Genomic DNA, 72089 nt, shown 5'->3' with positions numbered 1-72089 from the left:
AGGGCTTACAAGTCAAGCAACTCCAGAAGCACCGCTTGTCCGTTGTCTAGGGACCTTCTGATGTTGTCAATAACGTCAATGAAAGCAGTCTCCGTACTGTGTCTAGGTCGGAATCCCGACTGAGATGAATCGAGGATGTTCGAGGCTTCGACAAAGTCAGAGAGATGTCTATTGATATGCTTTTCTTGTACCTTGCTCAGGAGAGGTAGAAATGAGATGGGTCGGTAATTGGATAAATCTTCCATAGGAGCTTTAAAATTTTTGCGGATGGGAATTATTTGTGCCGCTTTCTATGCAGCGGGGAGGATACCATTTTCTATAGAACAATTCAAGTTTGAGCAGATAGGAGCAGCAAGTTGTTTGGCCAGCAGAGAGGTGGTCTTAGCAGGGATAATTTCTAGCGGGGAACCTGATTTTATAGTTTTAAGTAGCACCTCTACATCTTCGGACATGAGTGCCATGTATGAATACAACCTCTGTGCATTGTCTGTAATTACATGGTGGTTTGCCGTGAAGTTGGTCTGAGGACTTCCGGCTGAAGTGATTTTATTATAAATCAATTTAATTTTCTAGGTAAAGTGTATTGCTAATTTGTCGCATGGGGCTTGGGAGGGTGTTTCTTCTTTATCGCATGGCTTGGGATTGATAAAAGTTTTTAAAATCTGATAGAGGGTATTAGGGGCATTCCCTGCCTGTTCAAGTTTGTGTAATATATGGGTTCTACAAGCAGTTTTAATGTTTTTATGGTATTGTGCCAATGCAAGTTGCCCCACAAATGATATTAAGGGAGTTGGTAAAGATAATATCTAGCATATGCCCAGCTAAATCGGTGGGGCCACTGTTGAGCTTACATAATTCCAGTGAGGTTAAGTCAGACAGAAAAGTAGCAGTGTCTTGGTTTGTTTTGTTTTCGCTGTGAACATTGACATCTCCTAGATGCAAAAGGTTTCCTGTAAAGATCACATGTGGTGAGATAAGTTCCATTAGTTGAAGTGCAAAATTAGAGAGGTGACCCGGGGGCCGGTAGACCAGAGCACCTTTCCAGCAATGTTGGGAGAGCAAATCAATTCTAAAAACCAAGATTTCCAAAATGTCATTACTTAGTTGGTCAAGTATAGATACTTAAATGGCGTCTTTCTGGATAATAGCTATGCCCCCCCATCATGGATGATCTATCCAACTTTTGGATCTGATAACCATCCGTAAGTGCCACTGCAATTGCAGAATTTGAGCTGGATTTTATCCAGGTTTCCGTCAGGAAACCCGATCTCATGGAGTTTGTATGAAGACAGGTCCCATATTTCAGCATTGTGTTTGGGTAGAGATCTAACATTACACAATAGACAATTCCAGCTTTGGAATTCCAGTGAAATCAGGGGAGAGGAGTCAGTCCGGTTGAGGTAGCGGCTTTGACCATTGCTCCTGTCAGGCATTATGCTCTTAAAAGTAGAAGGAGCTTGTTTCATGGTCTGAAAGCGGCATGATCTACATGTGAAGGGACCTTCCATTGCCATACGTTACATGGTGTTTTGCAACTGAATGCAGTTATTTAAGCCATCATTTCTGGTTCTCAGAAGTACTTGCCTCGTATATATAACCAAGTCCTTTTTACCTGAGTCTGGTGCAGGACACACAGGGGTCCTGGCCCCTGGCGATGTCCAGGCGGGGACGGGTGCAGGCGGGCTTGCCTTCAGAGAAAATTGTAATGTATACAGTGCTGGTGTATTTTACTTTTTAAAACTGAAAGGTATGAATTAAAGGAGTGAGTGAGAGTCCACATTCTGAAAAAAGGACCAATATCACATACTCAGAAACCTGTAAGTAAAAGAGTGGCTTTTTAACCTCACCTCCTTGTTAGCACAGTTCTGTATTTCTTGTTACTTGATGAATAAAGGTTTGATTTTTCCACATGAAAGGTATTACGAAGCTGCTTCCTGCAAAAGCCTGTGTTTTGATAAACAGCTTACGTATGACTCAGAGTTAATTGTAACTGTAATAGTAACTTTCTAGTTTACTTCCTTTAAATGTTCTCTTCAGATGGGAAAAAAATATAATGGTTCCAATGATAGGTGATTAATTTTGTCTGAAGATGAATTTATTAGTAAGCTGATAGCTGCTCTAATCAGCGGATTGTCCAAGCTCTCAACACCTTTCCAATATCCCCATGTAACTGTCACTGTCGCTGCCCATCTGCTCCATAGTACAACACAGCATTAGGAGATGCGAGGAACAACTGTTGAATGCTCCAATGATTATTGAGGTCAGAACAGTCCCCATCTAGGCAGACTGATTTGCACTTTGCACAACGCTCCTACAAAAGGCTTGTGCTCTCCATTAAAGCCCAATATTACTCATAAAACTTCTCAAGGCATTTGATAGTACGACAGAAATTTGTGCACTTGCTTTCCACCCTGGCTTGTGCTGCCTCAAAACTTGAACCTTCCCAAACTCTTTGAAATAACTTTTCTAATGTCTTTGAATGAATACATGAATGAATGAATGAATGAATGAATGAATGAATGAATGAGTGAATCAAAACATTTATACAGTGCTGAGTTGCCAGTTGGCCAACACAGCGCTAACAACCAAAAGAGAGTTGTTTAGTTTAGTTTAGTTTATTAAATTAGCACAGTTAATTAAAACCATTGCATTAAATTGTCATCATAACGCTGTTACAACGTTAAAAAGCAAAAACGAAGCAAACCATCAAATATAAATTCATACACATATTACTGACGAGGCAGTCTTGTAGTTACTATTGTAATCATGTGACAGGTTTCCAAAACCAAGGATAAAATATTTTGGTACAGAGACGCTAGGGCAAAGTGCAAGAAAAATCTGTGATAAGTTTTTGGTGGGGAGGAACTGTTAGGGCAGGGGCAGGAGAGGGTGAAAGCAGATTGTCCAAGAGTCTCACATATTTTCCAGACCTTTCAAGCACTTGAATATCTGGGAAAGTAAAGCAGAGAGCAGATGCCTCCCAACATTTACTGATGCCCCTTGTTAAATATAAGGGTTTTAAAAGAACTCTACTAGGAGCGTCAAGGGCGGGACAGCAGCACAGAAGATGCAACCATGATTCAGACCTATAGTTGCACAGTCTGTAAGCCCCCTCCTCACTTGTTGGAGCCCATCGGTTAAAGGGTTTGGAGCACAAACCTAGGAGACGCATGAACATTATATTTTTATGGGCCACTGCGTTCGGACTATCCAGAAGGTAAGGTTGAGGTACCCCAGGGAGGTATGAGTTGTTCAAGGGAAGTAGGATAATTGCTGTTTTTAGGACTAGTATGTTCATCTGGTAAGAAAATGTGTCTAATCCGCTTGTTAATAACCCTTTTCCAGACAGTGTATGGAATATTGTCTGCAGTTAGTAATGATTGGTCATTATGTAGCGTTTTTATGGCTTTTACAATTTGACGGTTCCACGCATTCCCAGAGCTGGCAAGAGTTTCTTTTAACCAGGCTTTAAGCTTGTTATCTGCGGCTTTTAATGTCCTTATACAGTATTTTAGGGTGTCTACCTAACAGAAAATCGATTGCCTTTGAAGGCTCAGCTCCAGTCGTAGTCTTGCCCTGTGGATGTAATTCGGGAGACGGAAGATTTTTTAATAAATGGAAACCTGGGCATGTTTGAGACTGGCAGAGCATGCGCCAGGAAAGGCCTGGTGCCCATAACTTAAGGCAGGGAGGAGAGTGGCTTTAATCACCTTCAGAATGGGTTCGGCAGAAGGACTACTCAGGGACTGGTTGAGTCAAGTCAGGCTGTTTGTAGTTGCTCCAGCTCTCTTTTTCAAGGCGGCCAAGTGGACTGATGATCTGGAAGACTTGCTAATCCAGACCCCCAGGTAATTGTATTTTGATGTTTTTTTTATCTTTGCTGGCCCAATGTTCCACGTTAAACCTTTCTTTTTCTTGCATCGGCAGAAAATCAAGACCTTGGTCTTATCCTGGTTCATTTTTAGAGCGTTAGCAGTGTTGTATTTGTGGAGCGTACTCAAGGATCTTTGTAGGCCAGATTTTGCCTGGTCCATTATAACAATATCATCAGCATATTGCAGAATGTGCAGATTTGTTTCTGCGAGGCCCAGTTTGGGTGGAAGGAGACTGCTTTTCTCCAGGAATCTCCCCAGGTCAGCAGTGTATAGGTTGAACAAGAGAGGAGCAAGAACGCATCCTTGCTTTAGGCCGTCTGAAGTTGGAATGTTTGCAAAGAGTGTCGTTGGGCCAGTTCTGACTCGTACCCATGTGTTCTTATGCAAGGAGATAAGGGCTCCTAGCAGACTCTGTGGAATCCCCCACTTGTCCAATTTCCTACATAAAGTGTTACGAGACACTTTGTCCAAGGTGGCGCTGTAGTCTAGAAAGCAGCAATAGAGGGGGAGTTGATTTTTTTGCGCTGCTTGTTGACTCAGGTTGGCTAGGGCGGTGATGTTGTCTATTGTGAAGGCCGAAGATCAGTACCCAGTTTGAAAATATGGTAAAATGTTATTGTCAGCTACTCATTTTTCTAGCACCTGAGAAGACACTGGGCATATACCTTAGCCTCAAGATCTAATAGCAGGATAGTTTGATTCCAGTGGCATAGTGAGCCCAGCTCTCACGTCTTAGTATACCTGGCGCACTTAGGGCGAGAAAGGAAAAGACTCACAATTGATGGACGAAATGCAAAGCAAATCAAAACATTCACCCCCAGTCAAGAGATCTGGGTTAAATCCATCATTCTTTTGCTAACCATGCCACCCCAGATTAGACCCAGCTATATGCAAATCAGTCTTGACCCTGTGCCTCATGGGAACAGTCCAGCCCAAACTGCAAAGCCAGGTCCTCCCTGGACCGGAAACAAGCATCCTAGGACCAGTTTCGGTGTTTCACCTCTCTTCAGTCAGGATAGCTTGATTCCAGTGGCACAGTGAGCCCAGGACTCACGTCTGAGTATACCTGGCACACTTAGGGGGAGAAAGCAAAAGACACACAATTGATGGACAAAATGCGGAGCAAATCAAAACATTCACCCCCAGTCAAGAGATCTGGGTTAAATCCATCATTCTTTTGCTCACCATGCCACCCCAGATTTGACCTGGCTATATGCAAATCAGTCTTGACCCTGTGCCTCATCGGAACAGTCCAGCCCGAATTGCAAAGCCAGGTCCTCCCTGGACCGGAAACAAGCATCCTAGGACCAGTTTCGGTGTTTCACCTCTCTTCAGCCAGGATAGCTTGATTCCAGTGGCACAGTGAGCCCAGGACTCACATTTGAGTATACCTGGCGCACTTAGAGCGAGAAAGCAAAAGACACGCAATTGATGGACGGAATGCAGAGCTAATCAAAACATTCACCCCCAGTCAAGAGATCTGGGTTAAATCCATCATTCTTTTGCTCACCATATCACCCCAGATTAGACCCGGCTATATGCAAATCAGTCTTGTCCCTGTGCCTCATGGGAACAGTCCAGCCCGAACTGCAAAGCCAGGTCATCCCTGGACCGGAAACAATCATCCTAGGACCGGTTTCGGGGTTTCACCCCTTTTCAGCCAGGATAGCTTGATTCCAGTGGCACAGTGAGCCCAGGACTCACGTCTGAGTATACCTGGCGCAGTTAGGGCGAGAAAGCAAAAGACACACAATTGATGGACGGAATGCAGAGCAAATCAGAAAATTCACCCCCAGTCAAGAGATCTGGGTTAAATCCATCATTCTTTTGCTCACCATGCCATCCCAGATTAGAACCGGCTGTATGCAAATCAGTCTTGACCCTGTGCCTCATAGGAACAGTCCAGCCCAAACTGCAAAGCCAGGTCCTCCCTGGACCGGAAACAAGCATCCTAAGACCGGTTTCGGGGTTTCACCCCTCTTCAGCCAGGATAGCTTGATTCAGTGGCCCAGTGAGCCCAGGACTCACGTCTGAGTATACCTGGCGCACTTAGGGCAAGAAAGCAAAAGACACACAATTGATGGACGGAATGCAGAGCAAATCAAAACATTCCCCCCAGTCAAGAGATCTGGGTTAAATCCATCATTCTTTTGCTCACCATGCCACCCCAAATTAGACCCGGCTATATGCAAATAAGCCTTGACCCTGTGCCACATGGGAACAGTCCAGCCCGAACAGCAAAGCCAGGTCTTCCCTGGACCAGAAACAAGCATCCTAGGACCGGTTTCGGGGTTTCACCCCTCTTCATCCAGGATAGTTTGATTCCAGTGGCACAGTGAGCCCAGCTCTCACGTCTTAGTATACCTGGCGCACTTAGGGCGAGAAAGGAAAAGACTCACAATTAATGGACGGAATGCAGAGCAAATAAAAACATTCACCCCCAGTCAAGAGATCTGGGTTAAATCCATCATTCTTTTGCTCACCATGCCACCCCATATTAGACCCGGCAGTTTGCAAATCAGTCTTGACCCTGTGCCTCATGGGAACAGTCCAGCCCGAACTGCAAAGACGTGAGTCCCGTGCTCTCCTTGCCACTGGAATCAAGCAATCCTGGCTGAAGAGGGGTGAAACCCTGAAACCGGTCCTTGGGTGCTTGTTTCCAGTTCAGGGAGAACCTGGCCTGGCAGTTCGGGCTGGAATGTTCCCGTTGGGCACAGGGTCAAGACTGATTTGCATATGGCTGGGTACAAACTGGAATGGCAAGGTGAGCTAGAAAACGATGGATTTAGGCCCAGATCTCTGTACTGGGGTGAATGTATGACATTGTTCTGCATTCTGTCCATCAATAGTTCTTTTTCCATTTGTCACCCCGAGTGGGACGGGTATGCTCAGACGTGAGTCCCGTGCTCTCCATGCCACTGGAATCAAGCTATCCTGGCTGAAGAGCGGTGAAGCCCCGAAACCGGTGCTAGGATGCTTGTTTCCAGTCCAGGGAGGACCTGGCCTGGCAGTTAGGGCTGGACTGTTCCCATTGGGCACAGGGTCAAGACTGATTTGCATATGGCTAGGTCCAAACTGGAATTGCATGGTGAGCAAAGAAACCATGGATTCAGGCCCAGATCTCTGTACTGGGGTGAATGTATGACATTGTTCTGCATTCTGTCCATCAATAGTTCTTTTTGCATTTGTCACCCAGAGTGGGACGGGTATGCTCAGATGTGAGTCCCGTGCTCTCCATGCCACTGGAATCAAGCTCTCTTGGATGAAGAGGGGTGAAACTCCAAAACTGGTCCTAGGATGCTTGTTTCCAGTCCAGGGAGGACTTGGCCTGGCAGTTCGGGCTGGACGGCTCCCATTGGGCACAGGGTCAAGACTGCTTTGCATATGGCTGGGTCCAAACTGGAATGGCATGGTGAGCAAAAAAACGATGGATTTAGGCCCAGATCTCTGTACTGGGGTGAAGTATGACATTGTTCTGCATTCTGTCCATCAATAGTTCTTTATCCATTTGTCACATCGAGTGGGACGGGTATGTTCAGACGTGAGTCCCATTCTCTCCATGCCACTGGAACCAAGCTATCCTGGCTGAAGAGGGGTGAAACCCCGAAACCGGTCCTAGGATGCTTGTTTCTTGTCAAGGGAGGACCTGGCCTGGCAGTTCGGGCTGGACGGCTCCCATTGGGCACAGGGTCGAGACTTATTTGCATATGGCTGGGTCCAAACTGGAATGGCATGGTGAGCATAAAAACAATGGATTTAGGCCCCGATCTATGTACTGGGGTGAATGTGTGACATTGTTTTGCATTCTGTCCATCAATAGTTATTTTTGCATTTGTCCCCCCGAGTGGGACGGGTATGCTCAGACGTGAGTCCCGTGCTCTCCTTGCCACTGGAATCAAGCAATCCTGGCTGAAGAGGGGTGAAACCCTGAAACCGGTCCTTGGGTGCTTGTTTCCAGTTCAGGGAGAACCTGGCCTGGCAGTTCGGGCTGGAATGTTCCCGTTGGGCACAGGGTCAAGACTGATTTGCATATGGATGGGTACAAACTGGAATGGCAAGGTGAGCCAGAAAACGATGGATTTAGGCCCAGATCTCTGTACTGGGGTGAATGTAGGACATTGTTCTGCATTCTGTCCATCAATAGTTCTTTTTCCATTTGTCACCCCGAGTGGGACGGGTATGCTCAGACGTGACTCCCATGCTCTCCATGCCACTGGAATCAAGCTATCCTGGCTGAAGAGGGGTGAAACCCCGAAACCGGTCCTAGGATGCTTGTTTCTTGTCCAGGGAGGACCTGGCCTGGCAGTTCGGGCTGGACTTTTCCCATTGGGCACAGGGTCGAGACTAATTTGCATATGGCTGGGTCCAAACTGGAATGGCATGGTAAGCATAAAAACAATGGATTTAGGCCCAGATCTCTGTACTGGGGTGAATGTATGACATTGTTATGCATTCTGTCCATCAATAGTTCTTTTTGCATTTGTCACCCCGAGTGGGATGGGTATGCTCAGACGTGAGTCCCGTGCTCTCCATGCCACTGGAATCAAGCTATCCTGGCTGAAGAGCGGTGAAGCCCCGAAACCGGTGCTAGGATGCTTGTTTCCAGTCCAGGGAGGACCTGGCCTGGCAGATAGGGCTGGACTGTTCCCATTGGGCACAGGGTCAAGACTGATTTGCATATGGCTAGGTCCAAACTGGAATTGCATGGTGAGCAAAGAAACGATGGATTCAGGCCCAGATCTCTGTACAGGGGTGAATGTATGACATTGTTCTGCATTCTGTCCATCAATAGTTCTTTTTGCATTTGTCACCCAGAGTGGGACGGGTATGCTCAGATGTGAGTCCCGTGCTCTCCATGCCACTGGAATCAAGCTCTCTTGGATGAAGAGGGGTGAAACTCAAAAACTGGTCCTAGGATGCTTGTTTCCAGTCCAGGGAGGGCTTGGCCTGGCAGTTCGGGCTGGACGGCTCCCATTGGGCACAGGGTCAAGACTGCTTTGCATATGGCTGGGTCCAAACTGGAATGGCATGGTGAGCAAAAAAACGATGGATTTAGGCCCAGATCTCTGTACTGGGGTGAAGTATGACATTGTTCTGCATTCTGTCCATCAATAGTTCTTTTTCCATTTGTCACATCGAGTGAGACGGGTATGTTCAGACGGGAGTCCCATTCTCTCCATGCCACAGGAACCAAGCGATCCTGGCTCAAGAGGGGTAAAACCCCGAAACCGGTCCTAGGATGCTTGTTTCTTGTCCAGGGAGGACCTGGCCTGGCAGTTCGGGCTGGACGGTTCCCATTGGGCACAGGGTCGAGACTTATTTGCATATGGCTGGGTCCAAACTGGAATGGCATGGTGAGCATAAAAACGATGGATTTAGGCCCCGATCTATGTACTGGGGTGAATGTATGACATTGTTTTGCATTCTGTCCATCAATAGTTCTTTTTGCATTTGTCACCCCGAGTGGGACGGGTATGCTCAGACGTGAGTCCCGTGCTCTCCATGCCACTGGAATCAAGCTATCTTGGCTGAAGAGCGGTGAAACCCCGAAACCGGTCCTTGGGTGCTTGTTTCTAGTTCAGGGAGAACCTGGCCTGGCAGTTCGGGCTGGAATGTTCCCGTTGGGCACAGGGTCAAGACTGATTTGCATATGGCTGGGTACAAACTGGAATGGCAAGGTGAGCCAGAAAACGATGGATTTAGGCCCAGATCTCTGTACTGGGGTGAATGTATGACATTGTTCTGCATTCTGTCCATCAATAGTTCTTTTTGCATTTGTCACCCCGAGTGGGACAGGTATGCTCAGACGTGAGTCCCGTGCTCTCCATGCCACTGGAATCAAGCTATCCTGGCTGAAGAGGGTTGAAACCCCGAAACCGGTCCTAGGATGCTCCTTTCCAGTCCAGGGAGGACCTGGCCTAGCAGTTCCGGCTGGACTGTTCCCATTGGGCACAGGGTCAAGACTGATTTGCAGATGGCTGGGTCCAAACTGGAATGGCATGGTGAGCCAAAAAATGATGGATTTAGGCCCAGATCTCTGTACTGGGGTGAAGTATGACATTGTTCTGCATTCTGTCCATCAATAGTTCTTTTTCCATTTGTCACCCCGAGTGGGACGGATATGCTCAGACGTGACTCCCATGCTCTCCATGCCACTGAAATCAAGCTATCCTGGCTGAAGAAGGGTGAAACCCCGAAACCGGTCCTAGGATGCTTGTTTCTTGTCCAGGGAGGACCTGGCCTGGCAGTTCGGGCTGGACTTTTCCCATTGGGCACAGGGTCGACACTAATTTGCATATGGCTGGGTCCAAACTGGAATGGCATGGTAAGCATAAAAACAATGGATTTAGGCCCAGATCTCTGTACTGGGGTGAATGTATGACATTGTTATGCATTCTGTCCATCAATAGTTCTTTTTGCATTTGTCACCCCGAGTGGGACGGGTATGCTCAGACGTGAGTCCCGTGCTCTCCATGCCACTGGAATCAAGCTATCCTGGCTGAAGAGCGGTGAAACCCCGAAACCAGTGCTAGGATGCTTGTTTCCAGTCCAGGGAGGGCCTGGCCTGGCAGTTAGGGCTGGACTGTTCCCATTGGGCACAGGGTCAAGACTGATTTGCATATGGCTAGGTCCAAACTGGAATTGCATGGTGAGCAAAGAAACGATGGATTCAGGCCCAGATCTCTGTACTGGGGTGAATGTATGACATTGTTCTGCATTCTGTCCATCAATAGTTCTTTTTGCATTTGTCATCCAGAGTGGGACGGGTATGCTCAGACGTGAGTCCCGTGCTCTCCATGCCACTGGAATCAAGCTCTCTTGGCTGAAGAGGGTTGAAACTCCGAAACTGGTCCTAGGATGCTTGTTTCCAGTCCAGGGAGGACTTGGCCTGGCAGTTCGGGCTGGACGGCTCCCATTGGGCACAGGCTCAAGACTGATTTGCATGTGGCTGGGTCCAAACTGGAATGGCATGGTGAGCAAAAAAACGATGGATTTAGGCCCAGATCTCTGTACTGGGGTGAATGGATGACATTGTTATGCATTCTGTCCATCAATAGTTCTTTTTGCGTTTGTCACCCCGAGTGGGACGGGTATGCTCAGACGTGAGTCCCGTGCTCTCCATGCCACTGGAATCAAGCTATCCTGGCTGAAGAGTGGTGAAACCCCGAAACCTGTGCTAGGATGCTTGTTTCCAGTCCAGGGAGGACCTGGCCTGGCAGTTAGGGCTGGACTGTTCCCATTGGGCACAGGGTCAAGACTGATTTGCATATGGCTAGGTCCAAACTGGAAATTGCATGGTGAGCAAAGAAACGATGGATTCAGGCCCAGATCTCGGTACTGGGTGAATGTATGACATTGTTCTGCATTCTGTCCATCAATAGTTCTTTTTGCATTTGTCACCCAGAGTGGGACGGGTATGCTCAGACGTGAGTCCCGTGCTCTCCATGCCACTGGAATCAAGCTCTCTTGGCTGAAGAGTGGTGAAACTCCGAAACTGGTCCTAGGATGCTTGTTTCCAGTCCAGGGAGGACTTGGCCTGGCAGTTCGGGCTGGACGGCTCCCATTGGGCACAGGCTCAAGACTGATTTGCATATGGCTGGGTCCAAACTGGAATGGCATGGTGAGCAAAAAAACGATGGATTTAGGCCCAGATCTCTGTATTGGGGTGAAGTATGACATTGTTCTGCATTCTGTCCATCAATAGTTCTTTTTCCATTTGTCACCCCGAGTGGGACGGGTATGCTCAGACGTGAGTCCCATGCTCACCATGCCACTGGAATCAAGCTATCCTGGCTGAAGAGGGGTGAAACCCCGAAACCGGTCCTAGGATGCTTCTTTCTTGTCCAGGGAGGACCTGGCCTGGCAGTTCGGGCTGGACTGTTCCCATTGGGTACAGGGCCGAGACTGATTTGCATATGGCTGGGTCCAAACTGGAATGGCATGGTGAGCATAAAAATGATGGATTTAGGCCCAGATCTTTGTACTGGGGTGAATGTATGACATTGTTCTGCATTCTGTCCATCAATAATTCTTTCTGCATTTGTCACCCCGAGTGGGACGGGTATGCTCAGACGTGAGTCCCGTGCTCTCCATGCCACTGGAATCAAGCTATCCTGGCTGAAGAGTGGTGAAACCCCGAAACCAGTGCTAGGATGCTTGTTTCCAGTCCAGGGAGGGCCTGGCCTGGCAGTTAGGGCTGGACTGTTCCCATTGGGCACAGGGTCAAGACTGATTTGCATATGGCTAGGTCCAAACTGGAATTGCATGGTGAGCAAAGAAACGATGGATTCAGGCCCAGATCTCTGTACTGGGGTGAATGTATGACATTGTTCTGCATTCTGTCCATCAATAGTTCTTTTTGCATTTGTCATCCAGAGTGGGACGGGTATGCTCAGACGTGAGTCCCGTGCTCTCCATGCCACTGGAATCAAGCTCTCTTGGCTGAAGAGGGTTGAAACTCCGAAACTGGTCCTAGGATGCTTGTTTCCAGTCCAGGGAGGACTTGGCCTGGCAGTTCGGGCTGGACGGCTCCCATTGGGCACAGGCTCAAGACTGATTTGCATGTGGCTGGGTCCAAACTGGAATGGCATGGTGAGCAAAAAAACGATGGATTTAGGCCCAGATCTCTGTACTGGGGTGAATGGATGACATTGTTATGCATTCTGTCCATCAATAGTTCTTTTTGCGTTTGTCACCCCGAGTGGGACGGGTATGCTCAGACGTGAGTCCCGTGCTCTCCATGCCACTGGAATCAAGCTATCCTGGCTGAAGAGTGGTGAAACCCCGAAACCTGTGCTAGGATGCTTGTTTCCAGTCCAGGGAGGACCTGGCCTGGCAGTTAGGGCTGGACTGTTCCCATTGGGCACAGGGTCAAGACTGATTTGCATATGGCTAGGTCCAAACTGGAAATTGCATGGTGAGCAAAGAAACGATGGATTCAGGCCCAGATCTCGGTACTGGGTGAATGTATGACATTGTTCTGCATTCTGTCCATCAATAGTTCTTTTTGCATTTGTCACCCAGAGTGGGACGGGTATGCTCAGACGTGAGTCCCGTGCTCTCCATGCCACTGGAATCAAGCTCTCTTGGCTGAAGAGTGGTGAAACTCCGAAACTGGTCCTAGGATGCTTGTTTCCAGTCCAGGGAGGACTTGGCCTGGCAGTTCGGGCTGGACGGCTCCCATTGGGCACAGGCTCAAGACTGATTTGCATATGGCTGGGTCCAAACTGGAATGGCATGGTGAGCAAAAAAACGATGGATTTAGGCCCAGATCTCTGTATTGGGGTGAAGTATGACATTGTTCTGCATTCTGTCCATCAATAGTTCTTTTTCCATTTGTCACCCCGAGTGGGACGGGTATGCTCAGACGTGAGTCCCATGCTCACCATGCCACTGGAATCAAGCTATCCTGGCTGAAGAGGGGTGAAACCCCGAAACCGGTCCTAGGATGCTTCTTTCTTGTCCAGGGAGGACCTGGCCTGGCAGTTCGGGCTGGACTGTTCCCATTGGGTACAGGGCCGAGACTGATTTGCATATGGCTGGGTCCAAACTGGAATGGCATGGTGAGCATAAAAATGATGGATTTAGGCCCAGATCTTTGTACTGGGGTGAATGTATGACATTGTTCTGCATTCTGTCCATCAATAATTCTTTCTGCATTTGTCACCCCGAGTGGGACGGGTATGCTCAGACGTGAGTCCCGTGCTCTCCATGCCACTGGAATCAAGCTATCCTGGCTGAGGAGGGGTGAAACCCCGAAACCGGTCATAGGATGCTTGTTTCCAGTCCAGGGAGGACCTGGCCTGGCAGTTCGGGCTGGACGGCTCCCATTGGGCACAGGGTCAATACTGATTTGCATATGGCTGGGTCCAAACTGGAATGGCATGGTGAGCAAAAAAAGATGGATTTAGGCCCAGATCTCTGTACTGGGGTGAAGTATGACATTGTTCTGCATTCTGTCCATCAATAGTTCTTTTTCCATTTGTCACATCGAGTAGGACGGGTATGTTCAGACGTGAGTCCCATTCTCTCCATGCCACTGGAACCAAGCTATCCTGGCTGAAGAGGGGTGAAACCCCGAAACTGGTCCTAGGATGCTTGTTTCTTGTCCAAGGAGGACCTGGCCTGGCAGTTCGGGCTGGACGGCTCCCATTGGGCACAGGGTCGAGACTTATTTGCATATGGCTGGGTCCAAACTGGAATGGCATGGTGAGCATAAAAACGATGGATTTAGGCCCAGATCTCTGTACTGGGGTGAATGTATGACATTGTTTTGCATTCTGTCCATCAATAGTTCTTTTTGCATTTGTCACCCCGAGTGGGACGGGTATGCTCAGACATGAGTCCCGTGCTCTCCATGCCACTGGAATCAAGCTATATTGGCTGAAGAGCGGTGAATCCCCGAAACCGGTCCTAGGATGCTTGTTTCCAGTCCAGGGAGGACCTGGTTTGGCAGTTCTGGCTGGACTGTTCCCATTGGGCACAAAATCAAGACTGATTTGCATATGGCTAGGTCCAAACTGGAATTGCCTGGTGAGCAAAGAAACGATGGATCTAGCCCCAGATCTCTGTACTGGGGTGAATGTATGACATTGTTCTGCATTCTGTCCATCAATAGTTCTTTTTGCATTTGTCACCCCGAGTGGGACGGGTATGCTCAAACATGAGTCCCGTGCTCTGCATGCCACTGGAATCAAGCTATTCTGGCTGAATTATTATTATTATTATTATTAAGCATTTGTAAAGCGCAACAGCTACCTCCAACGGAGGTGTCCCGGCGCTGGCATCCATAGAGAGATGGGGAGATACCGGGAGAGAGATCGAGGAGTTAAAGGGTAGAGGATAGGCCAAACAGCCATGTTTTGAGGGCCTTCCTAAATGGCAATTCCGCTTTTATCTGACGCAGGGGGTTTGGCATCATATTCCACAGCGTGGCAGTTTTTACTGCAAAGGCTCTTCCTCCTAGCCTTGCTTTTCTAAAGCGTGGAATGGCTAGGAGGTTCAAGTTGCTGGATCGTAGAGTTCTGGCATTCTGATATTTTTGGAGCCTACGTCTCAGATAGAGAGGGCCAACCTCTCTGAGCGCTTTGTGGGCTAGGACCAGAGCCTTAAACATCACTCTTTTTTTAACCGGCAGCCAGTGTAAGCTTTGCAGATGGGGTGTAATGTGATACCGTAGTGGCACATTTCTGATCAGTCTAGCAGCAGCATTTTGGATTCTTTGAAGTCTCCTCAAAAGATAGTCAGGGAGACCAATGAAAAGGCTGTTGGCATAGTCTAACTGAGAGGTGATGAGCGCATGAACCACCGTCTTTCTGCATTCCATAGGAAGGAATTGAAGACACCTGCGCAGTGCCTTCAATTTCCAGAAGCATTGTGAGGATATGTAGGATATTTGGGCCTTGCCTGTTAATTGGGTATCAATTCTAAAACCCAGGTTCCTGGCCGAGTTGACCGGAATTGGTGGGGGGTTTAGTTCTACTGGCCACCAGAGCTCAGATTGAGGAGGGAGCGGCTGATTAAAAAACAATATCTCGGTCTTGTCAGTATTTAATTTCAGGCAGTTATCAGTCATCCAAGAAGAGATATTAAGAAGACACTGCCTGAAGTTAGTAAAAGCATTCTCATTTTGCTCTTTGAAGGAGAAGATAAGTTGGGTGTCGTCAGCATACGAAACAACACTCACACCCAAACCTTCCACGATAGATGCCAGGGGAGCCAGATATACGTTAAACAAGGATGGACTCAGGGCGGATCCCTGAGGGACCCCCTGCAATAGTGTCCTGGAACTGGAAACATGTGGGTGAAGGAAGACTTGTTGAGATCTGTCTTCCAAAAATGACTGGAACCAATGTAGCACGGTCCCTGTAACGCCTAGTGAGTGGAGCCTATTGAGCAGAATCTTATGGGAGACCGTGTCGAAAGCTGCCGACAAATCAAGCAGCACAAGCATGGCACAGCTTCCTGTATCCATCGTCTCACGAATTGACTCTGCCACCTCCAGCAGTGCAGTCTCAGTGCTATAGCCCGCCCTAAAACCCGATTGTGAGTCATGTAGGCAGCTATTGGATTCAAGAAAAACCGACAGCTGCCTCTGGACCTCCTTTTCCAGAATCTTAGCTGGGGCGGGGAGCAGGGAGATTGGTCTAAAATTCTTCAGCTCCGTAGGATCAGCGTCTTCTTTTTTAAGAATAGGACGGACAAAGGCTTTTTTCCATTCAGTAGGGAAAATTCCTGTGTCGAGTGAGGTGTTCCAAACATTGTTCAACGTGTTGTTCACTGCGGGGGCTAGGAGTTTGAGAATTCTAGCCGGGCAGGGATCAGAGTGGCAGCCAGACTTGACTTTCATAAGATCCCTCAGGGAAGTGTCCTTTTCATACCGACGGAAGTCTGACCATTTGACTGAATGGCAAGCCAAAGGCATCTCCTGCTCATCCGTAATCGGGAAGGTAGAGTAAATGGCCGCCATCTTGTCATGGAAAAAAGAGGCTAATTCATCACACAGCGGAAGAGATGTCAGGATGGTGCTTTTAAGGGGTTGAGGTTTCAAGAAACTCTCTACTATCTTAAAGATCTCCCTAGGGGAGTTCTCTGCCTCCATGATTTGTTTGGCCATAAAATCTCTCATGGTTTTACGTTTGAGGGTATGAAATTTTCTCAGTGCCTCCTTATAAGTCTCCTTAGCTGAGATTTCATATTTTTTCCTCCAAATGCGTTCCAGCTTTTTACAGTGACTTTTTGCCATTTGGAGTTCGGTATTAAACCAAGGCGCTGATGGCCTGCTCCTAGCTACTTTACAGGATCTGATCGGAGCAATCTTGTCTAGGGCAGAGGTTAGCCATGCATTGAAGAGGGAGGAATCTCTGTTGGGGTTTCCGGAGGGGATTGGAGTGGTATTGGCTAATTCACTTCTCATTGAATCAGGAGTAACTTTCCTCCAGTTTCTTCTATTTTCTATAGTAGGTCCATAGTGCTTAGCAGGGCGCATTGGTCCCAGCTTAAATGTGACTAGCATGTGGTCTGACCAGGTTACTGGCAGCGGCTTTTCCACAATGATGGCCCTGTCATTAGAAAAAATGAGATCTAATGTGTGTCCAGCTGAATGAGTGGGGATTTAACTAGTTGCACAAGATTTAAACTTTTTAGTGCATCGTCTACTAAAGAGGTTTGAGGGCAATTAGCCAGGTCCATATGTACGTTGAAATCTCCTAGTACAGTGTAGCTGGAATAGCGTAACGATAGATTGGCGATGCAATCAAATAGTAGCGACCAGTAAGAAGTCAGAGTGCTAGGGGGTCTATAGATCAGAAGTCCTGCCATTGACAGATTTTTGGTGAATTTAATTTGGAAGGACAAGGCCTCAATGGGACCCAGCTCTGCTATTTTTTTATATGAAATTTCCCAGTCTTCTTTCAGAATTATTGCCAGACCACCTCCAAGTCTGTTGTCAGCTCTGTTGGCTATAACCATTCTGTAGCCTATGGGAACAGTCAGGCAGATGTCTGGATTCGATCCTTCTCGCAGCCAAGTTTCAGTCAAAAATAGCAGATCCAGATCTGAGGTTTTTAGAAGCAGCCACAGATCAGCAGCATGCTTAGGCAGCGATCTGCAGTTTATCAGGGCTGCTTTGATAGGTTGTTTCTCATGATCAGTATCCAATGTGTTGGCCCTTGGTATTGTGGCGGTATCAAGCGATTTTATAGGGGTCGGTCTAGGCATATGGAACTTGCAAGATTTGCACTGTGACTCGCAGGGGTTTCTACCCTTTATCAACATCCTGTCCAGCGAAAAACAGGTCGGCCCTGCGCAATTCGGTTTGGACAGATCGAGCAGTTGTTTCCTGGACCAGATTTTTCTCCCCCCGGAAGGATGATGAGCAGAGTGTCCGGTCCCGGGCGCGGGACGAGCGCGGACGGGCGCAGACGGGCATGCCTTTGGCACGCCAGCGGCGTGCCAGCGGCGTGCCCGCTGCGCGCATCCGCTGCGCGCTCGCGCCATTCTGCCGTTAAATGCCTCTTAATGCTCGGCGATTGGTCTAGGCGTCACACACCCCCTCAGCCCACAGTGTCAGCGCGCATGCGCCTAGCGCATGCACTGAAGCTCCACTACTGCGCTGTCAACAGGGATAAGAACAGGACACCAAGAGTAAAATCACAGTATACACATAAAAGCAGGCAATCAGATAAAGGATAAAACTATTTTTTAAAAGAAGTGCTGTGCAAATGACGCAGAACGAACAAACAGTCGCGTCTCTCCCGGCTGAGCCTCAGGAGGATGCAGTAGTGCGCGCTCGCGCCATTCTGCAGTTAAATGCCTCTTAGTGCTCGGCGATTGGTCTAGGCGTCACACACCCCCTCAGCCCACAGTGTCAGCGCGCATGCGCCTAGCGCAGGCACTGAAGCTCCACTACTGCGCTGTCAACAGGGATAAGAACAGGACACCTAGAGTAAAATCACAGTATACACATAAAAGCAGGCAATCAGATAAAGGATAAAACAATTTTTTAAAAGAAGTGCTGTGCAAAATACGCAGAACGAACAAACAGTCGCGTCTCTCCCGGCTGAGCCGCCGGAGGATGCAGTAGTGCGCGCTCGCGCCATACTGCCGTTAAATGCCTCTTAGTGCTCGGTGATTGGTCTAGGCGTCACACACCCCCTCAGCCCCAGTGTCAGCGCGCATGCGCCTAGCGCAGGCACTGAAGCTCCACTACTGCGCTGTCAACAGGGATAAGAACAGGACACCAAGAGTAAAATCACAGTATACACATAAAAGCAGGCAATCAGATAAAGGATAAAACAATTTTTTTAAAGAAGTGCTGTGCAAAATACGCAGAACGAACAAACAGTCGCGTCTCTCCCGGCTGAGCCTCAGGAGGATCATGAAGAGGGGTGAAACCCCGAAACCGGTCCTAGGATGCTTGTTTCCAGTCCAGGGAGGACCTGGCCTGGCAGTTTGGGCTGGACGGCTCCCATTGGGCACAGGGTCAAGATTGATTTGCATATGGCTGGGTCCAAACTGGAATGGCATGGTGAGCATAAAAATGATGGATTTAGGCCCAGATCTTTGTACTGGGGTGAATGTATGACATTGTTCTGCATTCTGTCCATCAATAGTTCTTTTTCCATTTGTCACCCCGAGTGGGACGGGTATGCTCAGACGTGAGTCCCATGCTCACCATGCCACTGGAATCAAGCTATCCTGGCTGAAGAGGGGTGAAATCCCGAAACCGGTCCTAGGATGCTTCTTTCTTGTCCAGGGAGGACCTGGCCTGGCAGTTCGGGCTGGATTGTTCCCATTGGGTACAGGGTCGAGACTGATTTGCATATGGCTCGTTCCAAACTGGAATGGCATGGTGAGCATAAAAATGATGGATTTAGGCCCAGGTCTTTGGACTGGGGTGAATGTATGACATTGTTCTGCATTCTGTCCATCAATAATTCTTTTTGCATTTGTCACCCCGAGTGGCACGGGTATGCTCAGACGTGAGTCCCGTGCTCTCCATGCCACTGGAATCAAGCTATCCTGGCTGAGAAGGGGTGAAACCCCGAAACCGGTCATAAGATGCTTGTTTCCAGTCCAGGGAGGACCTGGCCTGGCAGTTCAGGCTGGACGGCTCCCATTGGGCACAGGGTCGAGACTAATTTGCATATGGCTGGGTCCAAATTGGAATGGCATGGTGAGCATAAAAACGATGGATTTAGGCCCAGATCTCTGTACTGGGGTGAATGTATGACATTGTTCTGCATTCTGTCCATCAATAGTTCTTTTTGCATTTGTCACCCCGAGTGGGACGGGTATGCTCAGACGTGAGTCCCGTGCTCTCCATGCCACTGGAATCAGGCTAACTTGGCTGAAGAGGGGTGAAACCCCGAAACCAGTCATAGGATGCTTGTTTCCAGTCCAGGAAGGACCTGGCCTGGCAGTTCGGGCTGGACGGCTCCCATTGGGCACAGGGTCAAGACTGATTTGCATATGGCTGGGTCCAAACTGGAATGGCTTGGTGAGCAAAAAAACGATGGATTTAGGCCCAGATCTCTGTACTGGGGTGAAGTATGACATTGTTCTGCATTCTGTCCATCAATAGTTCTTTTTCCATTTGTCACCCCGAGTGGGATGGGTATGCTCAGACGTGAGTCCCATGCTCTCCATGCCACTGGAATCAAGCTATCCTGGCTGAAGAGGGGTGAAACCCCGAAAACGGTCCTTGGATGCTTGTTTCTTGTCCAGGGAGGACCTGGCCTGGCAGTTCGGGCCGGACTGTTCCCATTGGGCACCGGGTCGAGACTGATTTGCATATGGCTGGGTCCAAACTGGAATGGCATGGTGAGCATAAAAATGATGGATTAAGGCCCAGATCTCTGTACTGAGGTGAATGTATGGCATTGTTCTGCATTCTGTCCATCAATAGTTCTTTTTGCATTTGTCACCCCGAGTGGGACGGGTATGCTCAGACGTGAGTCCTGTGCTCTCCATGCCACTGGAATCAAGCTAACTTGGCTGAAGAGCGGTGATACCCCGAAACCAGTCATAGGATGCTAGTTTCCAGTCCAGGAAGGACCTGGCCTGGCAGTTCGGGCTGGACGCCTCCCATTGGGCACAGGGTCAAGACTGATTTGCATATGGCTGGGTCCAAACTGGAATGGCTTGGTGAGCAAAAAAACGATGGATTTAGGCCCAGATCTCTGTACTGGGGTGAAGTATGACATTGTTCTGCATTCTGTTCATCAATAGTTCTTTTTCCATTTGTCACCCCGAGTGGGACGGGTATGCTCAGACGTGAGTCCCATGCTCTCCATGCCACTGGAATCAAGCTATCCTGGCTGAAGAGGGGTGAAACCCCGAAAACGGTCCTTGGATGCTTGTTTCTTGTCCAGGGAGGACCTGGCCTGGCAGTTCAGGCTGGACTGTTCCCATTGGGCACCGGGTCGAGACTGATTTGCATATGGCTGGGTCCAAACTGGAATGGCATGGTGAGCATAAAAATGATGGATTAAGGCCCAGATCTCTGTACTGGGGTGAATGTATGGCATTGTTCTGCATTCTGTCCATCAATATTTCTTTTTGCATTTGTCACCCCGAGTGGGACGGGTATGCTCAGACGTGAGTCCCGTGCTCTCCATGCCACTGGAATCAAGCTATCCTGGCTGAGGAGGGGTGAAACCCCGAAACCGGTCATAGGATGCTTGTTTCCAGTCCAGGGAGGACCTGGCCTGGCAGTTCGGCCTGGACGGCTCCCATTGGGCACAGGGTCAAGACTGATTTGCATATGGCTGGGTCCAAACTGGAATGGCATGGTGAGCAAAAAAATGCTGGATTTAGGCCCAGATCTCTGTATTGGTGTGAAATATGACATTGTTCTGCATTCTGCCCATCAATAGTTATTTTTTTATTTGTCACCCCAAGTGGGACGGGTATGCTCAGACGTGAGTCCTATGCTCTCCATGCCACTGGAATCAAGCTATCCTGGCTAAAGAGGGGTGAAGCCCCACAACCGGTCATAGGATGCTTGTTTCTTGTCCAGGGAGGACCTGGCCTGGCAGTTCGGGCTGGACTGTTCCCATTGGGCACAGGGTCGAGACTGATTTGCATATGGGTGGGTCCAAACTGGAATGGTATGGTGAGCATTAAAATTGATGGATTTAGGCCCAGTTCTCTGTACAGGGGTGAATGTATGACATTGTTCTGCATTCTGTCCATCAATATTTCTTTTTGCATTTGTCACCCTGAGTGGGACGGGTATGCTCAGACGTGAGTACCGTGCTCTCTATGCCTCTGGAATCAAGCTAACCTGGCTGAAGAGGGGTGAAACCCCGAAACCGGTCATTGGATGCTTGTTTCCAGTCCAGGGAGGACCTGGCGTGGCAGTTCGGGTTGGACGGCTCCCATTGGGCACAAGGTCAAGACTGATTTGCATATGGCTGGGTCCAAACTGGAATGGCATGGTGAGCAAAAAAATGATGGATTTAGGCCCAGATCTCTGTACTGGGGTGAAGTATGACATTGTTCTGCATTCTGTCCATCAATAGTTCTTTTTCCATTTGTCACCCCGAGTGGGACGGGTATGCTCAGACGTGAGTCCCATGCTCTCCATGCCACTGGAATCAAGCTATCCTGGCTGAAGAGGGGTGAAACCCCGAAACCGGTCCTACGATGCTTGTTTCTTGTCCAGGGAGGACCTGGCCTGGCAGTTCGGGCTGGACTGTTCCCATTTCGGCACAGGGTCGAGACTGATTTGCATATGGCTGGGTCCAAACTGGAATGGCATGGTGAGCATAAAAATGATTGATTTAGGACCAGATCTCTGTACTGAGGTGAATGTATGACATTGTTCTGCATTCTGTCCATCAATAATTCTTTTTGCATTTGTCACCCCGAGTGGGAGGGGTATGCTCAGATGTGAGTCCCTTGCTCTCCATGCCACTGGAATCAAGCCATCCTGGCTGAAGAGGGGTGAAACCCCGAAACCGGTCATAGGATGCTTGTTTCCAGTCCAGGGAGGACCTGGCCTGGCAGTTCGGGCTGGACGGCTCCCATTGGGCACAGGGTCAAGACTGATTTGCGTATGGCTGTGTCCGAACTGGAATGGCATGGTGAGCAAAAAAACGATGGATTTAGGCCCAGATCTCTGTACTGGGGTGAAATATGACATTATTCTGCATTCTGTCCATCAATAGTTCTTTTTCCATTTGTCACCCCGAGTGGGACTGGTATGCTCAGACGTGAGTCCCATGCTCTCCATGCTACTGGAATCAAGCTATCCTGGCTGAAGAGGGGTGAAACCCCGAAACCGGTCCTAGGTTGCTTGTTTCCAGTCCAGGGAGGACCTGGCCTGGCAGTTCGGGCTGGACGGCTCCCATTGGGCACAGGGTCTAGACTGATTTGCATATGACTGTGTCCAAACTGGAATGGTATGGTGAGCAAAAAAATGATGGATTTAGGCCCAGATCTCTGTACTGGGGTGAAGTATGACATTGTTCTGCATTCTTTCCATCAATAGTTTTTTTTTTCATTTGTCACCCCGAGTGGGACGGGTATGCTCAGACGTGAGTCCCGTGCTCTCCATGCCACTGGAATCAAGCTATCTTGGCTGAAGAGGGGTGAAACCCCGAAACCAGTCCTAGCATGCTTGTTTCCAGTCCAGGGAGGACCTGGTCTGGTAGTTTGGGCTGGACTTTTCCCATTGGGTATTGGGTCAAATCTGATTTGCATATGGCTGGGTCCAAACTGGAATGGCATGGTGAGCAAAAAAACGATGGATTTAGGCCCAGATCTCTGTACTGGGGTGAAGTATGACATTGTTCTGCATTCTTTCCATCAATAGTTTTTTTTTTCATTTGTCACCCCGAGTGGGACGGGTATGCTCAGACGTGAGTCCCGTGCTCTCCATGCCACTGGAATCAAGCTATCCTGGCTGAAGAGGGGTGAAACCCCAAAACCGATCCTAGGATGCTTGTTTCCAGTCCAGGGAGGACCTGATCTGGTAGTTCGGGCTGGACTGTTCCCTTTGGGTATAGGGTGAAAACTGATTTGCATATGGCTGTGTCCGAACTGGAATTCCATGGTGAGCAAAGAAACGATGGACTTAGGCCCAGATCTCTGTACTGGGGTGAATGTATGACATTGTTCTGCATTCTGTCCATCAATAGTTCTTTTTGCATTTGTCACCCCAAGTGGGACGGGTATGCTCAGACGTGAGTCCCGTGCTCTCCATGCCACTGGAATCAAGCTATCCTGGCTGAAGAGGGGTGAAACCCCGAAACCGGTCCTATGATGATTGTTTTCTGTCCAGGGAGGACCTGGCCTGGCAGTTCGGGCTGGACTCTTCCCGTCATGCGGGCAAATCATTGTCTGCATGATTTACCCTTGACCCAATGTCCGATAGCTTGAGTCTGATTACACTACTAGCTATAGGCACCCTATCGCCTTTTCTTTTTTTTGTTCTTTTACGGAGTTTTCTATAACGCAAACTTGACCCAAAGGTATCGGGTATCAGAGCGCTTTACACAAGTACTAGTTGCATTACTTGTGGACACATTATTTTTTTTGTTAGTCGTGGAGAGATTAAGTGATTTGCCCAGAATCACAGGATTTTGTGCTTCCTTGCCGAGACTCGAACCTGGTTCCACAGATTTTAGGTTGACCGCCCTTGCCGTTAGGTCAACTCCTCGCCTGTGGTGCGAGCGTATATCATGACAGTCAGTTTACATTTGGCAGTAGGCATTGTTGTGCCAATCCGGGCAGCCCGCGACCCGACCCAGACTGCGGCTGCCGCAGGAGTGGTGCTACTTCATGTTTAGCAGATAGCCTGCATGAGTCGTCGCGTTCTGGACCATGGCATCTGCCCGCAGTCTGGCCCATGCAGGGGGGAGTTGTCGCGGCGGTCTGCTGGCATCTTCAAAAATCACAGGTGATATCCCGGGGTGCAACTAGCCTTGAGTCAAGTATGTTGATAGTAAACCCTGCCAACCCATACACATACCTGACATGGTGTTGAAGCGACCTAAGGACGTCGGCAGTAACGCAGGCTGTGCACGCCGAGGACCGTGTTAAAACTATCCCAGTACTGTGGCATTTAAATAAAGAAAGCACACTTATGAATGCTACTTCCTGTACAGCCTGCCATGCCAGTCACTTGCAGGCCAATGGTAAACTGTGCTGGAAACTGTGAAAGTGTGGTGCAGCCCAGGATGGCGATATGAAATAATTTAATTAAAATCTTACCTGCTCATTTCCTCAGTCCCCTGCAGCCTGACAAACAAGTTAATTTTGTTGAATATTGTTCAGTTGTTGACTGAACAACCATTCACCACATGTCTTTTTTCAATTGCGCGACACAGTTACAGTGTACTGGCACGAAGGTCACCATCACGGCCCGGGTGACAGCGAACTGAGACTTAGAGCTACCCTGTGCAGTTTACTTTAGGACTCGGATTCAGTGCAGCCCCTAGGACACACAGGCAGCAGCCCCTCTCTGCTGACACAGACCAAAGGCTGCATGTAATACCAATAACAGAGCACCGTACAAACTGAGGTCAGTCCTGAGAGTCGGCCTCTCTCCCGCAATAATCAGCAAAGCAATGCCAATGACCCCTAGCAACATCTCAACATGGCCCGAGTCTTGCTTGGAACAGGTGAGCTGAACACTGCGGATGTGAATGGGGTAAAGATGGACTGCGAAGGAGCAGGTTGGTTCTGGTGGATATGAATGGAGTTAGTTCTAATGGCTGTGTGGTATTTGAATGCACGGAGTGGGGCAGGTTGGTTCATATTGGGAATAGCGTTCTAGTGTACTTGAGTAGAACCAGGCTGATTTTGCTCTCACGTAAGTGTCACTCATAGTTGTTGAAATGTCACTCATAATTGCACCGTAATTTTTTGAATGTCACACATCACAATCTGAAACCTTGGCAGATATGTGCTGTCCCTTTTCTGTTTGTATGAAATGTCTCGCTTTTTGGCTTTAAAATTCTGTTCACCCTATCTCCCAACAAAAGGCACGTAGCAAGCCTAACAGCACGACGTGTGCTTTCACAATCCCTAATATATATTATGGATTGTAAAAGCACACGTCATGCTGTTAGGCTTATTGCATGCCTTTTGTTCATAGAGTGAGGCAGATTGCGTGCCTTTCTGAAAGTTTTCATGTTAATTGCAGGGCCCGACCTGCTTACACACGGGGCTTCACTTAGCATGAAAACTTTAAAAAAGGCACATAAACTGCTGAGCTCTGTTAAGAAAAACCACACAGTAAGTCCAACAGCACCAGGTGTGCTTTCGCAATCACTAATACATATTAGTGATTGTGTGAGCACTTGATGACCACTTACGGTGGAGAGGCCTCTCACCTGTCCTCCTTGCACCCCTCCTATCAGGCAGCCCTTCTGCCGCCACCCCCTACGATGCGATACTCAGAAAAACTTCCACAGGGGTCAGAGGTTCCCTAACCCAGGTGGGGGAGGGGCACATTCAGCCCCAGTCAATGAAAATCTCTGTGAGGCTTTTGTTAACATCGCACAGCAGATTGCGTGGCTTTTTGAGAGTGTTCATGTTACTGCAGCTCCCGACCTGCTTACACACGGGGCTGCACTTAGCATGAAAACTTTCAAAAAGGCAAGCAAACTGCTGCGCTCTGTTAAGAAAAGGCACACAGCAAGCCCAACAGCACCACGTGTGCTTTCACAATCACTAATGTATGTTAATGATTATGGAAGTACACGTTGTGTTTTTGGGCTTGCTGGATGACTTTTCTGAAGACAGTGCAGAGGGGGGCAGATTGTCTGCTTTCCTTCAAGTATTCATGTTAATCACAGCGCCCATCATGCTTCGACACAGCGCTGCGATTAACATGAATGCTTGCCTCTCGTGGAGTGTGCGCGCTTCAAAGAGGACACTGCGCGCCTGGATTCGCACGGTGAGCAAAACAACGATGGATTTAGGCCTAGATCTCTGTACTGGGGTGAATGTATGACACTGTTCTGCATTCTGTCCATCAATAGTTCTTTTTGCATTTGTCACCCCGAGTAGGACGGGTGTGCTCAGACATGAGTCCCGTGCTCTCCATGCCACTGGAATCAAGCTATCCTGGCTGAAGTGGGGTGAAACCCCGAAACTGGTCATAGGATGCTTGTTTCCAGTCCAGGGAGAACCTGGCCTGGCAGTTTGGGCTGGACGGCTCCCATTGGGCACAGGGTCAAGACTGATTTGCATATGGCTGGGTCCAAACTGGAATGGCTTGGTGAGCAAAAAAACGATGGATTTAGGCCCAGATCTCTGTACTGGGGTGAAGTATGACATTGTTCTGCATTCTGTTCACCAATAGTTCTTTTTCCATTTGTCACCCCGAGTGGGACGGGTATGCTCAGACGTGAGTCCCATGCTCACCATGCCACTGGAATCAAGCTATCCTGGCTGAAGAGGGGTGAAACCCCGAAACCGGTCCTAGGATGCTTCTTTCTTGTCCAGGGAGGACCTGGCCTGGCAGTTCGGGCTGGACTGTTCCCATTGGGCACAGGGTCAAGACTGATTTGCATATGGCTGGGTCCAAACTGGAATGGCATGGTGAGCAAAAAAATGCTGGATTTAGGCCCAGATCTCTGTATTGGTGTGAAATATGACATTGTTCTGCATTCTGCCCATCAATAGTTCTTTTTTTATTTGTCACCCCAAGTGGGACGGGTATGCTCAGACGTGAGTCCTATGCTCTCCATGCCACTGGAATCAAGCTATCCTGGCTGAAGAGGGGTGAAGCCCCAAAACCGGTCATAGGATGCTTGTTTCTTGTCCAGGGAGGACCTGGCCTGGCAGTTCGGGCTGGACTGTTCCCATTGGGCACAGGGTCGAGACTGATTTGCATATGGGTGGGTCCAAACTGGAATGGTATGGTGAGCATTAAAATTGATGGATTTAGGCCCAGTTCTCTGTACAGGGGTGAATGTATGACATTGTTCTGCATTCTGTCCATCAATATTTCTTTTTGCATTTGTCACCCTGAGTGGGACGGGTATGCTCAGACGTGAGTACCGTGCTCTCTATGCCTCTGGAATCAAGCTAACCTGGCTGAAGAGGGGTGAAACCCCGAAACCGGTCATTGGATGCTTGTTTCCAGTCCAGGGAGGACCTGGCGTGGCAGTTCGGGTTGGACGGCTCCCATTGGGCACAAGGTCAAGACTGATTTGCATATGGCTGGGTCCAAACTGGAATGGCATGGTGAGCAAAAAAATGATGGATTTAGGCCCAGATCTCTGTACTGGGGTGAAGTATGACATTGTTCTGCATTCTGTCCATCAATAGTTCTTTTTCCATTTGTCACCCCGAGTGGGACGGGTATGCTCAGACGTGAGTCCCATGCTCTCCATGCCACTGGAATCAAGCTATCCTGGCTGAAGAGGGGTGAAACCCCGAAACCGGTCCTACGATGCTTGTTTCTTGTCCAGGGAGGACCTGGCCTGGCAGTTCGGGCTGGACTGTTCCAATTTCGGCACAGGGTCGAGACTGATTTGCATATGGCTGGGTCCAAACTGGAATGGCATGGTGAGCATAAAAATGATTGATTTAGGCCCAGATCTCTGTACTGAGGTGAATGTATGACATTGTTCTGCATTCTGTCCATCAATAATTCTTTTTGCATTTGTCACCCCGAGTGGGAGGGGTATGCTCAGATGTGAGTCCCTTGCTCTCCATGCCACTGGAATCAAGCCATCCTGGCTGAAGAGGGGTGAAACCCCGAAACCGGTCATAGGATGCTTGTTTCCAGTCCAGGGAGGACCTGGCCTGGCAGTTCGGGCTGGACGGCTCCCATTGGGCACAGGGTCAAGACTGATTTGCGTATGGCTGTGTCCGAACTGGAATGGCATGGTGAGCAAAAAAACGATGGATTTAGGCCCAGATCTCTGTACTGGGGTGAAATATGACATTATTCTGCATTCTGTCCATCAATAGTTCTTTTTCCATTTGTCACCCCGAGTGGGACTGGTATGCTCAGACGTGAGTCCCATGCTCTCCATGCTACTGGAATCAAGCTATCCTGGCTGAAGAGGGGTGAAACCCCGAAACCGGTCCTAGGTTGCTTGTTTCCAGTCCAGGGAGGACCTGGCCTGGCAGTTCGGGCTGGACGGCTCCCATTGGGCACAGGGTCTAGACTGATTTGCATATGACTGTGTCCAAACTGGAATGGTATGGTGAGCAAAAAAACGATGGATTTAGGCCCAGATCTCTGTACTGGGGTGAAGTATGACATTGTTCTGCATTCTTTCCATCAATAGTTTTTTTTTTCATTTGTCACCCCGAGTGGGACGGGTATGCTCAGACGTGAGTCCCGTGCTCTCCATGCCACTGGAATCAAGCTATCTTGGCTGAAGAGGGGTGAAACCCCGAAACCAGTCCTAGCATGCTTGTTTCCAGTCCAGGGAGGACCTGGTCTGGTAGTTTGGGCTGGACTTTTCCCATTGGGTATTGGGTCAAATCTGATTTGCATATGGCTGGGTCCAAACTGGAATGGCATGGTGAGCAAAAAAACAATGGATTTAGGCCCAGATCTCTGTACTGGGGTGAATGTATGACATTGTTCTGCATTCTGTCCATCAATAGTTCTTTTGGCATTTGTCATCTTGAGTGGGACAGGTAAGCTCAGACGTGATTCCCGTGCTCTCCATGCCACTGGAATCAAGCTATTCTGGCTGAAGAGGGGTGAAACCCCAAAACCGATCCTAGGATGCTTGTTTCCAGTCCAGGGAGGACCTGGTCTGGTAGTTCGGGCTGGACTGTTCCCTTTGGGTATAGGGTGAAAACTGATTTGCATATGGCTGTGTCCGAACTGGAATTCCATGGTGAGCAAAGAAACGATGGACTTAGGCCCAGATCTCTGTACTGGGGTGAATGTATGACATTGTTCTGCATTCTGTCCATCAATAGTTCTTTTTGCATTTGTCACCCCAAGTGGGACGGGTATGCTCAGACGTGAGTCCCGTGCTCTCCATGCCACTGGAATCAAGCTATCCTGGCTGAAGAGGGGTGAAACCCCGAAACCGGTCCTAGGATGATTGTTTCCAGTCCAGGGAGGACCTGGCCTGGCAGTTCGGGCTGGACTCTTCCCGTCATGCGGGCAAATCATTGTCTGCATGATTTACCCTTGACCCAATGTCCGATAGCTTGAGTCTGATTACACTACTAGCTATAGGCACCCTATCGCCTTTTCTTTTTTTTGTTCTTTTACGGAGTTTTCTATAACGCAAACTTGACCCAAAGGTATCGGGTATCAGAGCGCTTTACACAAGTACTAGTTGCATTACTTGTGGACACATTATTTTTTTTGTTAGTCGTGGAGAGATTAAGTGATTTGCCCAGAATCACAGGATTTTGTGCTTCCTTGCCGAGACTCGAACCTGGTTCCACAGATTTTAGGTTGACCGCCCTTGCCGTTAGGTCAACTCCTCGCCTGTGGTGCGAGCGTATATCATGACAGTCAGTTTACATTTGGCAGTAGGCATTGTTGTGCCAATCCGGGCAGCCCGCGACCCGACCCAGACTGCGGCTGCCGCAGGAGTGGTGCTACTTCATGTTTAGCAGATAGCCTGCATGAGTCGTCGCGTTCTGGACCATGGCATCTGCCCGCAGTCTGGCCCATGCAGGGGGGAGTTGTCGCGGCGGTCTGCTGGCATCTTCAAAAATCACAGGTGATATCCCGGGGTGCAACTAGCCTTGAGTCAAGTATGTTGATAGTAAACCCTGCCAACCCATACACATACCTGACATGGTGTTGAAGCGACCTAAGGACGTCGGCAGTAACGCAGGCTGTGCACGCCGAGGACCGTGTTAAAACTATCCCAGTACTGTGGCATTTAAATAAAGAAAGCACACTTATGAATGCTACTTCCTGTACAGCCTGCCATGCCAGTCACTTGCAGGCCAATGGTAAACTGTGCTGGAAACTGTGAAAGTGTGGTGCAGCCCAGGATGGCGATATGAAATAATTTAATTAAAATAGTACCTGCTCATTTCCTCAGTCCCCTGCAGCCTGACAAACAAGTTAATTTTGTTGAATATTGTTCAGTTGTTGACTGAACAACCGTTCACCACATGTCTTTTTTCAATTGCGCGACACAGTTACAGTGTACTGGCACGAAGGTCACCATCACGGCCCGGGTGACAGCGAACTGAGACTTAGAGCTACCCTGTGCAGTTTACTTTAGGACTCGGATTCAGTGCAGCCCCTAGGACACACAGGCAGCAGCCCCTCTCTGCTGACACAGACCAAAGGCTGCATGTAATACCAATAACAGAGCACCGTACAAACTGAGGTCAGTCCTGAGAGTCGGCCTCTCTCCCGCAATAATCAGCAAAGCAATGCCAATGACCCCTAGCAACATCTCAACATGGCCCGAGTCTTGCTTGGAACAGGTGAGCTGAACACTGCGGATGTGAATGGGGTAAAGATGGACTGCGAAGGAGCAGGTTGGTTCTGGTGGATATGAATGGAGTTAGTTCTAATAGCTGTGTGGTATTTGAATGCACGGAGTGGGGCAGGTTGGTTCATATTGGGAATAGCGTTCTAGTGTACTTGAGTAGAACCAGGCTGATTTTGCTCTCACGTAAGTGTCACTCATAGTTGTTGAAATGTCACTCATAATTGCACCGTAATTTTTTGAATGTCACACATCACAATCTGAAACCTTGGCAGATATGTGCTGTCCCTTTTCTGTTTGTATGAAATGTCTCGCTTTTTGGCTTTAAAATTCTGTTCACCCTATCTCCCAACAAAAGGCACGTAGCAAGCCTAACAGCACGACGTGTGCTTTCACAATCCCTAATATATATTATGGATTGTAAAAGCACACGTCATGCTGTTAGGCTTATTGCATGCCTTTTGTTCATAGAGTGAGGCAGATTGCGTGCCTTTCTGAAAGTTTTCATGTTAATTGCAGGGCCCGACCTGCTTACACACGGGGCTTCACTTAGCATGAAAACTTTAAAAAAGGCACATAAACTGCTGAGCTCTGTTAAGAAAAACCACACAGTAAGTCCAACAGCACCAGGTGTGCTTTCGCAATCACTAATACATATTAGTGATTGTGTGAGCACTTGATGACCACTTACGGTGGAGAGGCCTCTCACCTGTCCTCCTTGCACCCCTCCTATCAGGCAGCCCTTCTGCCGCCACCCCCTACGATGCGATACTCAGAAAAACTTCCACAGGGGTCAGAGGTTCCCTAACCCAGGTGGGGGAGGGGCACATTCAGCCCCAGTCAATGAAAATCTCTGCGAGGCTTTTGTTAACATCGCACAGCAGATTGCGTGGCTTTTTGAGAGTGTTCATGTTACTGCAGCTCCCGACCTGCTTACACACGGGGCTGCACTTAGCATGAAAACTTTCAAAAAGGCAAGCAAACTGCTGCGCTCTGTTAAGAAAAGGCACACAGCAAGCCCAACAGCACCACGTGTGCTTTCACAATCACTAATGTATGTTAATGATTATGGAAGTACACGTTGTGTTTTTGGGCTTGCTGGATGACTTTTCTGAAGACAGTGCAGAGGGGGGCAGATTGTCTGCTTTCCTTCAAGTATTCATGTTAATCACAGCGCCCATCATGCTTCGACACAGCGCTGCGATTAACATGAATGCTTGCCTCTCGTGGAGTGTGCGCGCTTCAAAGAGGACACTGCGCGCCTGGATTCGCACGGTGAGCAAAACAACGATGGATTTAGGCCTAGATCTCTGTACTGGGGTGAATGTATGACACTGTTCTGCATTCTGTCCATCAATAGTTCTTTTTGCATTTGTCACCCCGAGTAGGACGGGTGTGCTCAGACATGAGTCCCGTGCTCTCCATGCCACTGGAATCAAGCTATCCTGGCTGAAGTGGGGTGAAACCCCGAAACTGGTCATAGGATGCTTGTTTCCAGTCCAGGGAGAACCTGGCCTGGCAGTTTGGGCTGGACGGCTCCCATTGGGCACAGGGTCAAGACTGATTTGCATATGGCTGGGTCCAAACTGGAATGGCTTGGTGAGCAAAAAAACGATGGATTTAGGCCCAGATCTCTGTACTGGGGTGAAGTATGACATTGTTCTGCATTCTGTCCACCAATAGTTCTTTTTCCATTTGTCACCCCGAGTGGGACGGGTATGCTCAGACGTGAGTCCCATGCTCACCATGCCACTGGAATCAAGCTATCCTGGCTGAAGAGGGGTGAAACCCCGAAACCAGTCCTAGGATGCTTCTTTCTTGTCCAGGGAGGACCTGGCCTGGCAGTTCGGGCTGGACTGTTCCCATTGGGTACAGGGTCGAGACTGATTTGCATATGGCTGGGTCCAAACTGGAATGGCATGGTGAGCATAAAAATGATGGATTGAGGCCCAGATCTTTGTACTGGGGTGAATTTATGACATTGTTCTGCATTCTGTCCATCAATAATTCTTTTTGCATTTGTCACCCCGAGTGGGACGGGTATGCTCATACGTGAGTCCCGTGCTCTCCATGCCACTGGAATCAAGCTATCCTGGCTGAGGAGGGGTGAAACCCCGAACCCGTTCATAAGATGCTTGTTTCCAGTCCGGGGAGGACCTGGCCTGGCAGTTAAGGCTGGACGGCTCCCATTGGGCACAGGGTCGAGACTAATTTGCATATGGCTGGGTCCAAACTGGAATGGCATGGTGAGCATGAAAACGATGGATTTAGGCCCAGATCTCTGTACTGGGGTGAATGTTTGACATTGTTCTGCATTCTGTCCATCAATAGTTCTTTTTGCATTTGTCACCCCGAGTGGGACGGGTATGCTCAGACGTGAGTCCCGTGCTCTCCATGCCACTGGAATCAAGCTAACTTGGCTGAAGAGCGGTGAAACCCCGAAACCAGTCATAGGATGCTTGTTTCCAGTCCAGGAAGGACCTGGCCTGGCAGTACGGGCTGGACGGCTCCCATTGGGCACAGGGTCAAGACTGATTTGCATATGGCTGGGTCCAAACTGGAATGACTTGGTGAGCAAAAAAATGATGGATTTAGGCCCAGATCTCTGTACTGGGGTGAAGTATGACATTGTTCTGCATTCTGTCCACCAATAGTTCTTTTTCCATTTGTCACCCCGAGTGGGACGGGTATGCTCAGACGTGAGTCCCATGCTCTCCATGCCACTGGAATCAAGCTATCCTGGCTGAAGAGGGGTGAAACCCCAAAACCGGTCCTTGGATGCTTGTTTCTTGTCCAGGGAGGACCTGGCCTGGAAGTTCGGGCTGGACTGTTCCCATTGGGCACCGGGTCGAGACTGATTTGCATATGGCTGGGTCCAAACTGGAATGGCATGGTGAGCATAAAAATGATGGATTAAGGCCCAGATCTCTGTACTGGGGTGAATGTATGGCATTGTTCTGCATTCTGTCCATCAATCATTCTTTTTGCATTTGTCACCCCGAGTGGGACGGGTATGCTCAGACGTGAGTCCCGTGCTCTCCATGCCACTGGAATCAAGCTATCCTGGCTGAGGAGGCGTGAAACCCCGAAACCGGTCATAGGATGCTTGTTTCCAGTCCAGGGAGGACCTGGCCTGGCAGTTCGGCCTGGACGGCTCCCATTGGGCACAGGGTCAAGACTGATTTGCATATGGCTGGGTCCAAACTGGAATGGCATGGTGAGCAAAAAAACGATGGATTTAGGCCCAGATCTCTGTACTGGAGTGAAGTATGACATTGTTCTGCATTCTGTCCATCAATAGTTCTTTTTCCATTTGTCACCCCCAGTGGGATGGGTATGCTCAGACGTGAGTCCCTTGCTCTCCATGCCACTGGAATCAAGCCATCCTGGCTGAAGAGGGGTGAAACCCCGAAACCGGTCATAGGATGCTTGTTTCCAGTCCAGGGAGGACCTGGCCTGGCAGTTCGGGCTGGACGGCTCCCATTGGGCACAGGGTCAAGACTGATTTGCGTATGGCTGGGTCCAAACTGGAATGGCACGGTGAGCAAAAAAACGATGGATTTAGGCCCAGATCTCTGTACTGGGGTGAAGTATGACATTGTTCTGCATTCTGTCCATCAATAGTTCTTTTTCCATTTGTCTCCCCGAGTGGGACTGGTATGCTCAGACGTGAGTCCAGTGCTCTCCATGCCACTGGAATCAAGCTATCCTGGCTGAAGTGGGGTGAAACCCCGAAACTGGTCATAGGATGCTTGTTTCCAGTCCAGGAAGGGCCTGGCCTGGCAGTTCGGGCTGGACGGCTCCCATTGGGCACAGGGTCAAGACTGATTTGCATATGGCTGCGTCCAAACTGGAATGGCATGGTGAGCAAAAAAACAATGGATTTAGGCCCAGATCTCTGTACTGGGGTGAACGTATGACATTGTTCTGATTTCTATCCATCAATAGTTCTTTTTCCATTTGTCACCCCGAGTGGGACGGGTATGCTCAGACGTGAGTCCCGTGCTCTCCATGCCACTGGAATCAAGCTACCCTGGCTGAGGTGGGGTGAAACCCCGAAACCAGTCCTAGGATGCTTGTTTCCAGTCCAGGGGGGACCTGGCCTGGCAGTTCGGGCTGGACAGTTCCCATTGGGCACAGGGTCGAGACTGATTTTCATATGGTTGGGTCCAAACTGAAATGGCATGGTGAGCAAAAAAACGATGGATTTAGGCCCAGATCTCTGTACTGGGGTGAATGTATGACATTGTTCTGCATTCTGTCCATCAATAGTTATTTTTGCATTTGTCACCCCGAGTGGGATGGGTATGCTCAGACGTGAGTCCCGTGCTCTCCATGCCACTGGAATCAAGCTATCCTGGCTGAAGAGGAGTGAAACCCCGAAACCAGTCCTTGGATGCATGTTTCCAGTCCAGGGAGGACCTGGCCTGGCATTTCGGGCTGGACTGTTCCCATTGGGCACAGGGTCAAGACTGATTTTCATATGGCTGGGTCCAAACTGGAATGGCATGGTGAACAAAAAAAGATGGATGTAGGCCCAGATCTCTGTACTGGGGTGAATGTATGACATTGTTCTGTCTGTCCATCAATAGTTGTTTTTGCATTTGTCAAGATCTAATAGGGCAATGAGTCGGTGATTAGCTGGAAGGGAGGGATCTCCATCCTTAAAAATTGGGCATAAGATTGAGCCTTTCCATGAGTCTGGTAACCACTTCAGAAGCTTGCATACTAATGACCCCTGTCCCGTCAAGCCCCGATCTCTGTTTTGCAAGACGTTTTTTGGTTTGTTTTTTGAGTTTCTTTCTCTTCCTCCTAGACAATGGTGGTTTTGTAGGGATAGTAGAGGGCAGGTGGGCGATGTTTGATGGATCTGGGTCAGTGAGATCAGGCTGCATCATCGCTAATGAGATGGTCATTAGACTGCTAATGTTAACGGTATCCAAGCAAACTTTGGGATCACTGTGCTGGTCGCCAATGACTGACAAGGCGAAGAAGTTGAGTTTTTGAGGTCTGATTCCAAAGGAAGGGAAATAGTTCTTCTCACTGATGATAAAGAATCCAATGTTGCTAGGCACAAGAACTCTTCAGAGGGAGAACCAGTTTGAGCCCCTTGAGTAGATTTCATTTTCCCGTTGCTGTTGGTATAAAGCTTCACGCTGTCCAAAAGCGAGCCCAGAATTCCTGGACGGGATGAGAGTTTATTCATTAATGGACAGCGGGAATAAGAGTTCAAGCTATCGGGAGGCCCTACATACCTTTCGATAGAACTTAGCCCGGAGCCCAAGTCAGACAATGTTGAAGCCAAAGTTTGAATTAAGTCGATTTGTAGGTCCATTTTCTGGGATTGTGTAGTAATTCACTCAGGAACAGGTAGAAGTAAAGTGAATTTATTGAGGTTAAAGACTACACAGCTCTTGAACTGGCAACCATCTTCAGCATCAGTCAGTATGCTGCAGTTGAATTATAACATTCTAACAATGACATCATGAGCTGACATCACACACACACACAACTAGGAGCAGGAGAATGACTCAGGCTTACTTAACATTGACTACAGCATATAACATACCTCCTTTTCTCCTGACAAACTAAACTAAAACACTAAACATTCTATACAATGAATGAAACTAACCTAAATCTTTAATCACGAAACCTATGAGGAATAACACGAATTCTTGAACTTTTCCTACGTTGTCCAGTAAGTAATTTAGATGTGGTATGAGCTTTGCTTGACGCACTTGAATCCTTAGAAGAGGTATGTGCTTTGCTTGACACGCTTGAATCCTTAGAAGTCGAACAAGACCTTGTTTTAATAAGTCTAGACAAATTCCACCAATAACCACCCTCAACCTGGGCAGCATTGTTGTAAATACGAATAACCTTGACTGGATCTCCAAACTTTGAATACCCCTTCTTGGTGTGTACCGGACTCTTAATACGTACCAGATCACCCACAGAAAGAGCAACCATTGTTACACTTTTCTTGTTGTCGAACCATGTTCTCTCTTTTTCTTGAGCATTATCAGAATTTATTTTCACCTTACCCATAAGTACCTCAACATCACACAGCGATTCCACCCATTTACCCATCCAACCTGGACGGAAACTCGTATTTGCTTTTCTCCCTCTTAATAACTCAAAAGGAGAAACCTTTGTAGACGAATGAGGTGTAGTTCTGTAGAACCACAACATGCTCTCAAGCGCTTTGTACACATCATGTCTCCCATTAACTGCCCACTTGACACATTCAGCTACAACCCTATTCATTCTCTCGAGGAGGCCATTGGTTTGTGGATGATACAGTGAGCTTTTGAGATGTTTAATTCCACTAAGCATTAAAAAAGATTCAAATTCTTCACTCAAAAATTGGGTCCCATTGTCAGAAACCAGGAATTGTGGGAACCCTTCCCTCAAAAATATGTCCTTGAGAAATTTGACAAGAGATGAAGAATTGGCCTCCCTGACAACCTTGATCTCAGGCCACTTGGACGCGTAGTCCATTACCACAAAAATGTATTTCATCCCCAGAGGAAGAATCTCATACGGCCCCATGATATCAATACCCACTTTAACCCAAGGCCCCGAAGGACATTCGATAGGATGTAAAGGTGGAGTGATGACCTTCAAGCTTTTCTCTGATGTCTGACACACCGGACAGTTTTCAACCATAGTAGAAATCTCAACATCCATCCTGGGCCACCAAAAGTCCTGACGGACTCGTCGTTTAGTAAGAATGATGCCCAGGTGTCCCTCATGAGCCTCTTTAATAATGTTGACCCTCAAGGAATGAGGTGGTATGAGCTTGTCACATCTCATCAATAAGCCGTCTTTTACTGAAATCTCTGACTCAACCTTCCAGTACGGCTGTAATGATGCAGATAAAGATTTCTCGCTTGGCCACCCATCCTTGACCAGCTGGCACACTTCCTGAAGAAGACAATCACCTAACAATGCTGCCCTCCAATCAGATTCAGAACCAACAGCAAGGACCGGAATGTCTATTGAGGCTACCAAACAATCTTCATTATCCTCATCGTTTAGATCTTGAAAACTGGTCCCTTCACTATGCCCATTGTTCTGAGGAAAGCGAGATAAAAAATCTGCCCTGACATTCTTACCCCCAGAAACATGATGAACCTCAAATTGATATTGAAGGAGTTTGCTAACCATTCTCGTGATTCTTGGAGTGCAACACTTACTGGGCCCCGCAGACAATATGGCAACCAAAGGTTTGTGATCCGTTAGCAAATTAAAACGTCTTCCCCATATGTAAGGTCTATATTTTTCTATAGCCCATATGCAAGCAAGAAGTTCCCTCTCAATCACAGAATACTGCGTTTCTGCACTCCTGAGCACCCTTGAAGCAAATGCAACAGTATTCTCAACATTCCCATTCTGTTGTGTAAGTATGGCACCCAAACCTTTCTGACTGGCATCAACAGTTATACAGCATGGTAGATCCGGATCAAATGGGGTGAGAGCATCACTTTTTTTTAAAACCTCTTTAACTTTGCTAAACGCCTGGTCACACTCCACACACCACATAAACTACCTTGAAAACTTTAGCAAATCACTAATGGGCCTGACTATTGATGCGTAATTTTGAATAAACTTAGAATAGTATTCTAGGAGACCTAAAAGAGACTTTACTCCTTTCTTATCTTCCGGTACCGGGGCCTCCAAGATTGCATCAATCAGCCCCTGCCTAGGTTTGATACCCTCGTGAGTCAACAAATGCCCAAGATATTCAACTTCGCTACAAGAAAATTTACATTTCTCAGTTTTGAGCACTACCCCAGTCTTCTTGAAGATTTCAAGAACCTGTCTGACGATAGCATCATGTGAGTCATTATCCTTAGCGTAAATAAGGACATCATCTTGAAAGACAATGACACCTTCCACACCTTTTAACATGTTTTGCATGACCCTCTGAAATACAGATGCCGCGGAGGCTAATCCGAACGGCATTCTCCGGTACCGAAACGTACCAATAGGAGTTACAAAAGCAGTTAAGGCACAAGAATCCGGATGCAACTCTATTTGATGATAGGCACTAGCCAGGTCCAACTTTGAAAACACACTAGCACCTTTAATACACGTGAAGAGATTGGATATTCTTGGCAAAGGGTGGGAGTCAACCCAAATCTCTTTGTTGAGTGACCTAGGGTCCACACACACACGCAATTGCCCGTCCCTTTTCCGAGCAACAACCAAAGGAGACAACCAAAGAGAGGACTCCGTGGGTTCGATAATACCTTTATCACAGAGTGTCTGAAGTTCTTTGTTAAGATCCTCTCGAACACTGAAAGGAACCCCTCTAAGTTTGTGCTTGACCGGGATAGCCCCATCTTTAACAATGATTTTATGCTTGAAACCTGAAATTTTACCCAGTTTGTTGCTAAAGACAGAAGGAAATTTATTTTTCCACTTGGTACATACTCCATCAGAAGTGACAAGCATCACTTGCTCCTTAGTTCCTGGTCCTAAAATCATGCCAAAAAGGCCTTGGTGAAACCACCCTAAAATGTTCAAACCCTTAACTGCCACATACATTTTTCCCCTTATTTTCCTTCCCTCGAAACTTAAAAAATCTTCAATGAAGCCTAACAGATCAATTTTCCGTCCTTCATACGAGACCGGTGATATATCAGGAGGGAACAAATCTCTGTTTCCCCAGGTTTCATGAAATAGCTTCTGGGTTATCATTGTGATTCTAGCACCAGAATCTACAAGAAGATTGAGTTTCTTATCACCCACCACTGTTTCAACTACCGGGTCAACACAGCATGAAGGATCACCAGTTAGAGGTATATGTGTTTCATTGACAGAGCATTCATCATGAACAACAGAAATAATATCCTCATCTGACTCATCAGCAGATTCCACAACACAAGCTATTGACTTTTTTTGAAATTTCTTCTTAAGACATACAGTTGCAAAATGTCCCATTTTTTTACAATAATTGCAAATTGAATTCAAAGCTGGACATTTCCCTCATGCATTACCACATCGCAAGCATACATTGTTAGGTATAGTAGGATCTGATTTATTATTAGAAAAATTCTTAGTGGCGTTTTTCCCTGCTTTACCCTTATCCTTCTTTACACCACCAACAAAACTGACTTTTTCGACTGGTTTATCATCAAGCTCTTTTAGTGAAACCTGGGAAGTCTCAATACTTTTAGCAATTTTGATTGTTTCATCAAGTGTAGGATTGTCATGGAAAGCAGTTTCTGCCTAATGTGTTTATCCTTCCCATGACATACAAATTGATCGCGAATGAGTTGTTCTGAAAAGTTTTCAAAAACACACACTGAAGCCAATTTCCTAAGAATAGAAATGTACCCATCGACATCCTCATTTCAGCCTGCTTTCGCTTGAAAAATTTATGCCTTAACACAATCAAACTGGGTTGTTTGTCGAAGCGACCTTTGAATTTAGCTACAGTTACTTGATAGTCGTCTAACTCCTCCCCATTGCCTGCTAACTCTGGTAGGTGTTTAAATATTGATCTACCCTCGAATCCTAAAGAATGTAATAATAGATACTTTTTCCTTTCAGGACGATATCGTAGTGCACCTATTGCTCCCAAGTAAGTCTCGAAGGCATCAAACCAGACGTCCCACTTGACAGGAGGTTCACCTGGAGTTTTCAGAAAGGCGGGAGGAGCATTGATTGATTGCATGCTTGACATGTATAAAAATTCTTAACAAAAAAAATGGAACTCGAAACTGCACACGTACAATGCAAAATTAGCGTTAACTAGAAAACATCTAGTGTCTGTTGATGTTTGTTAAATCCTACAAGACAAACTAGTGAAACTAAAACACTAAAACATATGCTTGAACGAACCTTAGATTGAATACTGAATACAATTTACCAGTGTACAACAGACTAAATGTGCATATATATAAAAAAAAAAATATATATATATTTTTTTTTTACATATATATATTAAAACATCTGTTAATGTCCCATCTTTAGAAACATATCTAAGAAAAAACAAATAAACGCTATTTCAACAGTAATTACTGTCAATTTGGAGAGGAAATCTCCAAAACACGTTAGCAAAAACCTTTACATGCATAAAATTCGATAAAAACAGGTCAGTAATCAAATGGTTGGCAAAATAGAGTCGTGATTGGCAAAAAGACCTCACTCGTGGTTGGCAAAGCAAACGTGGTTGGAAACGATACGTTCTGACAACCGTTGTCAAGGAAACGACAATGCCTCAATGCTTTCAGGACGTGCTCTATGACGTTCGCTGGATCCTTGCGCACAAAGTTACAGTTGTCAGGGAAACCACAAAGCTACGATGTTTTCAGGACGTTCAATGACGCGCTAAATCCTTGCGCACATGCTCGAGTCAGAGCCACTCCGTAATGCACATGCGCGTGTCAGCATCGCTCCCAAACTCGAATTACAGCGAATCCCTCACGCGCATGCGCGCGTAATCACCCGTGCCGTGAAGAATGGACGACACGAGGAAAATCCGCTGCTGTAGATTTGAACAAACACAACTTGCTCTGTCTGAGCACGCACAGTTAATTCCCACCAAGAAAAATCGCCAGAGCTTCCAAAATGTTTCCAACAGGGCTCAGCAACCAAAAGGTGAAATTAACTCCAAACAAAACAAAGTGAGGCTGCGAGAGAACGAAAAACACTCCTTCTCTCTCACCAATTCACTAATATAGCCAAAAGAGTCACGCACACTTTCCCCGTGTGAAGTTCAATCGATACTCACAGGTCCTTTGCCACTGGATGTGTAGCGAAATGGAGCACAGCAGAGCATTGCCAAGATAAATCAGGAAAAGAAAATCCAAAGCTTTGAACGGTGGACATCATAGAGCAGTGGCAAGCACAGGACAGCGAGAATAATACTGAAGAGCCAGAACAGCATTGAATGATGCATAGATAGACGCCGTGCAGGTAAAGCTGACATTTTTTTTGATGAGTTGAAAAATAGAAGATCTTGATAATAGAAGATATATTCGATAAAATTTAGATTTGATAGTAGATTCCCGTGGGTTCTGCTGTGTAGTCAACTCGTCGCCAAGTTTCTGTAGTAATTCACTCAGGAACAGGTAGAAGTAAAGTGAATTTATTGAGGTTAAAGACTACACAGCTCTTGAACTGCCAACCATCTTCAGCATCAGTCAGTATGCTGCAGTTGAATTATAACATTCTAACAATGACATCATGAGCTGACATCACACACACACACAACTAGGAGTAGGAGAATGACTCAGGCTTACTTAACATTGACTACAGCATATAACAGATTGCCATAACAGGGCTGTTGCAATAGAGTCTTGTTTTACGTGAAGGGACATCAACGAGATCGAGAAAGGACTTGTAGGCCCCAAGGGCGTAGGCGTAGGTGGGTCCTTGTCTTCTTGCACAGTGCTGAAAGAATTGTAATGAGAGCTGAAGCCCGGTGTATGCGCTAGGGAAGCCTCAATTCGGGCTTCCAGGGAGGCCAAAAATCGATCAAATAGGTTTTTAGATGAAAAGGGGCTTTCATATATTGGGATCTTCCTTGGTGATAAGGAGTCAGTGGGCTCAATTTGATGTGCACCCGGGCTGCAGCACGGAGCGGACTTAGGTGATAAGTGAGCTGCTGCCGGGTCACCGCTGCTTTCTTGAGGTTTTAAAGGGGCGGACGAGGTGCCGTCATGAACTTGAGCTTGAACTTGTAATTTGGCTGCAGTAATTGTTGCAGTAATTGTTGTAGAGTCTGAGACAGAGTCTGGTACAGAAACGTTTCCAGCGCCGATGGGGTGGACTCTTATTGAGTCAATGAAAGTGTCCTGGATCGTAATGACATCCTCCTGGAAAGGCCTGTACGGATTGTGATTCTCAGGTGAGACCTGAGCCTCAGGCGAGCACAAATGAGAACCCTCAGAAAATAATCCTTTGATATGGCCGGGGCTGCGGTAGGAAAGCTGGTCGTGGTCCTGGGCTTCCAGATTGCACTGCAATGTCATGGTAGAGGCAGGGCCAGTTTGAGAAGTGGCCTTACTAAAACACTCACTTGTGACAGTTGGCCTCCTGGGTTTGATACTTTGTCTTGCAGTGATGGTGACTGTTGTGGAGCCCCCCTGGGAGAGACCCGGGGGGTGTCAGCTTGAAGGGTGATACCCTTTCTCCAAACGGTCTTCACGTGGACACAGGCTGGTGCCGGTAGCTGTGGCCTGTGCCAATTGAAGTACGTTTGCAGGGCGTAACAGTCCAGTGGTGGGGTGGGGAAACCAGCTGTGGAGGGGATTCAAAGGGGTTCAAAGGTGATGGAGGGCAGCCTCTTCCCTGCTGCCTGACGCCCAACTGGATGTCACTCGTGTGCTGAGGGCAGGTGGCGACATGGCAGCGATCTCTCCACCAGCTCCACACAGCTCTGCTCCGCACCACTCACCGCCGTGTTACTTGTTTAATTCAGCTTCGCATTTGGCCAATGCCAGACGTGGACCGGAATGTCAGTCTGAGGATCAGAACTCGTAAATCATTGCTCGTAAATCATTGCTTGTAAATCATTGCTCATAAGTCATTGCTCGTTGCGGCTGTGCGGCCATACGGGGATGTATCCAATAAATGTAATAAAACCCTTGGTTTGGCTGAGAGTTGGGAAAGTACGAAAAGCCATGTTTTGTCTCTGAAGCTGATCTCTAAATCCCAAAGGTCTAGTGAGATAATAGGGAATTTTTCTTTCCCATAAATATTTGGGGTCTCTCTCACGGTAAAATCTGAAGGTCAGTAAAAGGTTTTCAAAGATAATGGGGCAGTTCTACAAGGACTGGTGCATCCATGCATACAAGCAGGGATGTGCCAGTAAAGATGTGACACATAGGAATACCCTTGCGCCACCACAGATGCGTCGCATTTACAATGCGACACACTGTGGCGCAAGGATAGTCAGATGCGTGTCGCATCTTATGTTGTAAGGAAAGCGCATTGCTGCAGTTGTGTCGCAAGGGGGACGCAACTACAGGAATGCTCAGGGGCACCCTATACCTAACATGCTGCATCACTCCTTACGCGAAGCAGGCGTAAGGATTTGGTGCAACGGGGACTTAACTCATGACGTTGAATATCTGTCGCATAGTGGCACATTGTTAACGCCACCCCTGCATCACAGAAGTGACTCAGCGGTGTCGTAAACATGTCAAAAGTGGCTTGTAAATCTGCCCCAAAGTGTTTTCACACAGGAAACAAATGTAAATGTCCCAGACGGGGGTGATAAATTGGCTCTAGCTTAGATGAGTTAAGAAGAAGCCTTGCTGATGCATTCTTAGCATAACCCAGGCTAGAGCCAATCAGCTTCTCAACAGCGACTAGACTGTCCAGCCTTCAGTGTAAAGGGCAGAGACTGCAGTCTAAAAAAAGATACTACTCATAAAATACTTTTTAGAATAGGAAAAAATGTATAAACTTACACAAAAGTGTAAGTTTACCTTTGTGAATTGGGCCATGTTTGGAGAGAGTTTATGTAGCTCGAAGTAGGAGGCATTAAGACGAAAAGTAAATTTGGTTTTACAGATGAATTTCGCATCTTACATTTGGTGTTATATTGTTGGGTGTTTGGAATAAAAATTGATGTCAAGTAAAACATTTTTCCATGACAATATACTTTTGAATGGAGCTTCAGATTTATTAAACATAATTATTTATTAGTGTAATACATTTTTCTTAGAGAAGGTAGTTTAGAAATAACAATAATTATCTTTAGTAAAGTGTGAGTTTAAACACACGAGTAAAGATTCTTTGCTTGAGTCAACTGGTTTTGCACAAAAGGAGAAGGTTTTTAACACATCTTTGTTAGTATTGAGCACAGTGATAAACATTTGTAAAGAGACATCTATTCGAGAGCATTGTGGTTTATGAAATACATTTCTAAATGTCTATGAGAATACTTATGGAGAGGATTTATATTGATAGTGTTCGAAGGTATGCACATTTTATAATACATTGGAGAGAAATGCTCTTCTGTTTCCAGGTTCCATCTATGTGTTCATTTTTCCAAAAATCAAGTCCAGTTATGAGTATATAAAGAAGGTATCCACATTCATATTCAATGAAACAATTAACCGACTAACCAGATAAACAATACAGAATTCCTTGACCACAGTTTTCACTAGTTGAAAGAAGACTGTATCCATCTGAAGAGAGGAAAGTATAGCTTCTGACATTGAATGGGAATGACCTTGTCAAATGTCAAATAAAGCAAGAAACCTGCGGGACATCTTTGACACAGATGTCTTTCACACTTCAAACTAATCCCGTATTATAGTTATCTCTTTTAAATTATCCACACTCAAATTACTCTCACTACTGAAAACCAATGAACGGGTGCAACTGGGAAGGCCCCCAGTAACGGGCCATTTGTGTTACTGCAATATAGTTGGCACTCTATAACAGTCACAGACGGACTAAAACACACAGAAACAGGAGCTCAAGCTGTACCTGGAACGGTGGAAGCATGGACCCAGCAAGACAACCTTCAATCCCTTCACTGGCTCCAGATCAAGCTGATAGTGCAGTGCCTGATTTTAGTGACATCCAGAATGCCTTCTGGAAGGATCAAACTGCATTCAAAATGTATCTCTAGACTATACTCCTCCTGGGGATCAATCATTAGTGAGCATGCATCTCCGCTAACTATGATGGATAAAAGGTGGAGATCATCCGCCCCATTGTCCCAGACTCTGGAACACTGAGTCTGAGAGCAGGACCTAAAATCATCCAGTGCGAAAAACTCGCAAAAGGGAAACTTTGTGGGCTGGCATTCTACCAATGATTTATCAACCAGTGAACAGTCAACAAGGACTATTGAATGGAGGAGCACCACTTCAAATCAAGCTATGATGCAGCATGGAACGTCAAATTCCCCCCCGTCGTCACAGACCAAACATCACAATAACACACTCACTCAAATACATTCATTGGTGGAGCCCATAACACCAATTACCTATACTTCATCGATCTGTTTCCCTAGAGGAATGAGTTTCCAAACGCTGACATGAAAGGAATATCTTACTACCTAAAACCCTAGTGCGCATTGAATACTTTATTAATTTTTAACCTCGTGATATTCCCCTCATTTGGTGATGAATCAGTTAGTTGTATATATGATTTAGTGATGCAATTCATTTATCTATACTCTTCTCTTATTCTAATTTCTTCAAATAATCGACACAACAAGGTTTTCAATTAATCAAACATCGTTTATCTAATTAAATTGCAAATTGTTAGAAAATCATCGTCCAAACCGCAGAACATCATATTTACCTAATCTGGCTAATAGTTGTCCTCTAAGTCAGTCAAGTCGTGGTAAATCTTTAAATTCATCAAAGTCAGGCCGCAATTCAGTCTCTCAAAGATTCAGGATAACAGCTGTCCAGCAGAGTCACCGTCCTCTCCCTCAGCATAACGTCAGTAAATCGCAGCAAGACAAATTGAACGACAAGAGCTAAGAGAGGTTTTTTTCCTCACTATTCTACCGTCTTTTTATAATGATTTTAATGTCAAAATGTATCAAGATTCAGTTTTAGACAGTCCTCATTGGTGGATTTGGGGTCACTCGGTAAAGTTCTCACATAGTCCGTAAGATTAAGTCATCGCACTTGCTGGTTCCGGTTTTAAAAACAGTCTATTGTTAAGGTCCTGGCGAAGCTCCCAGGGTGTCCTTGGTGGGAACATCTTCTCCTGGGGTCAGGACGAGGCCATTGTTGCTGGCGGTGGCACATGCGCACTTCACCCAAAACCTTGTGAGACAGCAGCAGTCACGTCGTACTTTTCAGTCAGCTATCTTTAAGAAGGCCCAAATGGTCAACTTAAGCAAAATAAACACAAAAACGTAATTAAAACATTGAAATGGCTAATAGAATGTTAAACTCTCACTAATTTCCCTATGTGTAAGTAATTATCTAGTATAATAGCAACATTCATAGCGTTTATACTCACCCAGTGATGCGCAACTTACAATTACATCACAAAAACAACATATATCATGCAATATTCTAATTTTCTACCATTAGTATGCGTACATATATTAGTATATAATTAGTTTAGCCATGCAAAATGCAAATCCCACGTGTAATTCTTTTATTAATATAATTGGTGAGTTTTCACTTCAAACAAATTAATAATATTACTATTAGTTGATTATTCAGATTAATATAAACATGCAGAATTGGGGGGTATACAAAATTTTGTACTACCCGCTCCAGCAATCCCCCCTTTGGTGATTATATCACCACACCAACAAAAAACTTGTATCCCTTTTTACAGAATTTCAAAGTGATTTCTTGTTTTATTCAAATTTCAGTTTCCCCTGTTTCTTCTCTTTTTGCTGTTTTATACATACTCTCCTATTTCTTCAAATTCTCTTTCTTGTTTCCTATCTCTTCTCCTTAAATTTTCTCTTTTTAACCTTTTCTGATTTTTATCCTGTTTACGACAAATACATCCTAATCTAATTATTAATACTATGAAAATCACACATGTTAATGGAAATAAAATCTTACCTAAATATGTACTACCTAGTTTCACTACGAAATCTTTAATAGCTGATAGTTTCTTTCCAATCTTTTACCAAACACCTTCAACCTCCAGTGGTGCAATTTCGTCATGCAATTCTGTGATATTTTTAATATAAATTTTCAAATCTTTACTTTCGTCTGGAATGTAAGTACAACAATGTTGAACTTTCAGCATTCCACAGACTCCACCCTCTTTTGCCAATAATATATCAAGGGCAAGTCGATTTTGCATTACCATAGCACGCATGGCAACCATTTCAGTTTTGACCAATAAGAAACCTCCAGCGGTGCTTGTTGACAAGCGATCCACTACTGTTGAAAGTCTTCTAATTTTGTTTGCATTCAGAGATATTCCCACTGCTGGTATCAATGCTCCAAAAATGTCACCCACAATTTCTGTCCAATATTCTCTATTACTACGTGATAAATAACTACCTAAACTATGTACACCATCTTCTCCTCTATCCATATGAAAAATCTTTGGAAAAACCAGGCCTACATAACATGTGCATACCAATGGTCTGGCAAACAATAATATGCCCTGTTCCCACAAATGAGATACAGTCCAGGGAAAACTGGATCTTTTCCACCTTTAAATCCCCATCCACCCATGATTCGGTATGTATCATGGCACTCACTATTCCCTACAAAATAATTATCATTTGCTGTTTGATTCCTTCTAACACACAATTTCCCTTTCTGAGGCCAATCTAAAGCCATAGTTGGACTCGTTTCCCCTTTCAAGTGTTTTTCCATTTCTACATCCCAGACTGTCTTATCCACTTCTCCTTCTGAAGCCTTTCTTTGCATTTTCAATGTCCTTTCTTCAACCATATCTAAAAATGTATTTCCTCCTTCTTTAAACTGCAAGTCAAATTATTTCTAAATATGTATTCTAATGTTAGTTCTTTGTTCTCTAAGAAAAATTCACCTAATACCTTTGCTGGTTTTACCTTGTTTAGTTTGTTAATTGACGGTACTTGTGAAAATATAGTATCTACATCTGAAAAATAATACGCTAATTTACCTGTTTGATAAAATAAACTAGCTATTACACTACATGTTATTCCATAAGTTACTGGAAGGTGATGATAAGTCACTCCCTCCGATACAGAGGCAGGTAACTGCATAAACACGTAGCAGTCCCTTACGTCCATTGTCTTTACATATTCATACAATAATTTTGAAAGCACATTATTAGAAAAATCTGTTATAGACCTGTCTTTATGTAAATAATTTTTATCTATTCTAGTCGGAACTACCTTTTGAATCTTCCCTATATTAGTTATGTTTTCACTATGTCCTTCTAATGTATCTATAGTAACTTTAAATGAGATTAGTAGAGCAAGTATACTCCATAGAAGGATTAATAATCCTGTACAACAACAACACATTTTACACCATCTCCTCAAAAATGTACATCTACCTTTGCTACTTTCTATGTTTGCCATCTTTGCTAAAATGGACCGTGTCTTTTGACTTAGCCTCTTCTACTTCACAACTAGTTTTTCTAACCCAAGGCTCTAAGCACCTACTTGGTTCTACCAGTTTTTGTCTTTTTCAATATTTTAATTGTCTTTCTCTCAGTTGGGTCCTTGTCTCATTTCAGTTTGGCATTTCATCATTTTTTACTTTTCCTTCGTTTTCGATATACAGAATGTCCTGAACATCCGCTTCTTCTCCAATATCGGACAAGATAACTCTCAGGATTTCCGATTCTTTGTCTTCCTCAACCGCTTCCAGTACAACCACCTCTGGATTTCCTTGGCTATCCGCCTCTTCTTTTACTTCAGGCAGTTCCACATACGTCCATTCTGGTGATTTATACTTCTGGTTAGGTTTCCTTGGTCTTTTGCTTTTTTTAACTACAATTGTTTCTTCCTCTTTTGATTTCTCCTGACTCGTCACTTCATTCACCTGTTCAGCTCTTGGTGAATTTACTCGTGTCAGTCGATATCTCACCCTTTTTATTTTATTCAGCCAAACATCGTCCTTTGCAGCTGTTTTCAATTTACTCCCTTTATCGTTCTTTTCAGTTCTCCAAGCTCTCTTTCTTAGAACTCGACCTTCAGGTATCTCATCTTTGCTTTCCTCTGACTCTGTTTCAACTTGCTTTTTACTTTCAACAGTTTCTTTTTCCACCAATTCTTTTGTTTTCCCTACTTCTGTCCCTCCTCGAATCTCCGACACGCAATCTTCCTGCTGAATACTTGTCCCTGCTTCTAACTGGATGTTGGAGTTCCCTACACCTCCTCGGGGGTCTTCCGCAATAATCTTTCCCTCTCTCTGTGTATCTGGCACCTGTCCATCTAACGGTGTTGTTTCAGGTGGAATTTCTCTCAATCTTTCATCTGGCACTTCCTTCTCATGAATCTCTTTTATCGTCTCTCCACTGTCCTTTTCATTGTTCTTCCCTTGTGCTTTCCTGGAAGATTGTGCTCTTTGTTCTGTCTCTGAGTCTGAACTGGTATCAGAAATCCGTAACCTTCTCCTCAGGGAATTACTTCTGGGGACAAAAGTTAAACTTTGTTCTGTTTCCCCCCTTTCAGGGTTTTCTTTGTCTTTTGGCTCTCCGTCATCTGACTCAGTACTGGATTCTGATTCATTAAAATACCCCTTTTCTGTGTCTACTGGATTTGGAATTCTCAAAGTATGGCTTGCATGGATCCAGTTCTTCAATCGAGCACACTTCACAGCTGTTGTTGTGGTTAAGATGACTTGTCTTGGTTTTCCCCACCTGGGAACCAAACAGTTTCTTCTTCTGTGGACTTTTATCCTTACCCAGTCCCCTGGGCTAAGATCATGGGCTGGCTTCTTTTCAAGGGTGGTGGCATCCGCTCCAACCTGATGAAACACAGAATGAACTGCGTCAGCCAGGCTTTTACAGTATTCCAATACCATGTCATCAGTTATAGTCATCAGTTTTTTGACTGGTATAAAAACGTGGCGCATGGCTCGTCCCATGATGATTTCATGTGGACTCAACCCTTTAGTTCTGTCTGGAATTGATCTAATAGTCAGGAGTACTAGAGGCAAGACATCAGGCCATTTCATACCTGTGGCTAAACACATTTTCCCTATTCTGTTTTTGATAGTACCATTCATCTGTTCATTTGTTCCACCACACCAGAAGGCTGTCGGCACAATGTAGTTTTTGTCGTACAAATCAGTTTTATGATCTCATTATGAAAAACTCAATTGTCACTGGGAACCCAAATCTAGGGATAAATTCCCTCAATAGTAATTTTGCCACTGTCATCCCATCATTTCTTCTTGTTGGAAATGCCTCTACCCATCTGGAAAATTGACAGACCATAACCAAAACATACCTTAACCTGTTACAGGGAGGCATTTCAATGAAATCCACTTGCATTCTGGTAAAAGGTCCTCCTTCTCGACCTATTGTTCCTAGACTCACTACTGTCTTTCTTCCTGGAATGTATTGCTGACATATTAGGCATCTCTGACAAAGACTTTCTGCTACAAGTCTGAACTTTGCATTATACCAGGTTTGCTTAAAGGACCTGATCATAGCGTCTCTCCCTATGTGTCCCTGTCCATGATACATCCGTGCCATGGCAGACATCATGCTATCAGGCATGACTGGTCTTCCATCTCGATAGACCCACACATGATCTTTCTCTCTTGGTGCACATCCTGCTTTTACCCACTGTTTTATTTCCTCCTCTCCTGCTTCTTCCTGCAATTGTCTTACTTCTTCCCATGTTCCCACAGTGTTAGTAAACATTGAAAAGCAAGAAATCACCTCTTTTTCCTTAGCCTGATTGATTGAATTCTGATTTCATGCACAGTATTGCGCCATGTCATTTGCAAATTTGATTCCAGTAGCAATATAATCACCACTGCGACTATGGGCAGCACATTTTACAATAGCCAATTGCCTTGGCAGCTATATCGTCTCAAGCAACTTTCCAACTACTTCAGCATTCTTAATGGGAGTTCCACTTGAGGTTAAGAAACCTCTCTGCAGCCATATCTGGCTGAAGTCGTGGACAACTCCATAGCCATACTGGATATCAGTTATCGCAGTCACGCTCACACCTTTCCCAATCTTGCATGCACTCGTCAAAGCAACAAGTTCAGCTACTTGGGCCGATTTTACTTCTTTCAAATAGGATGCTTCCATTACTGCTGCAACTGTACATACCGCATATGCTGCACTCAAATCACTTTCTGGTAAGGGTTCATCTTTTATGTCAGGTTGTGGTTTTGTACAAAAATCAAGTACATCCAGGCAGTCATGATCTGCTTCATCTCTTACTTCCACATTCTCTGCATCAGGCAACAATGTTGAAGAATTCACATTCACGCATCTTACAAGACTTACATTTGTTGCACCTAATATGACCTTTTCATACTTAGTCAGTCGACTATGTGTCATATACTGAGTACGACTCCTTGTTAAAAGGATCGCCACATCATGAGGTACAAACACTTTCACAGGATATCCCATCACAATTCCCTCACTCTGTTCCAAACTTCGACATGTAGCAGCTACTGCGTTCAAACACCCAGGTAGGGCTACAGCTACTGGGCCCAACATGGATGAAAAATATGCAATTGGTCTCCTCAGTTTTCCATACTTCTGTACTAGAACAGCGAGTGCACATCCATTTCTCTCACTGCAATACAACTCAAATTATTTTTCACAGTCAGGCATACCCAATGCAGGTACTTCACACAACCCATCTCTCAATCTTTTGAATGCTGCCAATTCCTCTTTGTTCAAATCAATGGGGTCTTTCACATCACTTCTTGTCAGTCGTACCAAAGGTTTTGCGATCAACGAAAAATTGCTAATCCATTGACGACAATATCCAACCATTCCCAGAAACATTCTCACTTCTCTTTGGGTCATAGGTGGACTCATTCTCTTTATGATCCTGATTCTGTCTATGGTTATCCTTCTCAGTCCTTTTTTAATGTTATGTCCTAAATATTGTACTTCCTTCTTACAAAATTGTAATTTCGATTGTGACACTTTTAGTCCTCCATCTGCCAAATGATTCAACAAGGCTACCGTGTCTACCTCACAAGCTTCACGGGTTTTCGATGCCACAAGTAGGTCATCGATGTATTGAACTAGTACAGAATTTTCAGGCATTTCTAGACTTTCCAAAGACTTCTTCAATAGCTGATTAAATATTGAGGGGCGTTCTGTATACCCCTGTGGGATTCGGCACCACGCCAAAATACGCTCTCCAAAACGAAATGTAAAAATTTGCTGACTGTCATGGTGCAAGGGAATGGAAAAGAAAGCATGGCATAGATCAATTACTGAATACCATTCTGCGTCATGGGGAATCTGATATAAAATCACAGATGGATTCGGTAGAATGGGACAGCATGATCCAACAATTTTGTTTATCTTTCTCAGATCTTGTACTATCCTGAACTTTCCAATAGGCTTTTTCAGTCCCATTATTGGTGAATGACATGGACTACTCATTATTTCCCTCAAAATATCTTATTTTATCATTTTTTCAATCACAGGAGTAACTCCTTCAATTATTTCAGGTGTCAATTTATATTGAGGGACATTTAGATAACTTACTCCTTCTTTTACTGTTATTTTTACTGGATCTACATCGCTCATTAATCCTACGTCTTCTCCGGTGAAATCCCAAACTTCTGCTTTAACAGATTGTATTAATTCTTTAGGTAATTCGTCAGGGTTAGATACAGCATTTGTTCCAGTAACCTCCCTCTCCCTGTTTGCCATTGTCATTTTATACAGCACATCATCATCTGGTGTTTCAAATGCTATTCCATCAGCTCTACAAAATATTGTGCAGTTCATCTTGCACAACAAATTTCTACCTAACAAGTTCACAGGACTAGTGTCGCACACGACAAAGCAGTGCATTTCAGAAAATGTCCCTCTGCTAACTTTCACTGGTTCTGTAAAATAAGTTTAATCTGCCTGTTGGATACACCAACTACTTGGATCGTTTCATCCGAGAGAGGAAGATTCTTGACATTAGCTGATCTAACAGTTGATCAAGTAGCACCAGTATCAACTAGGAAAGTAATATTTTCATTATTATCTTTTCCATCTACAAATGGGCCTGTCTGGTCTACTTCTAGAGTTGCGATACGTACGCACTTTTCTTCCTCCCTTCGGCACCGTCAATAACCCTCTTCTGAATCACTTTCATCGCGTTGCAGCCAATACTGCGAAGCAGCGTTAATGCGCTGCGGTTTATTTACCTGTTCGTCGTTGTATAATCCCGCTTCCTTACTATACTTCTGGGAATTTTTGCTCTGTGGAAAAGGTGGTTTTGGCACCTGATTCTGATGTGTTACAACCTGCTGCTGTCGCTGCGGTTGACCACTCACCTCATTCTGCACCTGTGGATTCAATGATGCATTTTCATCGTTAGTACTCGGGGGAAATTTACACTCGGATTTCCAATGCCCTATCCTACCGCAATTATGACACGGAAATTTCTTCTTAGCTTCCTCGATAATTCCTTTACATTTCCCAGGATTATATTTTTGTCTTGACCCTGCTTGTTCTGCTAATTGAGCTTCCGGCCTCTCTGCTACCTTTACTTGTGCCCACATAGCCTTTTCTTTCAATTTTCGCTGATTTGCTTCAATCTCATCACTGAAATATTTAGCATGTCTCAGTACTTCATCTATTTTCTTATTTTGCCAGTCTACGGTATGCTGTTTTATCATCTCACTAATTTCTGGACGAAGACCATATACAAACCTGCATACAAAATGACTTAAATCCTTTTCACTTAGATTTTCGTCTCCACTAAATTGTTTGAAGGCCAAAATTAACCTCTCATAATATGCGTGTACTGACTCTTTGCTTTCCCGATGTGTTCTGTCAATTTTTGCCCAGTCTCTTTAGGAGGTACTTTGTTTTTCAGAAATGCCATAACCTGTTCATATTTCTTCATTACGTCGGGGTCTGGAGCCCCTGTTTTTGGATCCCTTAGGTATTCTTGTGTCGGCCAATCTATCATGATTTTGCACTCTGCCCATAGATCTGCTGGTACGATTATGTCAAATAAGCTATTCAAATCAATCCACAATACTTTGGACAATTTTACAAATCTGTCCACCTGTCTATACCACTCGACGGGTTTTTCACGTAGTCGAGGGAAATCATTTGTCAATGACAAAATATCTTGCCTAGTCCATGGAACATGTACATATCCTCCTCCTGGAATTTCTCTGATAGGGCATTCTGTCACAACCTTCTCTTTTTCTCTAACAGGGAAAGCTGAAAAGGTTTTATCTGAAACATCATCTCGTTTTTGATACCATCTACTTTTCCATTTGTCCACATCTCCCCATTTTCTCAACAAAATAATTATTTCCTTAATCTGGCTCAATCGTCCTGTGGTATTCATGTTTTCAATGTCTTTTTCAGGGAAATCTACCCGATATGGTTTCTGTAGGGCTTTTACCTTTTCAATATCTATACCCATTTCATTTGCTACTTCTTCTAATCTTTCATGGAGACTTTTTGCTCTCCACGTTATGCTTTTACACAGAAATAACAACTCCTCATCTTGAGAGGTTTTTAACTTTGCCGTAGGGATAGTTCCTACTATTAACTCTTCCAGTTCCATTCGTAGTTTGGCCACATCTATTGACTGGGATTCTTTGTCTTTCTTCAACCATTCACTCAATTCTTCTGTAGGTGGTCCTACTGACTTCTCTACATTTCCTTGTCCATAATCCTTTTGTGTTTCTGATATTGACTCCACTATTGTCATACGCCTTTCTGCACAGTTCTGGCCTACAAACGGGTTATTTGAAACATTCGGTTCAATCATACTCATTGTCTGTCTCTATGGATTATCATTTTGACTCATTTTTGGTTGTTCAGCCTGTTTATTACTTTTATAAGGGACCGTCAAGCAATGTTCGCTATCTTTCTGTTTATCAAAAATAGGCATTACTGGACCTATCTTTACTGGGACAGTTACAGCTTCCAGATTTTTGGTCAATTCTCTTAATTTCTCTGTTAATTCTAGGGTTGTCTTTGCTAGTTCTGCTGAATTTTCATTGTTTGTTTTACCTCCGGACTTCTTTTCTACTTCTCTAATGGAAGTGTTTTTTCCCAAATCTTGGAACTCTGGTTCTTATTTTATGATTCGTACTATTTCTTTCATTGGGGCACTTGGGGTTAATATTTCTGGTGCTGGCCGATATGGGGGTGGATTTTTATAGAACATGTCATCAAGAACATCATCCTCTGATTCATTCACTCTATACCCTCTTGATTCCACATTATGTCTCTTTTCTACACACTTTCTTCCTTCATTCTCTTCTGCAGCTCTTACGGGAAACAAACCCTCAGTCGTACTCGCATTCCGCCATCTTCTCATTCAATCATCATGAGTCTCATGCCCGTATGACCTACCAAACATGTACCTATACCTTCTGCCACTTCTCTGTCTTCCTCGGTCATGCATCTCATCTTCCCACTCTGTCAATGCTTCAAATTGTGTCGGTCTAGGTCTTGGTTCTAAATTCATCATTTTCTCTCTTAAATTTCTCAAAACTGCCAAATTAAAGGAACCATGTTCTGGAAAAGCCAACACTCCGTCCTTTTCAGTATACTTGACCCAATTGTCTAACCAAATACAGGTGTGATATCCATATTTCGCAACCATAAAGGATGCGGGGGTTTTCGATGGAGGAAGTAACTGTCCTTCCCTAGTTAAAATCGGTTTGTCCTTTATAAACCACTTTTTAATTCTACCAAACCAGGACTTTTTCTCCTTGTCTGGTGGATCGTAATACATTTTCTTGTCTTCCGTGTATCGCTAGTCTCTCCTTACAATTGAACCGCTATTCTGTCCAATCGTAGTGCGACTCACAGTAACGCACCAATCCGGAGTGTCTCTGTCACTTCTTGCAATTCTCCAATCCTAGCGCGACTCACACTAACGCACCAATACGGAGCGTCTACGTCACCCTGTGCTTCTCCACACCTAGCACGGCACACACTAACACACCAATCCGGAGCATTCTACGTTTCTGACTGACTGGCCAATCCCAGCGCGGTCGTTCTGACGTCAACAGCCGCTGCCACAGCTCTTGCTCCTGTCTACTCCTCCTTCACAAAATCCACTCAGTAAGTTTTGTTTCGAATTTACAATTCTGTTAATAACAACATAAAAACACCACCATTGTCCGCTTCGCTAACCAAGGAATAGCAATAGACCTTTCTCACGAGAATTCCGTCTTTCCCGAGAGCAGCGCTTACCTCTGCCCTACTATGGAAGCGTTACTTCCGTTGATAAAGTAGCACATCCCTCTACCTTACCCTTCTAACAAGCATTAGCTAACCATTTCTCCAGATTTAAGACACATAGTTGGAGACCCAATGCTCCTGAGAAATAAAACTAGAGTTTCACAATTAACCCGAATGCCTTTACATTCACGCACTTTCATACGAGAAAATGTAGCACCTTCACACAGAATCCTGTCTTTCCCGAGAACAGTGAACAGTCTGTCCTACTACAGAATTATGACATACGTTAACAAAGTAGCACTTCCCTCTACTTTATCCTTCTAGCAAGCTCAGAAAACACCTGTTACCTCTCCAGTGATAAGCGTTATCGGAATGCCATTTGGACTCCTGGTACCTAAGACCAAAATTTCGCAGGTGTCCTTCGCTATCATACACACTTCTCTCACACAGAAAATATCTCTAATGGCAACACACGACGATGGCACTGAATCGAACCCAGACAATGGGTTGTGCAACTTCAATCATTACACGTTTCTCCCTGTGTACCTACAGGGCAACAACAATTCCGTCTTTCCCGAGAGCAGCGCTTACCTCTGCTCTACTACGGAACCGTTACAAACTTCCGACTTCCTACATCCCAGAAGCTGTACAAACAACATAAAACTCGACGCGAGTCAACATAAAGTGTTAATACATAAACCAATATCAATAACCAATAATCAATAAGCAATGTACAAGCTATATTCACCAAAATAAAACAATAACAACCATCATCCTGCTACCAGAAAAACTGATGCAGCGTGGAACGCCAAATTCCCCCCCGTCGTCACAGAACAAACATCACAATAACACACCCACTCAAATACATTCATTGGTGGGGCCCATAACACCAATTACTTATACTTCATTGATCTGTTTCCCTAGAGGAATAAGTTTCCAAACGCTGACATGAAAGGAATATCTTACTACCTAAAACCCTAGTGCGCATTGAATACTTTATTAACTTTCAACCTCGTGATATTCCCTTCATTTGGTGATGAATCAGTTAGTTGTATATTTGATTTAGTGATGCAATTCATTTATCTATACTCTTCTCTTATTCTAATTTCTTCAAATATTCGACACAACAAGGTTTTCAATTAATCAAACATTGTTTATCTAAATAAATTGCAAATTGTTAGAAAATCATCGTCCAAACCGCAGAACATCATATTTACCTAATCTGGCTAATAGTCGTCCTCTAAGTCAGTCAAGTCATAGTAAATCTTTAAATTCATCAAAGTCAGGCCGCAATTCAGTCTCTCAAAGATTCAGGATAACAGCTGTCCAGCAGAGTCACCGTCCTCTCCGTCAGCATAACGTCAGGAAATCGCAGCAAAACAAATCGAACGACAAGAGCTAAGAGAGGTTTTGTTCCTCACTATTCTACCGTCTTTTTATAGTGATTTTAATGTCAAAATGTATCAAGATTCAGTTTTAGACAGTCCTCATTGGTGGATTTGGGGTCACTCTGTAAAGTTCTGACATAGTAAGTAAGATTAAGTCATCGCACGTGCTGGTTCTGGTTTTAAAAACAGTATATTGTTGAGGTCCTGGCGAAGCTCCCAGGGTGTCCTTGGTGGGAACATCTTCTCCTGGGGTCAGGACGAGGCCATTGTTGCTGGCGGTGGCACATGCGCACTTCACCCAAAACCTCGTGAAACAGCAGCAGTCACATCGTACGTTTCAGTCAGCCATCTTTAAGAAGGCCCAAATGGTCAACTTAAGCAAAACAAACACAAAAACGTAATTAAAACATTGAAATGGCTAATAAAATATTAAACTCTCACTACTTCCCCTATGTGTAAGTAATTATCTAGTATAATAGCAACATTCAAAGCGTTTATACTCATCCAGGGATGCGCAACTTACAATTACATCACAAAATCAACATATTTCATGCAATATTCTAATTTTCTACCATTAGTATGCGTACATATATTAGTATACAATTAGTTTAGCCATGCAAAATGCAAATCCCACGTATTATTCTTTTGTTAATATAATTGGTGAGTTTTCACTTCAAACAAATTAATAATATTACTATTAGTTGATTATTCAGATTAATATAAACATGTAGAATGGGGGGGGGGTATACAAAATGTTGTACTACCCGCTCCAGCAGCTACACTCATCCTAACCTCTAGCTCAGTCTTTAGCACATTATTTGCCATTTTTTCTCCAGGGCTCTGTAGAAGCCACACAGAGGCATGGCACTTCATTATAAGACTTAAAAGAAATACATAAATAGGCTACATTACAAAAGGTCTTTTTACACATGAATAAAACTTCAAACTGATTAGTCAGGCGAAACTCATGGCCAGCTACATCTTACAATTTGGGCTCTTTTTCAAGTACATGAAGTCTATGAACATAGGGGCAGAGGAACATATAGTAAAAGGGTAAACAATGTGACTTATTTTAATTGAAGAAATCACTTTAGTGACTTAAAGGCAACTTCTCCTCTATATTGGTGAGGTCAATTTGATGTACAGTAGTGATTGGATTAGTTCGGTGGCACATCATCATTTGTACACAAGCGTTTAGGAAAATGCACGATAGAATACCTGCTTCCCATTTCATATTGATGTTCTGGGACCCCTTACACTTACAAAAGGAAAATATCCTATCTACCACTCCCGATTCTTGAGAACCAAAGGAATCCTATCCTTCTGTTTGACTGAAGCTGCCTTCTGTAGTTACACATGTACTCTATCATCTCATTCTCCTTCCATCATGACCATGCCTACTTTTATGGCACGGTATGGAGGCCAGCATTATGTTTTTTTTTTCATTTATTCAGCCGTGGCTGCAATACATATCCCAGAACTCTAACAACATTTTAATATTCTTAAATTACTGAGACACATTGACATCGTCCTTCTTTCATTGCTTCTCATGCTCAAATAAGCTCCTTATAGGTTCAGGTTAAAGGACATGGATATATGGGGCAGGGTTTGGTGAAAAATATTGTTTAAAACTCTATGGTGTTTAAATGAGTGCAAGGTTAAGCTGAGGGGCGGTGTGCTATGGCCTTGAGTTCCAGGAATGGAGTTGGACTATTGTGTTGGGTTGTCTGGTGAGGTGAAATGTGTTATCTTCACCCTGCAGAATGGGCATTTTCAAGTCAGTGAAGCAGACTACAGTGCATGAAAGGGAGGATTCTGTGACTATAGAATAGTCTGAGTTGACTGAGATAAAAGATTGCAACACTAAGAAATGGTAAGAAGGCTATGAAGCCTTTGTATGTCGTGTATGATGAATTCTAGGCAACTGAGAATGTTTTCCTGAGTTGCTCATCAGAACTCGGGCTAAATGAAGAAAAAAGGTTATCCGGAAGAAAGGGAGATTCCTTTGGGATATGAGAAGTAACACCCACTGTCATCGGAGTGGTTTATATCACAATATGTGGTAGATCATATGACGCATTCAATTTGCTGTCAGATACTCAACGAGGTGATAGCGAGGCTTAGATCTGAGTGTCAGAGGCAATTACTAATGTAAAAAATTAACACAATACTTGAATTTAATGGAAATCATTGCTGTTCTTGAATCACTGTGAAAAAAAGAGCCTGGGTAAATGTTTAAAGACTTGCCCAGATAAATGTTTTGATGTTCTTGGGACATTGACAAAGATATTTGAAATCACTGAAGTGGCTTAAGTTTCAAAGTCTTATAGACTGTAGCAAAGTTAATACAGTAAGTGCAAAGAGAAATCTTTTTATTGGGGGATGGCAATATAGCAACCACTGTTGAAAGATGGAATGGTGCTCTTTTGAAAATTGAGCCCAGCTAGTGGGGGGGCGTGGTTTGGCCACGGAGTAAGATGGCCGCCTAAGTTGTGGGCTCCGCCGGGAGAGGAGCCGTTGAATTTGGCGGCGCGCTTACCGCTAACATTTAAACTGTAATTTCAGCAGTGTTGGCTCCGTGACAACCTACGGAGCTGTTTTATGTGCAGCACGGGGCTGGACGACGTTGGTAATGGCACTTTCTTCCTTCGTGAAGTCCTGAGGTGAGCGTCACACGGGCCGGCCTCCAGCACTTCAGGTCCTTGCATGCGTATAGACCAGGATTCCTCTTACTATCTACGCCACCTCTCAGCACGTCTCCCTGACGTGACTGGATTTGAGAGCAGAGTTATGAGGAGAAAGAACACGTTTAATGTAAAAGTGCTCCAAAGTGGAAACTAAGCCTAGTGGTAGCCCTGTCAAGAGGAAATTACTAACATAGTGTGGAGGAAAGTTATATTTTTGCCCTGCATTATTTTTTTATAAAAAAAAAAAAGGGGGGGAGAAAATAATACATGTATTGACACATGGATTAATTCTAGCGCTCAAGAAACTTTACCTTCACCTTTATTATATCTTGTCAAGATACATATTTTGAAGTAAGCGTGCAGTCAATTGACTTCCTATTTCTCACATGTGTATAAATCAACATCTTGTTGACTAATTTTGTGCCTTAAAATATGTCCTTCTACATATATCCTCACTCCTGAACACTCCTAAGTACAACGATGAAGTCAGTTTTTATGACAGTAGTGATTATGACCAATATATTGCAACTTTAGCTCAACACATGTTAAATGAAGTGAGGTGAAAACGTATATCTAACCTAATGTGACTATTTTTACATATGTTTTATTGCCTGATATAGCACTTCCAGACATTAAACCTCACAAGATATCAAGAATTTAGTGAAAATGTATATGGCATATTGAAGTGGTTAGATCTACTCATCAATTGTAACTCTTTCTGATAATTACTGTTATTAAGCTATATTTGATAACCCAGTGCGCAGAAATATCATATTAGAAAGATACAATAGAAGATAAGATACATCTTTGTGCATGGCTGTGTGGTTGATCTTAATGTCAAACATTAAAAGTGACAGTACATCTTCTACACCACTTTCATTTGCTGAAGTTGTTAAGCAATCAAGCAGGATGCCTGGTAAAGGATCTTCATCTACGTCAAAAGAATCACCTCAGAATGGTAACATCTCCCCACAAGGTAATACATTGAACCAAATATTACTGGAAATTTCTGCAGTCAGTAGGCGTCTAGAAGGAATAGATGCTAATATTTCATCCCTAACAGCTGAAACCAAAACCATTGGTGTAGAAGTGGCAGGTTTCATGCATAAACTGATGTTCTAGATTTGACGCTGACTAACGTGGAAAATCGTCTTGACGCAATGCAAAATAAAGACCAAGAGCTGATATTCCTTGGCAGCAAGGTAGTTGATTTGGAGGACCGTAGTGGGAGAGATAATATTCGTTTTTTTGGCTTTCCAGAAAATATTGAAAATCAAAATGTTAGATTATTTCTCTGTGATGTTCTTCCGAAACTAACTAGCATTACCTTTGATCCTCCACTAGAAATACAAAGAGCCCACCGCATAGGTCCTCCAAGGAAAGATAACAGAGCTCGACCAAGACCTCTTATCGCTTTTTTTTTTTAAAACATGAGCAAACACGACTTCAACTAACTACAGCGCAATCGCAAGGATCATTTTCATATAAGGTCACATCATCCAAATGGCTGCGGATTTCTCTAAAGAAACTAACGAGAGACGTAAAGCATTCCTTGCTATTAGACCTCAGTTGCGGCAATTGGACATTAAATATGGTCGATTCGAACCAGCGTGATTTCTTATTACGAAAAATGGGGACTCTAGAGACTTTTATGATCCAGCAGATCTGCAGCAATTCCTAGATCAGATAAAAACACAAGACATGGATACACAAGACACTTCAACTGATCATAACCATGCGAGTCTGAGTTCTACACAACAACCATTTGATAATAGAAGACGTAATGTTAGTAACCCTTGCCAAAGAGGAAGAGATTTAGAAAGACTTACTCGTGCCCAAGATGATAAATCTTCAGCGTTGCACGCTGCTTCTGTTTTTGCACAATGTCAACATAGAGATAAATCTCGTTCCCCTCTTAAACCTGCCTCGGAAGAAGAATGACAATTTTAATATGACGAATTTAGTTCTTTAGTAAGCATTCATGTTGTTCAATCTGAAATAGACTTATCACTGCATTATTTATATTTATATTGTAAGAGTTAATTTGATTAGACAGTGCCTACCTATACAATATAAATGGAAACTGTATTCAAGTTTTGTATAATTGTATGCTATCTATTTACTATTTTATTAGAATGTTCAACCTTATAGTATTATACTATTTAATAATATTCGCTTTAGTTTCTACTCCTTTATCTGTTCTATTTAGTATATCTATTATATTATATTAATCAATTCCTCATTCGATCCTATCTATATATTTACAATTTGCAATTTTAAATAGATATAATACATTATTATGATTTATGTTGTGCTATGATTGGTATAATATTCTTTGGTACTGGCAGTATCTATTATCCTTGCTTCGGGGCTCCTCTCCGTGGTGGTGCTTCGGGAGAAACAGACCCGCGGTTCACAGTTTAATATTTTTTGATACTTCTATTATTATATATCAATCTATAACTTATATTCACCTTAACCTTCTTAATTTTACTGTATCCATACATTTTCTATTTTCACACCTTGCACTTTCTTTGTACAATTGATTATCAATATTTCTGCCAAAACCAGAGGTTTCCTTTTTTTTCCCCCTCCCTCCTATTTTATTACTGTAGATCATCCTTCATCCTTCTGCTCGGCAAAAAATCATTTTTAAACCTTACTTAAGCTCCTTGACACTCCATAAGCATGTCCATCACGTCCAATACACGCCCTTTCTCTGTGATTACATGGAATATACACGGGCTTACTCACTAAATAAAAAGGAAAAAAGTACTGCCATATCTTCAATCTAAAAGGGCAGATTTGGAATTACTACAGAGACACATTTGAACACATTTGAGTCAGAGAAACTTTTTAGAGACTCAGTAGGCAAGGTAATTCACAGTAGTATACAAAGAGATGACCATACGACTGTAGGTCCCACCCGCAAATGTGGAGTTGCAATTCTAATTCGTACATCCCTACAAGTCACAATATCCAAAACATGGAGAGATCCTGCAGGTCGTTATGTATTTGCTAACCTACGTATTAGAGATACCTATGTTTGTGTTTGCTCAATTTATGCTCCGATGGGAACAAAAAAATAATTCTTTCTTCATCTGAATCGTTTACTAATTGAGATAAATGCATCACAGTATCTAATAGGTGGTGACTGGAACATTGTGAGAGACCCAATTTTAGATAGAACAGGTCGACTAGATAAAAATAATAATTCTGATCGGGCATTAATTGATGACATATTAGCTGATAATGGCTTAATTGATCATTGGTGCCTTTCACATCCATTAGATATTGAGTATACATTTTCTTCCCCAACACATGGTACCTTATCTCGCTTGAATTATTTTTTAGTATCTCAAAGATTAATTCAGGCCATTCAAGAATCTTGTATTTTGGAAGCAGCATTATATGACCATTTTCCGGTTTTCTTAGCCATAGAAATTGGCATATCCAGACCAGGACATACAACCTGGCACATGAACATACAACAACATAAATCTCCAGAGGGCAAATACCAATTACAAACATTTTTCAAGATTATATTTTCATGAATCAGGGTTCGGTGACTTCAAATAAAATGATATGGGCTGCGGCTAAAGCAGCTATAAGAGGTCAATTAATGCGTGAGGCAGCATTAGCCAATAAACAGAATATTGCACGACAAAAAGAACTAGAACTGGACATTCAATCATATACCCATCAATATACTATAGCTCCAACACTGCAAAACCATAAATCTTTAGAGCAAGCTTGAATGGCGCTCAATGGGCTCTTCACATCTAAGGTGGAATTTGCCCTTCAAAAAATGAAAACAAGACATTATGAACATGGTGGAAAGGCAGGTACATTATTAGCGGCACAACTAAGACAAAGGAGAAACAGCCATGGTCATCCCAGCTATCCAATCATCTCAGGGTATTATTCTCACTAGGCCACAGGACATAGTGAATGAATTTGCCTCCTTTTACGCATCTCTCTACACGCCAGACACGCAGGTAGATACAGGTAAACTAAACAATTTTCTTTCAAAGGTAGATCTTTCATATCTTTCTGATGAGGCAAGGGCTCTTCTTGAAGGAGAAATGACTAAAGATGAAATTGTGCAAGCAATATCTAAATTACCATATCATAAAGCACCCGGAGAAGATGGTTTCCCAGCTGAATTTTACAGTTGGACTGGACATAACATAATTGACTCCCTGCATGCTGCTTTTCAAGAAGCTGAACAAGATAATTCTTTTTGTCCTCTTTTTGTCCTCTTTCTAACAAAGCAATAATTGGAGTACTCCCTAAACCTGGAAAAGACCCTTTAACATGTACGAGCTATCATCTCATTTCACTCTTGAACTGTGATATCAAAATATTTGCCAGTATTCTGGCTTCTCATCTTAAAAAGGTCTTACTTTCCTTAATTCATTCAACTCAGGTAGGGTTTGTTCCAGGACGTTCCTCTAGAAATCATTTACGTACACTAGCGCATAACCTATGGTATGCTAAAAACAAGACGCATTAGCCTTATCATTAGATGCTGAAAAGGCCTTGGACCGTATAGAATGGGATTATCTTTCTTAAAGTACTTGAACGTTTTGGACTTGGAGGACAGTTTATTCAGAAAGTACAACTATTATATGAGAATCCCTCTGCTCAGGTAAATTGTGGAGGCTTCATATCAGAATCATTTCAGATCCGAAGAGGAACACGCTAGGGATGCCCTCTATCCCCACTTCTTTGTCTTTTAGCAATGGAACCTTTGGCAGCCACTATTTGTCAATCAGAAGTCCCGGGCATACATCTCCCTACATGTGAATCAAAGCTATATCTGTACGCAGATGACATATGACTTACCCTAACGAACCCTCCTACTTCATTGCCATCCTTACTTAAAATCATAGATACCTTTTCTTCATTTTCCGGTTATAAAATAAATTGGAACAAAAGCAAAGCCTATCTCTGATGGAACCACTAAAGCTGCTATACACAACCCTCACGTCCTAAATACTTAGGTATTTTAGCAAATAAAGGCATGGAAAGTATGATTACTGATAACCTCAATCCACTGAATGTTCAAATGCAACGTGACTTTGATAAGTGGAAAATTCTGAATCTTTCCATGTGGGGTAGAATTGAAGCTGTTAAAATGGTTACACTCCCTTGTTTTCTGTACACTTTAGGCATGCTTCCACTACATATTCCCTTATCTTCATTGAGGCTTATAGATTCCAAAATAAAATCCTTTATTTTGGGCTCAACAAAACCTCGCTTATCCGTGGCAAAATTAAAGGCTTACCATTCTTTTGGAGGTATGAGCCGTCCATCCATTAAACATTATAATTTAGCATCACAGATTTCTCAATTGTCGCATATGTTGCCGGGAGTTTCTGATGTTCCGCAATGGGTCTATTTAGATAGTCATCTTTTATCTTCGAACTCTGATATCCTGCACTTTATGGCAATACAATTACACGTCAGAGACTCACAAACCCAATTCTATCAGCCATGTTTAAATCATGGCAAAGAGCACACTGCTTATTAGCTTTAAACTCACATATACATGAAAAGGCACCCATATGGAATAATTCCAGTGTACGTATTAATAAGAAGGTACTATTATGGCCATTATGGAAAACAGCAGGTATTCAAACTTTAGACCAAATGTTTTATAACGGTGACTTTAAAACAATCACACAAATACAAAATGAATTCGGTCTTCCATCAAATCAATCCCTAAAATATGACCAGCTTAAGCAATGCTTGATAAAACAATTAGGTTCATCCTCCCCGAGGCTTTCAAATTAGCACATAGTATCATATCTAAATACTTGGGGTACACATAAAGGAGTTGTTAGACCTGGCATCTTTGGCGTGGGTTCCTCTGACTTTTGCCTCTACCTCCAGTATTTTTGACGCTGTGCTGGATTTCGTTTTTGCTAATTTAGATGCCTTGGTGTACTTTGCCACTGCTGATCAGTGTCAAAGTGCAAGTGCTCCCTAGGTAAATTGTTATATTGATTGGTTATCCATGATTGGTATTTTTGTTTCACCTGTTAGCCCCTAGTAAAGTGCACTGAGTGTGCCAGGGCTGGTGATTCAAATGCTACTAGTGGGCTTGCAGCACTGCTTGTGCCACCCACAGGAGGAGCCCTAAAATGGTGTCAATGCTGACCTGACCAGTGTCCACACTGGCCAGACCTAAACCTTCCCTTTCTGTACACACTGGACACCCCTATGGAAGACCCTAGGTACCCCCCTGGGCAGAGTGCAGTGTATGTCAAAGGTAGAGCATGTATTGGTGTAGGTGACATGCTCTGGTAGTGAAGTACAGCCATTTTCGTTTTTCACTATTGAAAGGCTATCTTGCCCATAGGCTGTAATGGGGAATGCAATGCTGAGTATAATGTTTACCTGTATATCTTCCCATAGGAGCAAGATAGAAAATTAAAGTCTGGTATCCCTGAACTCAGAATTTAATAACACATCTTTTAGGAAAGATGTTTTTTAAATCCTGTGTGTGAAAACAGCACTTTTAGAAACTGGCTGCTTCCTTTTCTGCCCTTTCTGTGTGCCTTGGCCTGTTTGTGAATTCACTGTCTGGTTTGTGAGTGACAGGGACAGGGGTGGCTCCCAGAGGCTGAATGAGTCAGCCCAGGGCTGAATAGGGAAATTCCCCTGTAAATGGGTGGGAGGAGTAGCACCTGGGCCTGAATAGGGCTGTGCCTGCCTTCCACAATGCTGGCTCCACCCCCTGCTGGGCGGCTGACGACCCTGCCCCTCTCTCTCAAAGGAAAGAAGAAACCAAGTAAACAGAGTGCTCCAGGACTGGCCAGAACTGGTTCTGACTAGGCCAAGGCCCCTCTGCCTTCAGAGGACAAAGGATTTTGGGGTATAAGTATTGGGACCCAGACTACAGAAAAATAGATCATCCTGGAATCAAGAAGGAACCTCTGCCAAGGAGAAAGCTGTAAGACTGAAGAAAAAGGCCTGACCTGCTGTAAGACTGACCTGCAGTTGCTTTGCTGCCAAGGAGAGGGGAAGGACTTTGCTGTGTGCTGTGTCCCCTGGATTGAAGGAATCTCCAAGGGCCTGAGTAGAGCTGCCCTTCTGTTAAGAAGTCCCAGGAACAAAAGGACTTCACCCCCAGCTTCACCCCTGAACTCTGCTGTGTGAGTTCTGCACTTCCTAGAGTGCTTGATCCAATTGTGGGTCCTCTGGAAGTGGTGCCTGCTGTTGGGAAGCTGACCAAGAGAAAAGAAGTAAAAGATGTGCAACTTTTTCACACACCGCCGGCTTAGCGAGAGCATTTCCGTCACTGTGAAGATCGTCGCAGCGCCTGTCGCCGCTGCAACGTCAACGCTGCGTTCATCTTCGGAACGTCAATGCCGCTGAGTGAGATCATCGCATCGCTCGTTAGCGGGATGCATTTCATCACTGCAAACATCGTCGCAGAGCCATTGAACATTTTCGCAGAAACATCGAAGATCGTCACACCGCTCGCTAGCGGGGCGTATTTCGCCGCATCGTGCCTTTGCAAGTAAATTTCTACCGGAGAAGCTACGCCTTGGAATCCATACAAGTATCGCCTCACTCCCCATACAGACCGAATTCATCGCACAGCCCGCTGCGTGCAGCGGGGTGGTCGCATCGCCTCCCCAGGGTCTCAGGACTGATGCTGTTGCTTGTTTTTCGACGCCTGAGCGCCGCTAGGAACTTTTATCGCATCACCAGGTACTGTTGGCTAAAATCAACGCTAATGTGGATTATTTTGCTGCGAAGCTAAGAACGCTTTTAAAACCATATTCTTGAACTGTGTATGTTGGATTTTTGTCATTTTGGTCTTGTGTAGTTTATATAAAAGTACTTTATTTATCTACACTGGTGTGGAGTCCATTTGTGGTGTTTTCACTGTGTTGCTGTGAGTGTTGGTACAAATACTTTACACATTTCCTTTGATAAGCCTGTCGGCTCGTGCCAAGCTACCAAGGGGGTGAGCAGGGGTTATCTAAACAGTATATCCCCCTTACCCTGACTAGAAGTAAGGGTCCCTATTTGGACAGTGGTACCTACCTCTGCCAACTAGAGACCCCCAGATCTAACAGGAGTGATATCTGGTTTGTACAGAGTTTTTACATCACATCTTTTTTCTCAGCCCTTATCACAGACATTACAATTCAAGTGGCAGTGACGACTTTCAATTTCTTACACTACTGGTGAATGGGAGGAAATAGTGTAGAATCTAGACAAAAGAACTTGTGAAGTTAGACTTAAATTTTGTTCATTTAAAATTGTTCATGATTGGAATTGGTCTCCTGCAAGATTAAAGAAAGCTGGGCTAATTCCTCATGCCAATTGCTGGAGATGTGATAACACCAATTGTGACTCAACACACATTGTATGTAAATGTCCGCAGGTCCAAACTTTCTGGTCATATATGGGAAAACTTTCATCTTCTGCTATGCCTTTACATCTTCCGCTTATTCCAACCTGTTATTCTACTTCATGATCTTCGGTTATCTCCAAAACTCACCAAACCTCAATGCCGTCTATTTCACACAGCAATGGCTACAGCAAAAATATGTATTTTACGGCATTGGAAATCTTCCTCCCTTCCCTAACAAGAAGAATGGTTGACAACTATGTTCCAAACAGCATCACATGAACGAATAATTTATAATCTTCGAAATCAAACTGATGTATTTCTGCATTTTTGGACACCCTTCTTGAACTTGAATAGTGGCATGGATGTTGATGATAATACCCCAAGTGCTGGTACCATCGTCCCTTGTTTTGATTTGACACTTGAGCTCATTTTTCTTTTCCTCTTCTCCTTTTTCTCCTTTCTCACCCCTGGTTCTCACGCTTTCCTATTATCTTATCATATTATCATATAATTTTCATGTTTTACTATCTTATTATTTTATTTTATTATCATTCTTCCTCTATAATTGTTTATTATTCTTTCCTTCCTACTATAGTTTGCTAATATTTCATTCTTCATATTCCTTTGTATGCCTTATTCTGATCTTTTAAATGAATTACTTCTCAATGACTGAGGAGATTTGTTATATTAATATTTATATTTGTTAGTACTTATATATGATATTCTATCTATATAATGAATCTACATATCTGATGAGTTATCATCTGTTTGACTTTTCTAGGAAATTTATATTTATTATATCTATTGCTTGCATTATCTAAATATTTAATATTTTCTATATTCGACTTATCTAACTATTTATCCTGTTACATATCCCTATAGTTGTATGTGTTATTTATTGGTGCAAAGTATTTATCGGATAAAAATCTTCTTGTCTCCGTTTTTCATAGCTTCAATATATTTACCCCTATCATTCAAATTGTAAGGTAATATTATCATTATTGTACTTGTGATGCAATCTTCTTTTTCAAAATGTTAATAAAAAATTATAACACAAAAAATATTGAGCATTAGCTGGTGAAGCTTGCTAGTAAGAAAGGTATGTTAACAGTGCAGGGTAGGCGATTTGGATATCATTTTCTCAATGAATAAAAAAGGTATGTGAGTACTGTCAGAAATGGGGTTTCTGGTTGGCTAGGGTATGCACCTAAGCCAGGCAGAACCCACCACTCTAGTCAGGGCAAGGGAGTTAAACACCTGCTCACCCCATTGGTAGCTTGGCAAAGCAGTCAGGCTTATCCCAGAGGCAATATTTAAAGCGGTTGCGCAACACATTTACACACCTGTGACACACGAGGCTCACCACAAAAAAAGAGACTGCATGAAAGGCTATATAAAAAAATCCTTTGTATTGTTCATAAAACATATTAGACCACAATCACATAAATTACTGTGCCACTAGACACTTGTCATGACGTCACATAGATTATACAATCACTTTGCCAATAGGACAATTGTCATACCACCACAAGAAGGGCACTAAAGTGAACACCCTATAGGTTGCACATGTTCCCAGGACCACACCATCACAGTGCATATAATGCACATCTGCAAAGAATACTCTTTACCCTTTCACTGCAAGGTAAGAATTCAATATCCCTATGGACACAAAAATGCAGCATATAGTGGAACATGGATTATCATTAACGTCCATACCTGAGCATGTAAATCACCCCCAACAACCTGCATAATTACGGCTGGGCATACAGTGCAGCAGACAACCAGGAACATGTGGATCACCACATATTACTATTGTCACCTTGGGCCCAACACTCCTGGGCCCCTGTTACAGGTTATACGGTAATTTCCTGGGTACCATATAATGCAAGAGGTGCGCCTTGCCTACTCTAGGGAATAAAGCACTTTCAGGAAGTTCCTCATCACACGGAGCTGGGACCTCTGTCGAGGTCTTGTCCCATATTGCAGTAATTAGGAAAAAAGTGCACCAAGCTATGCCACACTGCAAGAGGGGTGGCACACACAGCAATTTGAAGGGCCGGCCAACTTCTCAAAATATGCCCCCGTTGGCGTATAGCCCTCACTGGGTCCCCGTGGGTAGAATCAACTCCAGGCAGCTACCCGTAACCGCACAGTGTAGCTGCCACTTAGGACGTAAGCCTAGCCCCACTCCACAAGCCACGGGAACTGGACTGGCCATGCGGGTGCCACTGTACCTGTCTGATTAAGGCAGGCGGAGAAGTCAGATGGCCCTGACTGACCGCAATGATGGTGCTTGGAGCCCTCCCAGGGTCTTCGTGGATGGAAGGGGGTGAAGCACTACTTGAGGATCCTATAATCGGGACATAACGTTGTGCCCAGGGGGACACACCCCTCCCAGGATGTGCAGATACTAATGATTCACATGTCGTCTTGAATGGAAGACGCCATCCCAGGAGCACACATAAGATTGATTACCTTTCGTAACCTAACTTGAACTCAGTTGTTGCGCGTATTCATCTTCAGAGTTCTCATACTACCAGGGCATACCACACAGTTATGGCACATGTCCTGCCTTTTACCTACACAGCACTCTGCCCATAGGGCTAGCTAGGGCCTGCCTAAGGGGTGACCTATATGTAGTAAAAGGGGAGTTTCAGACGTGGCAATCAATTTAAATGCCACGTCCTTCAGCAGTAAACTGCCCGTGCAGGCCCTGCAGCAGCAGAGGCCTGAGACAGGTTTGAAAGGCTACTTTGGTGGGTGGTGCAAGCAGCACTGGAAGTCTGCTAGTAGCATTTAATTTACAGGCCCTGGGTATATGGGATACCACTGTAAAAGGGACTTACAGTTAAATTAAATATGCCAAACAAGTGTAGACCAATCTTACCAAGTTTGCATGAGAGCGCACATGCACTTTAGCTCTGATCACCAGTGGTAAAGTGTCGAGAGTCATAAAACCAACAAAAACAATTCAGACAAAAGACAAGAGTAAGGCAACAAGTTCTGGTATGACCCTACAAAAAGGGGCAAGTCCAACAAGTACCTTTAACACTACCTAAAAAGAATCAAAGTGATATGAG

This window comes from Triturus cristatus, chromosome 5_2, assembly GCF_964204655.1.
Source record: "Triturus cristatus chromosome 5_2, aTriCri1.1, whole genome shotgun sequence".
NCBI classification, from domain to species: domain Eukaryota; kingdom Metazoa; phylum Chordata; class Amphibia; order Caudata; family Salamandridae; genus Triturus; species Triturus cristatus.
Note: the sequence above shows the minus strand (reverse complement) of the source record.